We start from the raw sequence: 64441 nt of genomic DNA, 5'->3' as shown, positions 1-64441 counted from the left end.
AAACCCGGAAGCAAAAGGGTCATAGCCAACGACACGGATTCCAAATTGCCAGAGTATTGTGTTGTTGTTTCCTATTCTCTCATGTGCACGCGTTAAGTATGAAGCTCACTACGTTCGCTATTAAATTTGAACTGGTACTTTTTAGTTATGGAGAGAATTTAATTCAATACCTTTTTTCAGTCTTTTATCCTCCATTTTAAATTTTACCAAAAATAACCGACTTAAAAAAAAAAAAAAAAACAGAACTGCCAGCACCAAGAATCCCCCACTACCTCTTAACGTTCCTGATTATTCCGAACTTTTTTGTGGGCTCTGCTGGGGAAATTTTTGTACAACCCTTTCACGAACCGGGTGTCCAGGCCTGACGTTCGACTGCAGGTGGTTGGGGCAGGAATTTGGGAATTTGTTCAGGGTATTGGTGATAACTCGCCTACTCTTCGTCTGAACACATTGCGAGATCACTTGAACGTCCGCCAACTAATGTCACGAGACGCTGTCTTTCAAACACCAACGCGACAGTTTAGAGTCAGCCCAGGAATCAAACCCAGACTAAAAAGCAAATGAGCTTCCTCTGCTCCATCCTGTTGGACAGCCTTGACGTCATCAGATCTTACAGGTTTTTTTTAGTGTGGTTTATAAAACTCATGATTACCAAACCCTGACTTTAACTTAGCCAATGCACAACAGCTTGCAAAAGTATTCACCCCCCCCTTCAAAGTTTTCATATTTTGATGCCACCTGATCTTATTTCATGATGCTTTCAGATCAAACTTTATATATAGTCTTCACAAACTACTCCGAGGTGATAAAACTAAAAAAAATGCAGATAAAATATGAATAAGTTTGATTAACACAGAAAAATCAGATGATTCTCAGTTAATTAAGTCATCAAACCCTTTGCCTAATTAACCCTAAATCACTTCTGGAGTAAATTATTTGTTTGAAAGGTTATACATTAAGTGTCATAGGTTTCACCTGTATGTAATCAGTGGTTTTACTTAAACATTCATCTCCCCCACTTATCTAACGAGGTTTAAGATACAACTCACTTGGTCAACCACCAAGGCAAGCAGGAAGACCAAGGAGCTTCCCAAAGAAGTCAGACATGAAGTGGTGGAGAAGCACCGTTCAGGAGAGGGTTATAAGAAGATTTCATAGTCACTCATTATCCCTTTGAGTACGGTGAAATCCATCATTAAGAAGTGGAAGACGTATCATACCACCCACACTCTACCAAGATCAGGTCGCCAATCCAAGCTCAGCAGCCCGGCAAGCAGGGAACTGGTTGTTGCTATAAATCCAACAATGACTTAGAAAGATCTGCAAGGATCGATGTCAGAGATGGGGGGGTCATTGTTTATCAATCAACAATATCCCATTCCCTTCACATTGCTGTCCTCTATGGACAGGTGACAAGGAAGAAGCCATTACTGAAAAAGACTCATCTAAAAAGCTCATGTGGAGTTTGTGAAAAGCATCTCAATGCTACTGCAGGGATGTGGAGAAAAGTTTTGTGGTCAGTTGAAACAAAAATTTAATTTTTTGGTCTAAATTCAAAGCTTTACGTTTGGTGCAACCCGAACACTGCAAGTAACCCAGTCAACACCATCCCTACTGTCAAGCATGGTAGTGGCAGCATCGTGTTAAGGGGCTGCTTTTCATCAGCAGGGACTGGCAAGCTTGTCAGGACAGAAGGGACAATGGATGGTGCAAACTACAGGAGAATCATTGATGAAAACCTGTTGGAGTCAGCCATGAATGTGCAACTGGGTAGGAGATTCACATTTCAGCAGAACAATGATCTGAAGCACAAAGCTAAATCCACACTGGAATGGCTGAATAAGAAGAAAATAAATGTTCTTGAGTGGCCCAGTCAAAGTCCTGACTTGAACCCAACTGAACATTTACGGCGACACTTGAAGATTGCAGTCCATCGACGATCCCCATCAAACTTGGCAGAACTAGAGCAATTTTCACGTGAACAATGGGTAAAGATTTCACCATGTCCCTGCACAAAGCTGTCGAGATCTACCCAAAAAAGACTCTCAGCAGTCATTGCTGCAAAAGGTACTTCCACCAAGCACTGACCCCCTAAGGGGTTGAATACTTTTACAACCAGTGAATTTTGATTTGTACATGGTTTTTACAGGTATTCCTGACATGTGACCTCCTTCAACTATAACGGTGTTTAGTTTGATCTCTTCGGTTATTAATTTTAAAAAAGTTCCTTTGGAAAAAATTGTTTCTTCACAATTCAAAATTCATCGAAATGTGGCATTTATGGTTGGGGGTGAATACTTTAGCAGGCAACTGTATGTTGTTTTTTCACCCCAGTGATGTAAGGTTCCTGGTGGAGCTTCTACATGCACCACATGCAGGACAAATATATTAATAGACATCAGTGTACTTCAACATGAATCACAAAGATATTAGTAGACAATCAACAAACATGATATTTGGGATTTGGACCCGTGGGTTCCCTGCATAATGAGCCAGGGGGTCCCGGTGGAAATGAGCAGGTGACATGTCTCGGATAGAGACTACATGACGGAGTATTTCTCCGTTTAATGTCTTGCGCCCAGTTTCATGTTATTTGCAAAAATCAATATTGTTACATAGAAATTTGATCAACTTTATTCGGATTTACTGCTGCAGGGGTTAGGATTTCCTATTTATTTATATTAAAGGGTCTTGGCTCATGGAGGAGTTAAACAACAAGGTATTCAGGTATGACAAACTCCCAAAAGGAGAGGATGACGGTTGGAGATACACAAAGAGGAAAGGAGGAACAACACAAAATGAGTAGAACACAAAATTTGAAAAACTGAAGTGTGGAGAACGATTTGAATGGACACAGGGAGACGGAAGAATAAGGGAATGAACGCAGCTTCGAAACTGGGGCTTAGAATTGGTCTCGATTTTCATGTCCATGCGTGCGCACATGCGTCCGCAACCATATCTCAGACATGTACGGACCAATTTTATTCGGACTTGGCAAAAGGACAACACACGATGGTATACATATGCACATCATCTTGTTTCACGATGCAATCAAAGATGGCCGACCGGTGGCCATTTTAGTTGTGGAAAAAAAAAAAAAACATCCCGTGTCAAACACGTCCTCAACCATTTATCAGATATGCATTTACCGATTTACCGATATTGTTCAAACTTGGTACACAGATTACCAACGACGGCTTACATATGCACGTCATTTTCTTTAGAGATCAGATCCAAGATGGCCAACTGGCAGCCATTTTTTTCACTTAAATGTGTCCCTAACCACTTCTCAGACATGCGTGGTCTGATTTTGTTCAAACGCAGTACATGATGGCATACACGTGCACCTCATTTTATTTTGCGTTCTGGTCAAAGATGGTTTGACGGCCGACTGGTAGACTGGCAGCCATTTTAGTTGAAAAAAAAAACAAACCCCGGTATCAAACACGTTGTCAACCATTTCTCAGACATGCATTTACCGATCTTGTTCAAACTTGGCACATAGATAACGAATGATGGCTTACATATTGTTATGTTTGTGAAGTAGATGAAGGGATTTCATAGGAAAGATAGGGTTGTATAGAGTTGTTTGGTCCGTGGACGTGTAGGAGACATCTTGATGTAATTCAGTAGGGAGACTGTTAGCTTAAGTGTTACTTGTCACCACACGGGGGGGGGGGGGGGTGGTGCTGGGTTAAGTAGGGATCAAGGATAACTTCCCCAGTATGTAATTGCCCCCGTGACTTTTCCCTATGTCTTGATAACTAAAACCACGATAACAAACAAGCAAAAGGTCCCGAGGGGGCAGAGGCCTTGCCTTCCGGGTTTTGTGCGAGTAGGCCAGGCCATGGAGGCGGAGGTTTGATGGGCATGACGTGAGATACATGAAGAGGAAGAGGGTGTGGGAAGAGCAGATCAGACAGGAAGTTTGCGGAGTAATAACCAAAGGACGCTTGCGGTTGAGAGAGGATGTTAGTCAGAGGACACGGAGGATCTCGCTTTTGCTCTCGGCGCGGCGAAGGCTGCATGATTCTCGTGTTCGTGTGGTGTGAATTGGCTTGCGTGCTGAGCGGGACGTTAGCCGTTCACGGTTCGGCTGAGCCGTGAAGTGTGTACGTTTCTGAGGAGGGAAGGAGAGCATGCCTCGTGGCCTCATCACAAGGCCTCAGAAATCGTCTCGTCGTGTGGGCCATCGTTGTGACCTGACCGGGTGCAAGAGAGGAACGGTCGGAATATTAGCTCGTGAGATGAAGCTACATAGTGGTCTCTGAACCTTGGTGTCAATTATCGCTCATGAATTGCCTGATGTACGTTCTTCCTGCGATGAGGGTGGCTTGGCACCATTTTGTTGGGCGCATCAATCCAAAGCTCCCTCAAGACCATCTCTGGCACACAGTTAAGTGCCAGGACAAAGGAGGAATTTTCCTTTGGTTCATTTTCCCCTTGTCTGTATGGAGGCACCTCAATTATATTGAGATTACCTCACGTTTTTCTTTCCTTATTATTATTTGAATTAGTTATTATTATTTAGTTAATTCAATTTGCTTGTGTCCGTGTATTTGTGCCGTCCTGGTGCAGCGCTCTACTGTTTTCCCGCGCGCGCGTTATTCTCCGAGAGTCTCAGCTGTAGGCCTCTAAGGGAGAGGTTTGGCCATCCGTCCAGGTAGGGGTCAAACCCTGTGGACACGACAATATGGCCATCATTTTTTTTGAGACCAGATCCAAGATGGCCGACTGGCGGTCATTTTGTTTTTACTTAAGTGTCCCCAACCATTTCTCAGACACGCAAGGTCCGATTTTGGTCAAACTTGGCACAAGCACAGTACACGATGGCATACACGTGCGACTCACTTCATTTTACGATCTTATCAAAGATGGTCAACTGGTAGACTGGCGGCCATTTTAGTTGTACATAAAATGGGATAGCCCCGTAACTCCATCCAGTAAAATTACTAAAACGGGGGCTATGGCATTTTATTTGTTACTTGTAGTGAAAAATTCCTGTCGTTATGGGTTCACCATTTTGACTTTTGGGCTGAGTCACCTTCACACTGTCGAGCCTGGATTCAAATATCAGCCCAGTTATAAACTGTCACCCTGGAATTGCACAGGTGTCAAGGTGTGCGCCGGAAGGACGCACCTACATTTTAACATACGAGACCTCTTCATTTATTTCTTAATTTTTTTTTGAAGTAATCTTTAACTTATAGAGTGAGCAGGTTCTTTTTGTTCGTTGTGCATATTCACATCTTCATTTGTAATAAACACTTTTCAAACAGGTATTAAGACTTGCACTTATTTTACTGCCTGAAAAATATTTATCTTGCATGTCGACAACATTTCTCCACTTCCGAGTAACCACCTCCACTCATTCATTCCTCTTTTTCACACTTGTGGAACCAATTTTCACATCTCTCCAATCTCATCCTTCCCTCCAAGTGTTCATGACAGCTGCTCACTACCATCTCAGATCATTCCTCATCCAAAACCATGATCTTTTCTACTCCCATTAAACACCCCACCTCCCCCCATCTCCTTAGAAATTTCCAGTTTTTCCCACATGACAGCTTGCTTCTGTATCCATCTTGTCCATGCCATGTGTCCTCCCTTACCCCTCTTTCCTCCCCCCGCATGTCAAGCGAAAAGCAGGGTTAAGAAATTGCTTCATGTCAGTCTGTCTGTCTACAAACATCAGCTTTTGATCAAGGAAAGTCTGGTGTTGGCTTCGTGGTTCGGGTGGTTGGCTTGGGATCTCAGAGTTCTGAGTTTGAGCCCCGTTGGTAGCTGAATTAACACCAGGTGGGGTTAATTCAGCCTGTCATCCTTCTGAGGTCGGCGAAATGAGTACCAGTGTAATGATAGTACAGGGGGCACAACATCAGCGGCACAGTTGTGCCCCAACAAAATAATAGCTACCCCAGCAGCCAAGCTTCCACATGCAAGAAGATGAAGATGAAGATGATCAAGGAACAATTTATTAACATTGAATGTTATATTTTAAACATGAATCGGAAGACAAGTCTGCCATTTTACCGTACTTTGGCTCTGAATTCCTCCAGACTACCTGCGCAGAGAGGAGTTTGATAATGTTTTTTACTGCGTCTGCCTGTCTGGCAGTCAAACAAGATTGAAAATCATTCCAAACAGGAAACTTCCTGTTTTTAAGGACGTCATAAAGGACAAACAAGGGGCATGAAGAACCAATATAACATGTTAGATAAGGTGGTGTAAAAGATGTTGAATCAATGGCAGCACACTTCTGAAATTTATTTTTTTCCTCCAAGCTTTACATCTTTATTTTATTTCAATTGAATTATATACTTGAACACAGAACACAATGTCCTCGTTGCTCAAGCCAGCGTGACGTAAGGTGTTCTAAAAACTCTGGTTTGTCCAAGTCTCCCTCTAGTTTATCTCTCAACCAAGCTGTTGGTGTTTTCTCCGCATTTCTACTTTTCCTATTGTTCTGTTGCCTCCTGATCCATTCAGTGGTCCAGCTCTTCCGCAGCCTTGACTGTATACAATATATATATATATATATATATATATATATATATATATATATATATATATATATATATATTTTATTGTCTGTGTCCAGTTCAGTAATATTAAATCTCCCTTTGTAAAAATTCATCTTTTTCAGCACCTCTTCTTCCAGATTTGTCTTCCAAACGAGGTTACCTGGCTCACAGAAACAACTTATGAAATATAGCGCTACTAGTGAGGTACCTGTGCTATACGCATGGGAGGGAGCTCAAAAGCAAACGCACAATGCGGAAACGGCGGCAAATTCCAAACCATTAACTCAAATTCCACATTCAGGGTGACACGCTCAATCAAACAAACATCAAGCATGGGCAGTCAGTTTGTGAAGGACTTGGACAAAAAAAAAATTTAAAAACCCTTACCGCAGCTGACCCCGACAGAAGTAAGGTGGACGTCAATGGTGAAACTGCAACCTCCCAATCCGCGAATGTCACGGGTGGAAACCCTCACATAATTTCCTCATTCCGCTTGAAACTCGATCTTTATTTTCATTACAAACAGCATCATTCTAATCACCAATTGATACGACGAAATACAAACACTCGTGAGGTAAACAAATATGGATACGTTATACAAAACACGCGTGAGGTAAATGAATACAGACGCCGTTGTCACGCGGCACCCAAAAACAGACGAATCTGCTGCAGAGAAATGGCGGATACAAAACGCTTCGTATGCATCGAAAATTAAAATAATAATTGTGTTGAGAAATTGATAAAACCTCACACCAACCGAAGGACATCCGCTGGGATTCAAAAACGTTCCACAGAAGGTTTGACGCGGTTAGCTCCAAAATTGAGAAAGTAGTTCGGGGACGGACAGACAGACAGACAGACACAGACACCTGCTTTACAACATAGAAACACCAGTTTGGCCCCATCTTTCAATGGTGAAGAATCACTGAAAAAAATGAAAATCTTTAAAAAAAAATTTCTCGTATCCGGATCCGGATTTGGATCTTCATCAACATCGAATCAGTTGGTCCTCGAGACACACACACAACCTCTCCATCAAGTTTCGTCCGAATCCATCCATAACCTTTTGAGATAACCTGTTCACAGACACACAGACAGTCAGGCAGGGGTGAATACGGAACCTCTCCGTCCACCTTTTGTGGAGGAGCTCATAATTAAACGAACAAGTTTCCATTTTTGTGGAGTATTCATGAGATTCCTTTTTGTAATCAACATTAAAAACTTAATTTAGTTTTGGCCAAAAACTTCACATTTCACAGGAGATGGTTCTGATGGTTTTTTTTTGTTTGTTTTTTAATCTTTGTTGTAATCATTCATTTTGGGACAGGTAAAACCACAAGTCACATGACGGTATTCAAAATAAATGGTTCCACGGTAACATTTTAGAATACAGAGTTTCAAAAAAAAAAAAAAAGTGGACGATTTGAGCAGCCTGATATTCTATTCTGTCCTTTCTAATACTCCATCGTTCTCTCTCGCAGGTTACGGTAGTGTTGGTGGTATGCCATTTTTACGAAGTAGTCAGTAGGACACAATACGTCAACTACGGTGTTCACAGTGGAACAAAAGGTGAAAATCGTGACTTTGTGGTTTGAGACAAAATCCTACGTGTAGATGCGCTGACGATACTGTCTGTATTACAATGTTCACACCTGTAATGGACCTTCCAATGGGAGCATTCAACAGTTTGTGGAGCACTACCAAGCACATGGAAGTGTGAAAAATGAAAATAAAAGGCAACAGTAGCTTCCCACCAAGTGTTACCAAAGACCAAGAGAACATTGCTCTGGTGAGAGATTCTGCTATGGAAAGTCCGAAGAAATCCCACCGTCGGTGTTCCTGAGAACTGGCGATCTCAGCCTCAAATGTGTGGTGCATTCTCACTTCTGAACTCGAGCTCTAATACAACATCATATCTGGAGGGCATAAACTAACTCGGAATGACATGACAAGCCGAGTAACAATGTACGATTGGTTCAGTGACCGAATGGAAAGGTACCCACATTGTATCGACTCCTTATGGTTCAGTGATGAAGCACTCTTCCATTTCAATGGGGCTATCAACAATCACAACAACACCTTCTGGGGTGCTGTGCCTCCTCAGGTGGTGTCTGAGATGTCTCTCAAAGGTCCCAAGTCCACTTGCTTCTGTGCACTGAATGCCAGATGGGGTATGCCGAGACTGTATTGGTTTGAGGACATCAATGGTAAGCCGATGGCAGTCAACGGCGAGTGGTACCGAGGGGTCTTATGCCGATTTGACGCTGATCTTGCTCAACTACTATCTCCAAACCAACTTCGACTTGCATGGTTCATGCAGGACGGTGCTCCGCCGTACACTGCAGATGAAACCATTGACTTGCTCCACCAGCTGTTTGAAAATTGTGTCATCAGTCTGGGCACGGCGCATGAGTGGGTACCCCACAGCCCAGATTTGAATCCATTGGATTTTCCCTCTTGGAGTGCTGCCAAAGACCAAGTTTACACTAACAAACCTCAAACCTTGGCTATCCTGAAGCAGGAGGGGAAGGACTACTGTCAGGCTACCACTCCAGCCACTTGCAAACAAGTTGTGAAGAATTTTGGAGTCAGGATCAAAGACTACTTGAACACAGGCGGAGCACACATTGAAAATGTCAATTACAAGCAATATAATAACGAGTGATTTGAAAATGGCATGGTGTATGCTTTCCAACAATGCATCACTGAACTTGCTACCTTTTGTAATTTTTCTCCAATAAAACGTTCAAATAGTCCACTTTTTTTGAAACAATCTGTGCAGCAAGTGAAAGTATTCTCAAGATGTACTTCAAGAGACATATTTCAGAGAAATGATCAGGGATCACGTTTCTCTCCATTTACACAAAATGAATTTACTTCCAAGTCAAGTCATTTAAAAGCTTGTCACGAACACAATGCAGGCCCAAAACTGGACGTTTCAAGAACAAAACCGTCTCAAAAACGGAACTTTTTGGCCGAAGTGCAAAACGTCACGTTTGGTGCAAACCCAACTAAACACAACACATTACCCAAAGAACACCATCCCTACTGCGAAGCATGGTGGTGGCAACATCATGTTATGGGGATGTTTATCATCAGCAAGGACTGGGGCGCTTGTCAGGATATAAGGGAAAATGGATGGAGCAAAATACAGAAAAATCCGAGAGGAAAACCTGCTGCCCTCTGCACGAAAGCTGAAATTTGGATGGAAGTTCACTTTTCAGCACAACAACGACCCGAAGCACACAGCCAAAGCTACACTGGAGGGGCTGAGGAACCAAAAGATAAATGTCCTTGAGTGGTCCTGTCAGAGCCCCGATCTAATTCCAATTGGAAATCTGTGGCATGACTTGAAGATTGCCGTCCATCAATGCTCCCCATGGAACTTCACTGAGATTAAACAGTTTTGTATAGAAGAATGGGTAAATATTGCCCAATCAAGGTGTGCAAAGTTGGTGGAGACCTATCTCAGACTCACACCTGTAATTGCTGTAAAATGTGCTTCCACCAAGAATTAACCAAGTGCTGGACACTTATCAAACTAAGATATTCCAGTTTTGTATTTTTAATTAATTTTCTGAAATTTGTATAATTTGTTTTTCATTTGGCAGTTGTGGGTTACGGTGTGTAAATAAAGGTGGAAAAAGTCTGATTTAACGCAATTTAATTCCAGGTTATAAGGCAACAAAAGGTGAGAATTTTGAAATGGGGTGTAGACTTTCTATAAGCACTGTACATACGATGGTATATCTGGTGCTCCCATACGAGATGCATCGATTAACATGAGTAGATTACAAAATATTCTTACTTTGACGTCACTTGTGAACGTTTACTCTCATGGGTGAGATACAGCACGCTGAATGATGTGGAGAAACACCACAGGGTCGTTCGTTTGACCAAGGATGTGCGGTCTGAAATCTCCATAAACAGTGTGCGCTGCACTTTCTCCAAACACTTCTGAAGTAAGTTCGTTGAATTCATCGAGCAGAACAGGTGAAAGAGAAACGGAAAATGTTCTGTGATCGAAAAAAAAAAATAAAAATAAAAAAAAAAGCAAATTTTGATGTGCAGTACAACTACAATCAAATAAAAATCCTTAACTGCTGCACTGCAACAAGCCAGCATTCCGAAGGACGGTTTGACCTTGGAGTGCGAACATCAACATCAAGCTCCACCTGGAAACTTTAGGCAGAGGTCAGGGTTCAGGGACGGAAGAGCGAGATGAAGAAAGGTTGAGAAGCCACTGCATTGGCAGTAGGGCAGACAAAATGTACATATTATATATATATATATATATATATATATATATATATATATATATATATATATATATATATATATATATATAAATATATATATATAAAATCAGTCAGCCATGTTTTAGGTCCTACTCTCCTAGTAAGACGTATCCAATCCAAAACTATTGGGACCATACTCTGTACAGAGCATTGGTGCTGCCTAAACAGTCTCCTGGATGGGTCGTCACACCAACACACGATAATCGAATGGCTCAATCATCCCAGCAAGCTGGTACCCATTTTGCTGACCTCGGAAGGATGACAATCAACCCCATCTGGTATCCATTCAACAGCAAGCGGGATTTGAACTCAGGACCCAACGATTCCAAGCCTGACATATCCATATACATACATCTAGTATTTAAAAAAAAAAAAAAATGTGTGTGTGATAGGAAGTCGAATTTAAAACATGGCAGAATAAAAATATTTACATCAAGGAGGAAGTTGTCACTTAAACAACAATAATGTACTCCAAAGTCCATGCTGAAAACAAGGTTCACCCATTGCTTCGTTTGAGCAGGACAGCTGTAATTGTAACTGGGTTTGGTACCTTTCACTTTTCATTTCTTTTGTGTCCTCATTGTTGATTATATAGTCCAAGATGATGGTTTTCGCAACACCTTTCTCGTAGATGATGGACTGTTCAAGGCGCTGAGTGAGTCTGTTCTGTGGAACAAACAAGCAACATCGTGTGCTGCTTATCATCATAAGTGTACAAGTGATTATTCTCATGATTAAAGACTTTGGGCAGAAATGAACAGCAAACGGGAAGAAGTTTCAATTATGAAAAAAATACAACGAAGGAGATTGTGACGGGACAGTGGAATCGTTAAATTCTGTATTTAATTAATGTTTGGTTTTCCCATTCTGATGTTGCTGTTTTTTTGTTGTTGCTGGGGGGGGGGGGGGGGTTGGAGGATTAAAATCATTAGTCCAAGACTACCCATGAGGTTAACTCCACACATGAAGATTAGCCTGAATAGATGGTACATCTCTACCTACCGTATACTCGGTAGACAATTCCGTTTTGCCTGTTTTCAGAATACTGTCAAAGTTTCTGTGATCACAAATGACGATCCCTCCTGGTTTTACCATCAAATACAAGTTCTGCAATGCCAGCTTGAATTCACTGAAATCACCTGCACGAATGCACAGAAAAAGAAAAAAATAAAATAAAATCACACAAACAACTCCCACCAGAAACATTAATTTTACAAAAAGACCATACCATCAAGGTGAAGTAGTGTTTGTCATCCCTTGTCGACATTTTGTCTTTCAAATTTCATAAACCATACCCCGTACATTTTGGAGAAGAAAAAAAAAAAGTGTCCCAGAAAACTCGTGACGGTCCTACAAACTATTTGTCAGCGAAATAGGGAAAGTGAAAGTGAAGGTGAGGTGAGAAGCAATACACCCCGGATGGCATGGCAACACTAGTCTTGGGTCGACATGCCATGGATGGTCATATGCACATTGCCAATGTTAGCTTTTCGACAGAGACAGTTGGCCTTGTGGATACTGACAACTTTCGGCCAATGTGAGGTGTTTAGTCGGCAGATGATGTACCTACATTGGGAAGGGGAGTGGGGGTAATATTGAACTAGCCCCCAACATGAAAGGGGGACGAGTTCAACATTGCCATCATTTTCAATCACAAAAACCTGCCAAGTTATCAAAATTTATGTTGGCCGTACAGAATGAGCACTGTTGGGGCCAACATACATAGCTGTTCTATCTGAGATGTGGTAGAGGAATGTACCAAAATTGTACAAAGTATACTGAATAACTATATATATATATATATATATATATATATATATATATATATATATATATATATATATATATACACACATACATATATATATATATATATATATATATATATATATATACACATACATACATACATACATACGAGATATCGATTAAATTATCTCTAGTATACACTCACACTTAAGCACACGTGAGGAAGAATAAGTGCCGTATGTTGAAATCTTCTCTTCTCTTATGTCGTGCATTTAAAGCCCGTCATGAAAATATAATAAGATAGAAAACAAAAAAATATATTTCTAGGAAATAGCGTGGCCTCCATGCAGTAACACATCAAATTAGATACAGTATGTGCGATCACAAAGCGAATGCCAAGGGTAAGGCAGGGGTGCCAAGGATCACCCATGATTCAATGATGGCCATTTTGTTTTCAGACCACCATTGGACCTTGGCTTTCAACATTTTGGGAAAGAGTGTAAATTAACAAAATGTGTCTCCATCTAAAGACTATCCATAAAAATCATCATGAAAATCAGAGGAAAATTATTCAACTTATGATCAAAAAGGTGTTTTTTGTTAAGTCACAATCCGAAAAAAGTAGGTCAAGGTCACGAATCAAATATCAGGTGCACAACTTCAGTGCAGGCACACAATTATGATGCAAGAACATTTTGGAAGGCCAAGCGGTCATTGAGATTCCGCATTGCCAAAATTGAGCGATGACAAAAAAAAAAAAACACGAGTTTTTTTTTCAAACCATTTGACCTTGAACCAGGAGTGGTATGATGTAAATGAGGTGTAAATGCGGCTTGCTCCAAGCTATCCAGTGAGGGCAATTTCATTCTGACCGGACAAACTTTCATCGATTTTTGGTGAAAAATTAAAATGTCGATAATTGGGTCATGGCCTTAAAATTAGGTCAACCCTGCATACATTATATTCCCATTGTTGATGCAAAATTTAATTCTGAAAGTCACAGCTGGCTCTGAGATACAGCTCAGACATGGGCAGAAAAACCTCCAAGGGGTGTGAGAAACTTTGTGGTACCATACTCCTAGGAGTCCCGTTGGTCGTGTTCCCGGTGACCCAGATGATGGTGTGTATCTGCGCCGCAACGACATGCTGCTCAGCTAAGCATCCACTGAAGTGCCTCAAGGGCCCTTCACAGAGAGAGACATGTAATCCAAGGCATTGAGTTTAGTTTGTGCAAAAAAAATTAAAAATAGTCCAGTCGTTTTGGAGATGCTGGACTTGAGACTTGTTCCCATTGTTGGTGCCATGAAAAAAAAGCAGAATGTGGAGAGACGCAATGTTCACGTGGCCGATGTGGTCATGGTTTCTGACACAAATTCTGTTAGAGGAAAGTGGAACATCAGGAGAGTTTATAAGGTGCATCCTGGTCCCGATGAGAAAAATCAGGAATGTCAAAGTAAGGATGATGTCAACTGAGTACCGGTGACCAATCACAAAGATTGCCATTATATAATCCAGCGGAAGGTTACAAGGACAAGCTAAATGGATGAAGTGGAGGCTCTCATTGGGGGGGGGGGTAGGATGTTTCGCAGAGCAAAATTAAATTTAGATGATGTTTCGAAACCATAATTTTTTTTACATGATACACTGTAGTACAGCCAAAGAACTGAGTTTCATAAACGAAAAGTGACACTTTACGGTCAAATTATTGACATTGGGCATCGAACAAGTGTGTGGGACATCGTATTAGGAATGATTGATATGGGCGATTAGACTTGTTGAAGTTATGATGGTTAAGATACACATATCAGAGCATAATTTTGATAGGACAAGGTTGACAAAATGATGCCATTTTAAATGCATCTTTTTTTGTATTTTTCAGATTGAATAAACATGACATACAGTTTAAAAGCAGGACTGAGGAACCGTTTATGGTTTCACCTATCCAGAAATAATTAATCCAAGAAGGCCACTAAGGCTTTGGACCAGTTAGCCTCTTTTGAGATGTACAAGATCTCACGACTGACAACTTAGAAGTTAAGCTTATTGGTTATAGTGGTCTCCCTAAAAATAAAAATAAAAATAAATAATAAAAGTCAAAAATATGGCAGAATATTCAGAAAAATAAAGTTTTTTGAAATAAATAAATAAAACCTATGTCCGAGGAGTTTGGCATTTTCATATGAAATAGGTAAAGCCTAGAAACGAACAAAACCCATTAGATTTAAACACAGTGGGTTAGAAAGGTTCTTCTTCTTCCGTTTTGATGGACATATCCAAATATTGAAGCGGCTTCACCACTTGAAAACCCAAGAAAGAAGAATAGGCTTAAAATATAGATAATAATAATAATAATAATAATAATAATAATAATAATAATAATAATAAAAACCCGTCGGAACTTTTGGCTTCCATCTTGGCAGCCAAATAATTTCATACCTTGAGAGTTCGGGAGGTGAGGAATTGCATTTCCAAGACAAATAACTGCATCAAATCCATCTCCTGGTTTCTTCAAATCTTTTGCCAAAGTCATCCAGTTCGCTTTTTCAACATCTGGTAAGGTTTCCCAATCAATAAGGTTATTAATTATGGTCACCATTGTATCTCTGATGCTCAAATTCGCATAAAAATTGACAAGACTTTTCAAGCCAAGAACTTTTCACGGTCATACGTCTCTCATATGAATCAGTAGATATATCATAGTGTGCCACGTCTTTGACTTCTATTGGCTCGAAATGAATGTGACAATATCGTTCGACTCAATATATAAAAGCTATCTGACATTGAAGAGCAGCTTGCATTTGGGAAAATAAATATTCACCAAATGTGATAATCAAGGTGGAGGAAAAAAAAAAACCCCAAAAGGACTGGCCTTTTATCCAAAAGAAAATTTTATATATATATATATATATATATATATTATATATATATTATATATATATATAATATATATACATATACATACACACACATATACACACAGGGTGTCCCAAAAGTCACCTAGGGATTTAGAAATTAAATGACATTTCTGTTTTTTAACAATTTGTTTTTCTTTCCTTTTCAGAATTTAGATTTACATTTGGAAAATTCCCATGGAAAAATTCACAACTGAACAAAGAACCAAAATCGTGGAATTTTCATTTAAATTTCATCGATCAATCATCCTCACCCAAAGAGCAGGGACACCGAATAATTTCGCGAAATTCAGAAATTTCTTGGCCATCACGTTCTCCTGATTTGACGCCTCCCGATTATTTTATTTGGGGTTACCTAAAGGAGCGTGCATACATCAATAAGCCCCATACAATACAGCAGCTCAAGGACAACATCTGTGCAGAAATTCGAGGGCTGAAGCCAGAGTTATTGTCAGCTGTTCTGGAAAATGCTGTCGAAAGAGCCCGTCTCTGCGAAGGCGAAAATGGTGGACATCTAAGCTGCATCATTTTTCATAAATAAAGCAAATTTATTTCCATTTTGTAAATTTTATTTTGGTATAAAAATAATCATAAATTATTAAAAAACAGAAACGTCATTTAATTTCTAATTGCCTCGGTGACTTTTGGGACACCCTGTATATGAAAGCCATAAATGGCCAACGTTTCAATCAGAGTGGTCTTTATCAGGAACTATGCAAGTTATGCGTGTTAAAATGTTGAACACCCTTCCAGAGGGTTGAAGTGACAGAGAGCAGCAGTAACCACTTATTTTACAATCCGACATGATGATATTGTTGCGGGAAAGTGATACGGGCTAATGGGAGCAATGGAACGCAGAAGATGTCAAGGCCCAGAATGACAAGTTACTGGAATTTTATACCAAGCCAGAGACAGAGACAGACAAAGCTGCCATTTCTGCCCAAAGCACTGTACTCGACACAAGCCAAAGGTAGAGCAGCTAAAGTTCTGGATGAATGGTTTTCACTCAAGTGTTCGAAGGGATCACAAATCTCAAGACCGATGTTAATTGAGAAGGCAAAGTATTTTTATGATCAGATGTGTGAGATATTGTAACAAGTTAATGGTAGTGTTTTCTTGTTTACCCTTTGAATCTCACCAGTAATTGGTATCAAGTAATTCTATTGTGCTATTTGAAGCTTTAACAATATACATCCGGATCCAGAAGGGTGGAGCATGTGAGAAATGTGCCATGGCCGAGAATGGAGATGTCTGCTCTGATTTATTGCTCATAAGAATGACTTTGGCTTTTGCTTACAATAAGCCTTGTTGGCGAGGACATTACAGATGGGATTGACTTATCAATGTGCCTTTTCTGATGGCTGGCTGTTTCAAACTGCGACATGGGATACGGCAGCTTGATGCCTCACAGCAAAAAACGACTGCAGATCACGATCCAATAAATTCCCAGCATGGTGAAGCAAGCAAGTGACGATAACCCACTTCAAAGTTTGACCGAAGCCGAAATTGAAGAGTGGTGTGAAGTGGACCAAGATGTTGAAGTGGCCCGTGTTATGAGCAACTCTGAAATCAGACAGCATTGTTGATCCACAGGAGGATGTTGAACAACAAGACGACGACTCAGAAGAAGACTTTTCAACTAAACATATCAGTTGGGCCAAATACTGGTCTTGACACGTTTGTGAAGTGTGTTGAAAGGTAGGAAGCTTACAGCACACAGGAAGTGATGCAGCTGCACCTCATACAAGAACATTTCATGACGAAGAGGCAAGGAACAACACAGCAGTCAGACATAAGGAAATGGTTCAAGAAAGCCTCTGGAGTTCGACAAGATGATGAGCCTGAGAAAGTGAAAGTTGACACTTTAGATCGTCCATCAACTTCAAAAGACTAGTACATGTTTTATGATACAGGTACGTGATTGTTTTTGCATAATTCATTGGTAATTACCTTTATACTGTACTGTAATAACGTTATTATTACTGGTGGACGGAGGTTATGTTTTCACCCATGTGTATGTGAACAGGATCTCATAACGTTGATGGATTTGGACGAAATTTGGTGGATAGGTTGGATGTGTGACAAGGAATAAATGGTTACATTTTCGTAAAGTTCTGAATTCGGATCTGGAAATGAGAATTTTTAAAGTGTTTCTTCACTATTGAGCGACAGCACTAAAAACTACGGCAACTATTGAGCGACTACGGTAAAAACTATGGCAAAAAAACCCCCAAAACTATTGAGCGATAGGATACGATCACGGACTTCTTATAATAACCTGGACCAGCAACGGCCTCTGTCGACTGAAGTCAGAGGTCGACTGAAGTCGCCATGTTGCGTTGCCAATCCGAATTCACAGATTGAATATATTAATTTGTGCGAATTTCTCGCTGGAAACAACATTTTTGTCCAGCTTAATAAGAAGAACAGGATTTTCATTTCACTAACAGTCTCCGCCACCCATTATCACGACCAAGTTCATATAAGCTCTGCAGCACGAATCAATAAGGTGAGTGAGTACGAGGTGTCACAATTCTCATGAATGATTATCATATCATATGTCATATGATCTGATGATAATCTGTGTAATGTGTTGATGATCATCAATGTAATGTGTTTAGCTAAACCCCTATGGCCTGTAATATTTGTATTGTTATAGGCCATAAGGCGGTAGCTTTCAGCTACCTCCTATAATAATAGGCCTTATGGCCTATAATTAATAATATATTGACCAATCATCAAAACATTGAACAGACATCGGACAACCTTAATAAATATGATCTATAATCTACAGACTAACCTCTGGCCTCCTATTAATATGTGTATATTATAGAGGGTAGCTTTCTGTAGGAGGTCGAAGCATGTTGAACCAGTACCAGTCTCATTAATGTTTTCATGATTGATCAATATATTATAGGTTAAAGCTACCCCCTATGCGAGTAGCTCAAAGCTACCCTGTATGGCCTATAATATATTGATCAATCATGAAAACATTGAACAGACATTGGACAACCTTAATAAACATGATCTATAATCTACACACTAATGAGACTGGTTTAATATGCATTGACCTATAGAAGATGACGATCAACTATTATAATCGCAGTAGGTTGAAACATAAGATATGTCGAAACCTCGGAGAAACACTTCAATGCAAATGGTTAGTAAACTATTGATGTGCAAATAGGATCAGTTTGCTGAATTTTTTTCCTGATGGGTTTATCTTTCAATCCAGTGTTCATGGTTCGAGCAACATGGTGGAGACGAATCTTTGTATAGCACTCACAGATGTGCTATATGAGAGAAAATACATGATTGCAGTCTGCCTCCGTCTCAAACATGTGATCACTGATATCAACATAGATATGACCCCCTAACCCTAAGGCGCGTAGGAAGCAAAATGATTTTGGGGGTAACATCGGGTTTGGTGGAATGCGGAGACAGGACCCTCGGAATCGGGAGGGCCTGTGCCCCCAAATGGACAAATATTGTGAGCTACCCGCCCAACTATTTACGCAGCCATGTCGGTCGATGGGGGGAATGAATCTCCGGAAAAAAAAATTGAATTCTAGGCGCCTGGAAAACTCATTTCCGGCGTATTCCTGGATAATATCGGTTTTTTACATTTTTTCAAATTATCGACTGTACTTTGCCATCATTTAGATTGTTATACTGGCGTTCAGCGTTTAAATTGTAACTTCTTAAAATAATACTCTAAAAAAGGATTGACGACTGAAAGAGAAAAAAAAAAAGCATCAATAATCACATTCTTACCGATGAAAGGTGCATGTGGAGCTCTTCCCAGACTTATTATTGCATCCGAACGCCACGCACTGTGGCATTTTTACGTTTACCGGTTCAAAATACTGGCAAAATCATTAAAACTCTTTATGCATCTACAGGTTTTTTGAATTGCGCGCGACGAGCAAGTGGCAACACAACATGGCCGCTGAGCCATTTCCTGTGACTTCAGTTCTCACTGCTGTGAGTAGATGGCATTGCTGGTCCAGGTTATTATATGAAGTCCATGCATATGATGTGTGGGTATATCATAAATATATATATATAAATATAATTTGAAGTTTTTTTTGTTTGTTTGTTTGTTTGTCTGCACACGCTAATCTCCTGAACGTGAAAGATAGGAGGAAACCTCTGAAACAAAAGAATGTCTGGACTTTCCCCGAGAAGGTTATAGGCTAGGTGGCGAGGCCCCTCGGCCGGGGGGGGGGTGGGGGTGGGGGGGATTTTAGGGCCACGGCCATTGTAATCAATTTCAATAGTGGCCACGGCTGTAAAATCCCATGAAATCTAAACCACCGTCACGGGGATCAAACTCACGGGGCCACCGCTCACCTAGCCTATAACTTTATTGGGGCCTGTCCTGACATTTTTTGTTTCCCCATCACTAACCCCCTTAGGCTATGACTGCCGTGGCCCAATAGGGAACTGATACTGGGCTCGCCTCAGACCTATGGACAGAAGATTAAATTCATTCAAAAAGAACCCGGACAACGCCTGATTGACCTAGAATATATATAAATATATATATAAATATATATATATATATATATATATATATATATATATATATATATATATATATATATATATATATATATATATATATATATATATATATATATATATATATATATACACACGGTTGCAGAAAGACAGAGAGGTGTTACACTCAACACAGAAGGGACCGTTTTGATATTTTCATAGCATCTTGTTCAGTTATGTTACCCTTCCCCTCGTTTCAGGGACAAGGAAATGCAGTGTGTGTGTGTGTGTGTGTGTGTATGTGTGTGTAGCAGGTCTGAATCCCTCCCTCTAAAATCTTTATCTCTTATAATCTCTCCCCATCCCTCTTAACCGCTCTCCTCCACGCCTTTCTACAGCGCAACCATGCACACACTACATTCAAAGCCATTCCGGTGCTATCTGGGTCCTTCACACTACGCTACTGCAACACTGCCATCACCACTCTGCAAAGCTATTCAACACTGGATGTACTGTTGTGAGGGAAACTGCGGGGCCAAAGGAAGTAAGGACTGGGTGCGAGCCAATGAGAAAGTGGCACATGAAGGTCAAAGGGTGCTGCAGTGACCTTTGCTCCAAAAAGCCACGCCCTTCCTGGGGGGGAATCAAACCCAGAGATTTCCAGGAATCGTGGCTGCTTTATGTCTGGGGAACAATATGAATCGAGCGATACCACAAGAACGAAGCTCCGCAATGGCAAACCTCTGCAGAGCAAGCACACTGGTCACACAAGACAGAGGGAGTGGAAGGGCAGTGCAAGTTCCCTGGACACAGTGGCCAAACACACTGATTGACACAATCTTTCCTTTCTCTCACTACTTCTAATTTGTCTACTTAAGATGCATAAAAGAGCTCAACAATTATCCCTTGATCCATCCAGGCGGGGTTACTGACTCACAGGGGCAAAGTCACATCATCAATTTCCCATTGTGCAGTGTGCACACATTGGAAACACCTGCACCTCTCCTGATACACTGCACTGCATTATCCTCTTCCTCTCTTCCTCCCCTTCCCCTTCAAGTTGGGACCCATTTGGGCCAGCCAGCTCATGTGGGCCATCAGAGATCTGATGCAAATGGTGAAAACTGGATGGTGCAAACGGCTGCATAAGGTGAGCAACAAACACTCAATCCCAAACACAACATCCACATGTGCACAATGCCCAACGAGAACCCCAACATTCGCACAACCAACACCTCATCATGCCCAATCCGGACATGAAACCAGCAGTGTCCGTGTTCGGGAAGCACAACAACAACAAGCGCACACATGTGCTCACCCAAACACCAGATCACAAGTATGTAAAAACAAAAAAGAAGCGATGCGATGCTGTTTGTTTTTGTAAAATAAAAAAACCCCACTCCTCCATTTGACCTCGAGCACCTGCACGTGACCGGAAATGAGGGGTCGTATCGAAATAAAAATCGGACACCTGCCGAGGCTCGAGGTCTATTGTGCCTGATGAAGCCAGCTGTGAAACGTTGCCCGAGACCGGATCTGCTCTCGTTTTTTTGCTCAAATTCGTGGAGTCGATCTCGTTTTTTACTTTTGGTTGGAAGCGCCTTCTTCTTCTTTAAAAAAAAAAATACATTTATATATATATATATATATATATATATATATATATATATATATATATATATATATATATATATATATATATATATATATATATATATATATATATATATATATATATATATATATACATATACATATATATATATATATATATATATATATACATATACATATATATATATATACATATACATATACACATATATAGAGCCTGGTGTTGGTGCAGTGGTTAGGGAAGCGGCTTGGGATCCAAAAGGTCCTGAGTTCAAGCCCCGTTGGGCCACTGAATTAATACACCAGGGGGTTGACTCAGCCTATCATCCTTCCGAGGTCGGCGAAATGAGTACCAGTGTACTGGGCCGGTGTATACCCCGGTTAAAATAGGTGTACCATATCCCTGTGTCGTAAGAGGCGACCAGGGTTGCGTCAGGAAGGGCATCCGGCGTAAAACATGTGCCAAATCACTATGCGGATCATACGGATGATGCGCTGTGGCGACCCCTAACGGGAGCAGCCGAAAGAAGAAGAAGATATATATATATATATATATATATATATATATATATATATATATATATATATATATATATATATATATATATATATATATATATATATATATATATTGTTGCGGCCTCAGATACCGAGACACCAGTTGCTACTCAGGGGGGTTCATCCCCAGTTGTCTTCGGTTGAGCCAGACCTGGGGCCACCGCTCACAATTAACGTTGTGGTACGGTGGGTTGTTTTAGAACCACGAACGTCACCCAGTCAACCACGAGTTCCAGCGTCCGCAGTCTAATTATACCGTTTAACTTGAGGTCACGTGGTTACCTGAGCGGGGAGCGCGCCCTCGGCAAAGCACCAATATTATCTGATTAGATTTTAATTTGGGCGGCTGAGCGTTTTAACCGCTGGTACGTGCCGACGATTTTTGGTCAAATCTGTGGTAATTACCTCCCAGTCTATCTCGGCCTGGACAATGCTAGACCAATGGAAGGAAAGGACAAACACGGACAGGTTGGAAATCAACAAATAATTTATTAATAATAAAATAAATAAAAAGAACCTTTTATTTGCTGAGGGAAATAAATAATGAATTTCAAAGCAAAATAAATCAAAATGCCAGGAAAGAGACAAAGAGCAGATGCTTATCGGGGGTTGACTTACAGCTAAACACAGACAAGGGTACCCAGCAGATCGTTCAGGGGGAGGGGAGGGGGAGAATCCTCTCGCTCACCAGAAAGTCGTCTGTGAAGCAAAAACGTCCTGAAAATGCGTGCGTGCATGTCACGTCCGTCGCCAGCACCCAGCTTTGCCGTGCACCCTCTCGCGGGGCAGCCTTGAATGGCAGTCGACGTCTGGAGGGCACCGAGATCATCCGTTGCGGGGTTAGACCCTGTTGTTATTGGTGATCGACCCGAACCTCACTTGTTGGCGGCGCTGCTCACACCCACACGCTCGATTGCCAAAGCACTGGAAGGGCGAATTGTCTCTTTGGCGCAGGTCAGACACCCACTTCTTGGTCGCTTCTCTCGCCCTTTTGCCTTTTCCTCTCTGGACTTTTTCTCCTCAGAGAACGTCCCTCTTTCACTCGTTTTTTTATATCTCAGAACGTTTCTCCTCACAGAACGCACCTCTTTCGCTTGTTTTTATATTCCCGGGCCATCTCCACAGGGTGCCACCTGCCCCAAGCTCACCCCGCCCCACTGGGGCACAGTTACCATGACGACCCATGTGCTCTCAAAAAAAGGCGGGCGTCGGAGCTCGCGAAAGAAATGTTGCCGAGGGAAAATGAGGGCGGGCTTCAGAGCTCCTGCAAGAAATGTTGCTGAGGAAAAACGAGGGCGGGCTTCAGAGGTCCTGAAAGAATGTTGCTGAAGAAAAATGAGGGTGGGCTTCAGAGGTCCTGAAAGAAATGTTGCTGAAGAAAAACGAGGGTGGGCTTCAGAGCTCCTGCAAGAATGTTGCTGAGGGAAAATGAGGGCGGGCTTCAGAGCTCCTGCAAGAAATGTTGCCGAGGAAAAATGAGGGCGGGCTTCAGAGCTCGTGAAAGAAATGTGTGTGAATGTGTCTGTCGTAAAGAAAAAAGCTTCCCATAAGAGAGGGGATCTATCCTTTACCCTTCTCAACGCATCACATTTAAGATCCCATTAGACATGGGGATGGGGCTAATCTGAACATGCATTTAAGGAAATAGCTGTCTGAGGACCTGTATGTGTGGATGCATTCATCAGACCGGAGTCTGAAATCCGGAACAATATAAAAAATATGTGGAGCGTGACGAGCACTCACCCGATCTCCAATGGACATAAAGTCCGACACCAAAGCGTCACCTCCAATCCAGAGGCCTCGGCCGGGCGACTGTCAAACAGACAAAGATTACATGGTCAACATCAGTTAATCAAACGGAGCCGCCAATCCAGATTCTGGGCTTAGATCGGGGGAGTGCTCGTCATGCTCCATATATTGCTATTTACCCGCTGATCGCACCACGTGCCTTCTGGTTGATTTGGTTTGCATTAGTGGGAACATTCGTCTGGGTGGCAGACAGATGGTTGTTCTTTGCGGATTATGCGGTTTTTTTTCTATGCAGGACATAATCCACAGCAATGCTCACCATTGCAGCCAGGAGGTGCGCACACACACACACACACACACACACACACACACACACACACACACACACACACACACACACACACACACACACACGGGGTGTGCTTACACATTGTGAAAGCATATGAACCGTGCTTCCCCATTATCTCAGGTCACTCACCTGCATTTGATTTTTCATTTACAGATGCTTTTGGACAGTTCTGTGATTTTTACTGGTGTATCGGCTTTGTTGTCCGTTGGCACACAAAATTACCACACTTTCTCAATCTCGAGTCGCTCACCTGGATTTTTTGTTTCATTTATGGATGTTGTCCGACGATTCTGTGATTTTTCCAGTGTACCAGCTTTGATGTCCTTCGGCACGTAAACTTTCAGCTACATCACCCAGAAGGTACCGATCTTTAATATCAGTCAGTGAGTCGGTGAGTCAGTGGTTAGAAAGGGCTATATATATATATATATATATATATATATATATATATATATATATATATATATATATATATATATATATATATATATATATATATATATATATATATATATATATATATATATATATTCATGCCAGAGTTTGTACCCCTGAAGATTGCCAAACTTACCAAATTTACACTGCATTCATAATTTATACTGTGTTCGATAATCATATGATTTCTTCCAAGGCTCTCTAAAACACAAGCCTAATTTAGTGGCTGTGCATGGGAAGGCAGAATGCGGGAAGACGTTTCTCACGATTTAAAATAATATGGCAGATGAGAAAAACGAGACTATACATAAAGGACAAACCTGGTGGTCAAAAGATACACAGATGGGGAAGAAGGGAAATACAAGCTTATTTAACAAAGTGAATCAACCTAAAACCACACGAATGGCCCCAAAAATACCAGACTCAAACCAGAACAAAGGGAAATGCAGGCAATGGCAAACACAATGGCTTATGTTGTCCACAATGATGGTGTCACCGTGCACGCTGGTGTTGTAGGAGATGAGATGGAGGCCAGGAAATGAGAGGATGTTCCACACAGACTCTGTTCCCTTGAAGGCAGCAAGGGGTCAACTCCTCGCTGCACCAACTCAGCACAGAAACAACTGCGTGGCTGCCTGGGCTCAGCTCCTATCCCGTGTGCACTCCTCCATCTGCACAACTTCCCGCCATTGTTCTTGAGCCACCCCCTTGAACAGCCGATCCCTGTCATTAGCTGCCCGCTGTCAATGGGTGGCGCCACATGCTCTGGGAGTCTTGCCCCTCTCCAGGGATCCACAACTCATTGCACCATCTGGCCTGCAGTCCTTGGCCAAAACAGCTCATGATAATGCTTCCATTATACAAGTGTGGTGCATTTCTGGTGCCTTTGTGCCCACAAGTCCTCCACCTCACCCCACCTATACTTTCACGTTTAACACTTCCAACTTACTATAAAACTTCTATGATTATTGTTTAACAATCAAACTTACCTCTGACAGGTCACTGCTACAAGTGTAAAGCGAGCCGACCTGATACACGCAGTCCATCATGCCAATACATCACATTCTATCGATGGATCCCCCCCTCCAACGAAACAATATATATGAATATTTCTGAAAAATTGTGAGTTATTAGAGAATGAGGTAATACTTAGCAAGATTTTTAACACGCATAAAAGCATCAACTTCTTACAAGTTAAATTTGACATTTTAGTCAGGTTTTTTGTGTCCATAATTCGACGTTCGTTGGAATTTTTTGGAGAGTAGCTAACCCCAACATTTTTGGAAAGCTTAAACAATACCAAAACAGAAAATCCATGTTTCACATTTTTTCAATGCATATAATGTGGTCAAATAGGTCGTTTTGGTGTAAAAACCCGTTTTTTTTAATTTCAGCTCTGAAAATTCAAAATTTATCACAAGCAAGCAACTGATGATGCATAATTGTTAACTAGAGGACAGTCCTTAATGTAGAATACATACATCTGTATTTTGAGCAATGGTTGCCATGGAAACTGCTATCATTTTGTCAAATTACCGTTTATTTAATGTATTGCTTTCAAATCTTGAAACAAGTAACGCATGAATATGGTGATCAGTGATATGTACTTAATGTCAAATACGAGTTTGTAGCCAATTGGCATCACTGTCTCTAATGTCACTCATCATTGCCATCGTCATCATCACCATCGTGGTCATGCCGTTCAATGTTTGAGTCCTCGTCATTCTCACACGAAGTGCTGCACATGCAAAGATCGGTGCATGTTAAGTTCTTGGCCCTACAGGAACATCTCTGTGATTAACATTCTGTCTTGCACTGGCACCTTATCATCTCGATAATTGCCTTTGGTGCAGGGAGAATGTCTGTTGTTGTCGGTTTGAGTTGACCACTCGTGTCCTTGTGGAAGCCATTCTTTAATGGATCAAGAAATGTTTGCTGAGAAATTGCTGCTTGACCCCAAACGTATGCCTGGATATGTACCCACATGATATGCTGCCTCAGAGCACCGACAGTTGGTGGTAACTTGTCATTCTCAGCCATGTTCTTACAGAAGAGATGCCACCGAAGTTCAGGGATGCTGGAAATATTGATACCACTTGGACAATAACCTGAACAGACAAATGTTGCTAAAGTTGTGTATAGGTCCTCTGACAGTTCAGCATCCTTACAGAGCATAGCAAAGGCATCTACAGTGTCGTCATCGGCCTTCAAGTAGCACTGGAACCGCTTTGCCTTACCATGTCGAGCGAACCGCCCAGTATTATCAGCACCTGTGAATGCGTGGAAGGCTGGCAATGCCTGGGCTCTCTCCTCACTTCGGGCCTTCCAGATTGGCTCGATTTTGACAATGCTAGATGTTTGTCTTGGCAGGAGATGATAGTTTGCTATGGCAAGAACCAGAACATCCGTATCAGGTGAGACTATCGTCAGGTCATGAATGTCAAATCTATCATACGTGATACAGCCTATAAAACTTGGGCTGTGCCCATGTCTAGGGCCATCTCAAGGGCACAAATAACATTCATCACCATAAAAAGGAAACAGATGAGAAAAACAACATCCTTATTTTCTTTGACTAATTTATTGACCTAAACTTGTGTGATTTAAACGGAAGATGTGGGTAAATGTCGCAATGATAGAACTTTATTAGAATCCAAAATAAAAACCGCTACCAAGATGTAAAATTACCTGAATAAAATAAAAGCAGAGATGAGTGGGAAATCAACAATACGCGCTAACTACATACCAGTAAACCAAGTAGAAACTCCAAATAGACTCCCTCTGTAATTCCAACCCCCGGGCACAAAGCTAACCTAATCCTATCCTATTATACAGCAGTTAATCTAATGGAACAAAATAAGTCAGTGACTGATTACATTGATGGTGACTTTCTTTCCGGATTTATGAAAACACGAACCAGCACATAAGGACATATTTAAAGATCAACCCGAAATAATAGAAAAAGGATAAACACATAGCGAAAACATGACGACTGCCCAACTTCCAACTCCTAGCCTAACAGGAAACGCAATTAAAACCTCCAACCCCGTGGCCATTCAAACCATAATCTTACCCCATACAGAAGAACATAAAATGGCAAAAAGGTACATACGCCTCAAAGGCTGTCACAACTTACCGAAAAAAGGAAGAAAGGTGTTGACAACCGAATATGATGAAACGAAGCTCCGAAGTAAACTGTCATGAATAAATCGAGAATAAACGAAGCTAATGGAAAATGACGTCATAGTGCTGCACGTGCTTGGACGCGCGCCACGCCCAGCAACCGTAACCTGAGGCGATGGCGTGGCGTCGCGACGTGGCATCACCTATGTTCCCTACAATATCACACTACAAAAACTTAAAATCAAACGTTTTACTACTGAAGATGCCATAACCTTCTGATATTGAACAACAGACACACTAATGTTTCATTGCACAGAGGACCGTTTCCATGGCAACCAACTGTTCCAATACTTGAAAATCATAATACTTATGTGTAAGTTAGTCATGGTCACTATACTTAATTATTTAGGCCATCTGATGGAAAATATAATTTAAAAAATGGCAATTCCACTCCAAAAATGCTGTTTCCATGGCAACCGACAGTCAAAATGCAACATTTTATTATCTTATAAAATCCATTGTTAGCCATTTTACAGTAATCCATCATCAGTTGGTTATTTTGTATTGTTTCAGATTTTTTTTTAATTGGAATTCAAAAAAAAAGCGTTTTTCACCCCAAAACGACCTTTGCAAAGTTGAAAAAAAAATGTGAAACATCATTTTTTTTTATTTAAATAGATTTTAAACTTCTCAAAAATCTATAGGTTTGCTACTCTCCAAAAAAATTCCAACGAAATTACACAAGGAACCTGATTATTTGTTTCGACAACTATTAACTGATCTTCATCGTCAGTCAAATCTCATTGGCCAACATCTCGGTCATCCATAAAGACAAGGAGTCTTAAAACAAGACAAGTTCATAAATGCCGAGGTGATGGAAATAAATAAAGGAACAGACTTTAAATTACAATGTCAGCAGGTGATGCACACTTACCCCAAGTGAAAGGATGCTTCCTTTGTTTTGAATCTCGTAACGCCTTTGTGCACGCCACCATTTCCTCACTTGCATCGGAGCTTACCACAAGGAAACCTTCATCAATCAGCATATTGGACTCTTTTCTACACAATAAACACAGAACAAACTCGAAGGGTACTTGGTAGAGCGCATACCTCCACCACATAATACCTGATCCATGAGAACATATCGGGCCCATTACATTTTTGAAATATCATGTTATACAGAACTATATCGTTTTTGGCCCAATCTCTCAATGGGGAAGAATCACTTTGAAATATTAAATAATTGGCGTCTCCAGATCCGGATTCGGATCTTCACCAAAATCGAATCACTTCATCGTGGTCCGCCAATTTTGTCTGAATCAGTCCACAATTTTTTTGAGATATCATGCTATATATAGATATATATAATCATTTTTAGCCCTATCTCTCAATGGTGAAGAATCACCTAAAAAAATTATCAGATCCAGATCTTCACCAAAATCTAATTATTTCATCAGACTTCATCCACAGCTTTTTGAGATATGCTGTTCACAGAGAGACAAACAAACAGACAGGGGTGAAAACATTACCCCCTTCCACCTTCAGTGGTGGTGGTAATTACAGTACAGCATGATTGTTGAGCGATTCAGTGCACAATATTGATCTACTAAAGAAAGGACGTACCCGGGACCACACGCAGCATCGAGAAGGGTTCTACAACCATGTTCTCTCAAGACTTTCAGCAGCCAAGCTTTTGACTCGTCGGTCTTCTCCGCAAAGCAGTCCCAAATCGAATGAGTTTGCCCATTGGAATACTGGTCCATATCTATTATTGGTCTGAAAAATAAAACAATAAGTCATGGTAAAGTCTTTTGACACAAACTCTTTCTCTACAGTGCACTTAGAGTCAATAATAAAAGAGCTTTGTGCAGGAGAAATATATTATATCATACGTCAGCATACCTGCATATGATTTGCAAGGAAATTATCAAAAAAAAAAAATATATATATATATATATATATATATTAACAAATCTACTTTTATGTGGGATCATGAACCAGCTATCCCAGCATCACGAGAGATCTACAATCGGGCGGAAACACCAAACAGCTCAACCAAAACGTGCAACACTGCAATGTGGATTACGTGGTCTTGGTTCGTCACAGTCTGCTCCATCAGGATGTGCTGATCAATAGAGGGTTCAACGTATACGTAATGACCGCAGAAAGCAAACATAAGACCGATTAAGAGAGAGAGTCAGAACCAAAAAGATCAGAAAAGAGACAGATTGTGGAGTTTGACGATAAAGAGACAAACAAGGAGGGAATTGAATGGGGGCATGTATATACCGCATGGGTGCTGAACAAAAAAAAAAAAAAAAGCAGAGAGTGAGACAAAGGAAAAGAAAAAAAAAAAAAGATAGAAAAATAGACAAAACTCATCTGCAATAAGCAGCTTGACATGAACCTCAACTTCCTTTTTAAACAATCACACCAAGAAGTTCCAGATCTGATGCATGATGACCGACGGTGTCCGATGAGCCTTGTGTAGAGAAGAGGCAGAAATGAGATTTCTCCAACTTGAAAGTAATGTTTGTTGTGGTCAAAAAAATCTAATTTATTTCAATAAAAAAAATAAATTAATGGAGATTCTGCTGCTTGGTCACTGGTACGGGTGATAAACTATGCGGTGTAAGGGTGCTTCATCAGCAAAATGAATCAGCGGAACAGCAAAGATGGAGAAGTCAAATATATGGATTGAAAAAAAAAAAAATGGGAAATGTACGCTACTCATGTTTCAGGTGTGTAGTAGACGAAAATAAGACAAAGAGAGAGACTTGCTGCTTGTACATGCAGAATTAGTTTGTTCCGGAGGTGGAAAGAAACGGAGCGATGCTAACGGCAGAAAGCTCGACTATCATCATCAACAGGACGTTGGACTGTGTCGCGTTCATGGGATACTGTGTATCCAAGAACACATGAAGGTAATTTACATGACAGAGCAGGACGACCCTGTAAACAAGACTATGCCATTGCATACAGTATGACCATCATTTGGATCTCAGTGGGACTCTTCCTGGATATCACACCCAATAAACTTTGGAAATTGGCCCTTGAGGCATGGCATGCGAAAGGCTGAAAAACGTGGTCTAACCAGTGAAACAGCTGACCTCCCTATATACACAACTTCGAGAAAGAGAACAAAAGGTGAAAGGGGCAAACATTAAAACTTGGTACGTGCTGCTTCCTTGGTTGATGTCCAACATTTAAAAGGATAAGAGCATGGGCAATCCTCATCGGTTGGTACCCATGGGGATGAGGAAATGCCCTGCCGAGTACGGCGAGAAAGGTAACACCAGTGTTGTGACATCGCTGGTCCACAGAGTACCCCGGGAAGTGAGGCACTCCCACCACCCCTACTTACTTCCCGTCCCCCCATCCCAAGCTCATTGGCTGTGTTTGTCTCATGTATTCGTCTCACGGACATTTCAAACCCGCAGACAAGTAACAGCGCACCGAAACTGGTGGACAAACCTCACCTGTGCACTCACAAACTAATTATACAACGACATCATCAGAATACCGTCCCTCCACACTATCCAGGAAGTCCATGTGGGTTAGGGAAGGGGGAGAGGGGTGGCAACATGGTACTGTCTCGGAAGTACATCAACAAAGTGGTTCTTATACGACGACTCGTGTACACCAATAAAACAACACGTCACGCTGATCGCAGCCCTGCATTGAGCAGAATAGTGATGATGATTATGATAATGGTGGATGATGGTTTACTGCTCCTTCTCACTCTTTGCCTGGGCACGTGACCAGAAGGCGGTTGCAAAGGGAATAAAATTGAGCCACTTGCCAGAGAAACTAGGGGCCTGAGGAAATCAGGGTTTACAGATGAAATGTCGCATCAAGCGAGGTCTGCTCTATTCTGTTTCCTACTAAACTGGTGGAGTCGGTATTTAGTGCAAGTCTTGGTTGGCTGTGCCTTTTCTCTTTACTTCTTTGAATAATCGATCACAACTGCCTGAACCTAATAGCAAATACTTCTCCCACATTTTCTCTCTCCAGAGCACAATAGAATATCGCGATCCACAAAGGATTGCTGCCCCTGCTTTACACCTGTGTCCTCTGGATAATGTGGTATGCAAAGTTCTCAACATACTTGGCATCTCCCACAAAGAAACAGAAGTACGAGGCCTGCTGCTATCTCATTGCGGACAGGTTGGTGGCTGCTGGATACATCTCATGACGACCTCCTCTTTTGTTCTTGCTCCACATGCTTTTTCAGCCCTGAGCCTTCCAACATTCTCTAATCACATGAGGACACGTTCTTCCAGTGACGCCTCCTTCTTAGTAGGCATGTGTCTGATCAAGTTGAAATTTAAAACATGTATTCCCCCATCACTACGAGATCACAATTGGGAATCTTCATGTCGATTTATTAAGCTGTTCCCGAGAAAACATTATTTAATATTTTCTTAAATCCAGTATGGCTGACAAACTATGCGACATCAATTGTTCCTGAACAACCTTGTACACGCATGCCTTGGGAAACATTTGTGTGAAGTTTCCCCTCGATCTCTCCAGCTGTTCTGGAGAAGAAGATTTTTTATATGTTGTTGGGTAAAGATCAGAGATTGCAAACCCTCACCAGGTCTTCCTTTGAGTGCTGTATTTTTATTGATTTTAAGGTAAATCCAATATGGCTGTCAAACCGTATAACCCTATGACATCATATGTGTGACTCTTTTGTTCCTCATGTATAGGCAGTCATACTTGTAAAGTTTCGCCTCGATCTGTTCAGCCATTTTGGAGAGGAAGATTTTTGAAGGTTAAAAAAAACAAAAAAAAAAACAATATGGCTGCCGAATAATGTGGCTGATGACGTCATCAAAAAATGTGTGGAGCATTATATCCCAAGATGACCCTCAATTTTTCATAGCGATTGGATGTAGCGTTCTACATATGCAATTGTGACATCATAATGAAGGCACCTATGATGTCATAAAAAAAACAAAAATGACATTCCCCATGAGGAGTACTTGCTCGGATAATTCTTGATAGGGTTCGCCACCATCTGATTGAGCACCAGCGTCCAGAGCAGTCAGGCTTTACACCAAATAGGACAATGATCGACCGTATCCTTGCTCTTCGGGTCCTCACCGAACGCAGACGAGAGTTTCGGCAGGGGCTACTTGCAGCTTATGTTGATATCTGTGAAGCGTTCGATTCAGTGAATCGGGATGCCCTCTGGAGGATTCCTGGTCTTCGTGGGGTGCCACCAAAACTGATCGATCTGATGTCTGAACTCTACTCTGGAACTGAGAGTGCTGTGAGATGTGGTGATACCATCTCTGACTTATTTCCAGTTGTTACTGGAGTTCGTCAGGGGTGTGCACTAGTCCCCACACTTTTCAGCACTTGCATTGACTGGATTCTGGGGATGATGTCAGAGAGATCAAGCTGTGGTGCATCATTTGGGAATGTCAAGATCTCAAACCTTGATTTCGCAGATGATGCAGTCATCTTTGCGGAGACTTTAGATATCCTTTTGGGGGCCCTCGAGGTACTGAATGAAGAGTCGGAGCTGCTGGGATTACGGGTTTCTTGGGTCAAAACTAAGATCCAGGCTTTCAATGACATCTTGGATGCTGCTGTACTGTCTGTGCCTGTTTGTGGTGAGGATGTTGAGGTCATGGAGAGATTCACTTACCTTGGCAGTGAAATTCATGTCTCTGAGTCAGAGGTCAATAGACGTCTGGGTCGGGCCTGGGGAGTCATGGATTCACTGGATTATGGGGTGTGGCGCTGCCGGTACCTGTGTGGGAGGACGAAAGTCCGAGTCTTCAGGTCCTTGGTGCTTCCAGTCTTGCTCTATGGATGCAAGACTTAGACTCCGACCAAGGATCTGAGATGGAGACTTAATTCCTTTGGTACAAAGTCTCTTCAGAGAATCCTTCGCTCTCGCTGGTCGGACTTTGTGTCCAACGAGCGGTTACTGAGAGAGTCTGAAATGAGATTTGTTACCTGCATAGTCTGTGAGCATCAGCTGCGGCTGTATGGACATGTGGCTCGTTTTCCTGACGCTGATCCTGCTCACCAGATTCTCTCAACGAGGGAGTCTCGTGAGTGGAGGAGGCCAATGGGTCGACCACGTGCCTCGTGGTTGCAGCAGGTTGATCGGCCTCTCAAGGAGATGGGGATGGGCCAGACATCTGCTTGGGGGATGGCCAGACAGAGGCCCCTGGATTACCGGTGGAAAGTGGGCGCAGCGACACACTGCTCTGGCACATGCTCCTATACCTGACCTGACTACTTGCTAAGTATCAATTTTTTCCTTGGTGCAGTTTGAGGTCCAAAGCATTTCCATTCGGCTGCCACACCACGTGACCTATGACATCATAATCATTCAAACCAATGATGAAAATTTCATCTCAATCTGACCAGCAGTTGTGGAAAATAAAAAAAAAAACACAAAAGTTCTGTGTGGACAAACAAACAAACAAACACAAACAAACAAACGTAAGTGCAATGCCCTCTCCTTTGGTGAGGGTAATGAGAAATAGTTTAATCAATATGCATTGGAAGAGGGGAAAAAAATAATTAATTATAAAATAATTCGGATACTACATTTGGAAAGAGGTCACAAAGGACAGTCGAGAAAACGTCACAGACACCGGAAGGACTCGATGATCACCGTTCGGCAGTCAGTCATTTCCAGGGCTTGATATTTTCAGAAAAAGAAGTTGAAATGAATCTACAACTAAATCCACAACATTTAATATGGGATTTGAGAGTGAAATGAAAACACAGTTCAGTAATCACGGCAAGCCGAATTACCTGGTGTGTGTGTGTGTGTGTGTGTGTGTGTGTGTGTGTGTGTGTGTGTGTGTGTGTGTGTGTGTGTGTGTGTGTGTGTGTGTGTGTGTGTGTGTGTGTGTGTGTGTGTGTGTGTGTGTGTGTGTGTGTGTGTGTGTGTTTTGTGCAAATTTCCTTCATCGTATCGAGACATCGCATCAGTGACATCATCAACAAGGTGTAAAGGCTTACATGACGTCACATTCAACTCTATGACAACGACTGTTCAGCGGAAGTTTCCACACCCTGTCATCGAGTGACGATCTGGGAGGCTCAACTCCAGCTGCAGTAGTCGAGTCGGCTACTACTGATACTACCACCTCGTTAATGGCTCAAATTAATCCCACCTTCTTGTGTGCTTGGATGGGGAACCGATTTGGCCCGTCCTTTCACCAACCGGCTGGCCAAGCCTGATGGTCAACTCATGGTACTCCTCTTATTCTTATTCTTCATCGTTCGTGTGTAGCACTTGCTGAAAATAGCATCATTTGCTAGGGGACGTGGTAGTGCCCCTGATACAGTGCCCCTGTCGGTAAGAGCTGTAATTGGAATTTGTTCAAAGTGCCAGCAATAGCTCACCCACTCTTCGTTAAGGACACCATGGGATGTTGAACGTCCACACAGGACCACCAAGATTAACGTCCTTCGGAGGGACGATGCCTTTGTGACGATGCCTTTGTGACGGTGTCTGCGCAGCACCAATCGGACAGTTAAAAGTTGGGTCGTCGGGATTCGAATCAGAGCAGACGTCACAAAGGCAAGTGCGCTAGCTTTTCCATATCTCGTTAGATTATTAAACATCACCAATCGTACGCAGTGAATGCCTGAACACATGGCCAACGGTATTCTATGTGACCACCACAACCACAACCACCACCACCACATACAAAACTGCAAGATAGTGTGGTGTGCACACGCACACTCGTGTTCAAGTCACACAATTAATTAATTCACCGAATCCTTTCAACTAGAAACTTGGTGATGACAATGTTGACGTCCCCATGGGATTAAACATGGATTTAAAAACCCTTCATCCATCAACAGGTCAAATACCAATCCCACCACAATAATATTCATCAACAGGTCAAATACCAAGCCCACCACAATAATATTCATCAACAGGTCAAATACCAATCCCACCACAATAATATTCATCAACAGGTCAAATACCAATCCCACCACAATAATATTCATCAACAGGTCAAATACAAATCCCACCACAATAATATTCATCAACAGGTCAAATACAAATCCCACCACAATAATATTCATCAACAGGTCAAATACAAATCCCACCACAATAATATTCATCAACAGGTCAAATACCAAGCCCACCACAATAATATTCATCAACAGGTCAAATACCAATCCCACCACAATAATATTCATCAACAGGTCAAATACCAATCCCACCACAATAGTATTCATCAACAGGTCAAATACCAATCCCACCACAATAATATTCATCAACAGGTCAAATACCAAGCCCACCACAATAATATTCATCAACAGGTCAAATACCAATCCCACCACAATAATATCCATCAACAGGTCAAATACCAAGCCCACCACAATAATATTCATCAACAGGTCAAATACCAATCCCACCACAATAATATTCATCAACAGGTCAAATACCAATCCCACCACAATAGTATTCATCAACAGGTCAAATACCAATCCCACCACAATAGTATTCATCAACAGGTCAAATACCAAGCCCACCACAATAGTATTCATCAACAGGTCAAATACCAATCCCACCACAATAATATTCATCAACAGGTCAAATACCAATCCCACCACAATAGTATTCATCAACAGGTCAAATACCAAGCCCACCACAATAGTATTCATCAACAGGTCAAATACCAATCCCACCACAATAATATTCATCAACAGGTCAAATACCAAGCCCACCACAATAGTATTCATCAACAGGTCAAATACCAATCCCACCACAATAGTATTCATCGAGTAACCTGGAAGAGTGCACATACTCACGGTGTCACCCACAAACGTCAGGTGTTAAACCTCAAGCACGCTCTTCCACACTTTCTCAAACGGTGATTCACCTTCACTAACTAACGATCTCTACCCGTCGATTTCACACCGTTTGGGGGTGCTCGGTGCTCGGTGCTCGGTGCTCGCTGAATCGCTTCCACATCGCCCTTCAAATAAAACAAGAAATGAAAATTAATTCTTTATTTATTTTATCAACAGATTGCAAACAATCCCTAACTTACCAGGTCACTCATTAACTCGTGCTGGTGCTCCCTTTTCCAGCTGACGCCCAACAATGGAAAACTCCACTGGGTTTAAAGGTCACGTGGGCTGGAAACGCTCAGTCAGAGATTGCGCTTCGGTTGCTCGCACACCTGGCGACGAGCACCTGGCGACGAGCGGTCGCCTCGTTGAGGTAACGAACGTTCCTTTGTAACTCACCTGGTTGTGGATCCCGAGATGGATCCTCAAGGGATGGAGGGGATCGGGGTTTGTTTCTTCACCTGAACCTCATTTCATTTCATTTCATGTTCTCAGTGTATATAATATTTATGATGTAATAAAAATAAAATTCTGCTTATAAAATATAAACCATGGGCCCCCCTCGGGGGGGGGGGGAATATAAACCCAAACCCTCCCTCCACCAACCCCCCACCCCCCCCCTCGGGATTTTCAGAGATCAGAAATTTCTTCTTTTTCTTTCAACCAGCTGTCCAAGCCTGATGGTCTTCTTCTCTTTCTCCTTCTCCTCCACCTTCTTCCTCCTCCTCCTCCTCTTCCTTCTTCTCCTCCTCCTCCTCCTCTTCCTTCTTCTCCTCCTCCTCCTCCTCCTCTTCCTTCTTCTCCTCCTCCTCCTTCTTCTTCTCTTCCTCTTTCTTCTTCTTCTCCTTCTCCTCCTCCTCCTTCTTCTTCTCTTCCTCTTTCTTCTTCTTCTCCTTCTCCTCCTCCTTCTTCTTCTCATCCTCTTTCTTCTTCCCCTCCTCCTCCTCCTCCTCCTCCTTCTTCTCCTTTTTCTTCTTCTCTCCTCCTCCTCCTCCTCCTCCTCCTCCCACATCTGCAAAAAATAAATCAATAAATTGCTGGACTTATTTTAAAGAAGAAACCCAATTATGAAATCCGGGCTTCATTGGACATTTTACAGCACAATTAAATTACCGAAGGTGACATTAAAGTTGGTGGTGGCGGTGAATCCCACCCCGAGATGTATTTTATTTAAGAATGAGTACAACGAACGATATATTATATATTCATTTTAAAGTTCGTCTTCACTTTGCCCAAAATAACAAACAGCATCATGATCGAATATGTGGTCCGACGTTCAAATACGCCCAAAAATGTAGTCTCAATTTGAAATCGGACCTTCACGCTTTTATCAATTCCTCTTTCAAAATGTTGTTCTGCAATCGAGTGAACAACAACTTGAACAAATGTAACTTTATAATCCCTTCAATTTTTGTCTTCAAACAATAGTAGGAAATAATTGTACGCAAGACTTTACACCAATGTACACGTTTACATCTCACGATTAAAACAAGCATTGTCTTTAGCGATAGATAAGTCATTGTCGTTATCTAATACACTGTCGTATCTAACTACGAGATCTGTAAGTGGCAAACATATAATGTTGTTACGGTTGTTGGGGTTGATGAAGGAATTTCAAAAGAAAGTTAGGATTGTATCGAGTTGTTTGGTCCGTGGACGTGTAGGAATCATCTCCATGTAATTAAGTAGGGGACATGTGAGTTTAAGTGCTACGTGTCACCACACAGGGGAAGGGGGTGGTGCGGTGTTCATCACATAGGGATTAAGGATTAATTTCCCCCATTATGTAATTGGCCCCATGTGACCTATTCCTACGATTTTAGGTCATCTCTACCGAGATGACTTAATAAAGCCGGAACAAATGTCCATCCGTCCGTCCATCCATACGTCCGTCCGTACGTCCGTCAACAATTTTTCTTTCCGATCTTGATGAAACTTAGTATGTGGGTAGAGGTCGATGAGTGTTGCACAACGATATAACTTTTGTCCGGGTTCAAGGTCGGGGTCAAGGTCACGAGGTCACGTAAGTTATAAAAATCGCCATTTTCAAAACCTATCTAGTTGTATTTACAAGCGAGCCATGAAGGAGTTATGTTTTTATAACAACAACAACCATTACAACCGAGCTGCATGACCAAGCAGGCAAGAGACCCCGCCATCCTGGGTTTCGTGCCAGCAAGCCACGTCCGGAGGTGAATGATTGATAGGCATGACGTCGAGGGGAGAGCAGAAGCAAACACGTGACGTCAGAAGAGAGAGGAGATGGTTTGGTTGGTTCAGTTTGGTGTGTAAGGTCGGGAGATGAGAGAGCTACAAGATGACGTGATATATCAGGGCATTACGGCCGGCTTTCCTTCGACGCATGAAGACGGCACGATTCGTGTATTTGTGCCGAGGCGAATTGGCTCGCATGGCTGAGCAAGACTCTGGTGGTTGGGACGCATGAGGTGGACCTCGAATCCTGGTGTATATCACCGAAGAGACAGCGCCATTCTGTAATGCCTCGGAATCGCCAAGCGTGATTGACGAGGAAGCCGCACGGCGGTTGGTGAACCCTGGCGTTGAATATCGCCTCACGAATGATCTCACGTACATTTGGGCGCGTCGACCCGCGCAGGACGAAGCGCATCGATCACAAAGTTCCATCAACACCATCTCTGGACAAAGTGAAGTGCCACAATAAAGGGAGGATTTTCTTTTGTTCGTTTTCCCATTGTCGGTGTTCAAGTCCGTGTGTAGAGGTGCCTCGACTTTAGGCTTCAGTTTACTTCACGTATTATTATGAGTTTTTGAATTACACCCTTGTAAATATTTCTATTGTCATTAAATTCCCGTGTTTACTTTACGTTGTTGTGTCCGTGTATTTGTCGTGGGGTTCGAGTATAAACCCCTTGTGCATCCATCTGTGCTTCCGTCGCTCCGCCAGTGCCACCCTGTCCCACCCGCACGCGACATAATCTGAGGATCACGTGACTGCCTCCGAAGGAAAACCAGGCCTGGTCGGTGTTGGTCACCCATCCACCACAATTTGGTCAGGGGGAGGGGGTTAACGGCATATCAAGGAGCACATTTCAATTAAACAACCACACGGGATGTATGAAAGCCACAAAGGACAGTCATTGAATGAGAATATGGAAATTTGACTCCGATGTACTAAATAACGCGTCTTTGGTTGTTGACATGATACTTACAAATTATAAATGAATACAATACCCCAATGTGGTGAGTTCAGGTAAAATACCGATAGAAAAATGTACATCCATGCATGATGAAATCGATTGCACGTCCTTCAAATAAATAATGTTCATTGAAAGGATTTTGAGCAACAGAAGAAGAGAAACTCTCGTCGAGTTCAAAATAATCACAGAAACCGAGAAAACACACAACGTTTTTAACACAACGGTGAGGTCTTCACAACATTGCAACAACGTCAAAATGTTTCCTGGAAGCACAGCAACATCGTACAACAATAAGCTTTATTTCTTAAACCGACACAACAACAACGTACAACAATAACGTTTATTTTTAAAACCGACACAACAACAATGTACACCAAGGTTCACTTCTTTAAACCGACACAACAACAATGTACACCAAGATTCACTTCTTTAAACCGACACAACAACAATGTCCAGCAAGATCCACTTCTTTAAACCGACACAACAACAATGCATTGAAGCTCTTTGTTCTTTCAACCAGTCGTGCTTGAACAAATGAGCTGTAAGCTATTTCAATGGGAATTATTTTTACAATCTTCGTACAATCTTCCCTGGACATATCCCCGATTTTACTGAGAACTAGAAGGGCGCTCAGTAGAACGCATACCTCCGCCACGCAATGCCTGATCCACGAGAACATATCAGACCCAATACATGTTTATCATTTTTGGCCCAATCTCTCAATGGTGAAAAATCACTTCAACAATTAAATAATTCTCATATCCGGATCCGGATCTTCCCAAAAAATCGAATCACTTCGTCCTTGCCACACACCGAACCTGTCCACAAAATTTCATCCGAATACGTCCACAACTTTTTCAGATATCCTGCACACAAACAGACAAACAAACAAACAAGAAGACGTTGTGCAGAGCACGATACTGTACTTGCAAAATCCATTAAAGCAATTTTACCTCCAAAATAATTGGTGGTTGAATTCAATGACCAAATACGCAACTCCTCTTCAAATTTCAAGTGAATCGGATGAAAATTGACAATTTTAGAAATTCGACCGATGTTGACCTTTAGGCCTGATGTGAACCTCCAAAATAATTGGCTGGTTGAATTCAATGACCTGAAATATAAATCCTCTTCAATCGGATGAAAACTGAGGATTTTAGAAACCTCATCTAAGTTGTTAACCTTTGGCCTATGTTGACCTTTTGACCTCAAAAACAATAGACTTCTCGCCTATGACAAACTGTATCACGTGGTGAAGTTTCATGAAGATCGGTTTTAAATTGTGACCTGCAGGTGACAAACAGACAGACAGTCAGAATAACAAAATCGACTCACCAATATACTTGAAAAATCTTCGATTTTGCAAGTAAGAAGAAAAACACGTCGTGCAGATCACGATACTTGCAAAATCCACCCCCACTCCTTACAAAGGTTGCCATGGATACATCAAATTTTCCATTTCATTAAGATTAAAATTGACAATCTTAATCAAAGCTCAGGTCAATCGGATGAAAATTGACGATTTTTCAGATTGAAATTGATTATTTTAAAAGTTTCACCTCGAGTTGACCTTCTGACCTCAAAAATAGTTGGTTTCCCAATTCTGTGATGCAATATGCAAATGTTGTTCAAATTTTCAAGTCAATCGGATAAAAAAAAAAAATGACGATTTTAGAAATTCGACCTCAACATGACCTTTGACCTCAAAACCAAGAGGCTTCTCAGTTCCTCAACCTCCACCAAAGTACCTCTCCAACTTGGTAACGTTTCATGACGATCAGTTTAGAATTGTGACCTGGAGGTGATAAACAGACAGAATTAAAAAAAATTGACTGATCAATATACTTGAACAATCGAAGATTTTTAAAGTAAACGGACAGACAGACAGACAGACAGGGGTGAGAACACAACCTCCTTCACCTTTGGTGGCAGAGGTAATTAACTCTGTGCGTGACTTTAAAAAAAAACTCCTCAAATGTAATCAATGGGAAGAAATTGATTGTTTTTGATGGTTTAAACCCATCAACGACCGAACTTCAAAGGGGAAAATTTGATAAAGTCATCAATTGTTGCCCCAATGTGATGCAAGTTGTACGGATTACGAACCCCACTGAAAATCTGCCCTGCCCGACTTCAAAGAGGCCGCACAATGACACTCTTTTGATTTTTGAATCAGTTTGATTCATGATGATGGATGATTCTATACATCGTTTGATCACACCATTTGGCATCAACACAATGGACAGGTAGCATATGCTGCACTAACAGCAACAAATACTGATGTTATCAGAAGGGATCGATTGATTATTCAGTGTAAAATGAATTGATTAATGAAAAGGGAAACCAATCATCTCCGAACCAAAATGGACAGATTAAAATTTTTTAAAGGATACAATCACCGAGATCAAACCATGGTTTGGCAGCGAAGAGGAAACGACTGAATTATGGACTCGATTCTATCTATGGACAAAGATATTATACTTCCTTGCTATAATGGATGCCGATTGAGCAAGATGGAAACTGAGGAATGAGCAGCAAGTTTCAATGGAATCCTCCCAGAACTGCATGAAAAGGAGATTTTAGCAAACTGTGTACATATCCGATAGGAAATGCAAACACACTGCCAAGGTTGTGACCCCGGGCTTCGCAGAAACTGATAATTAAATACATTTTTGTTGAACAGTCAAATAGTCTCATCTCGGTCAAACGTAGTTCAGAGCACGATCGAAGAGTTCACTCTTTTTGGACAGGTGATCAGTGATACAATGTGTGGATATGCCGTTGAGGATATCACTCGACATCGACATCGAGCTTCAAGATGATCTTGTGACATAGAATTCCTGAAACGATGTTTGATGAAATGAAGTTTGGAGAAACATTCGCTCGGATGCTGCCTGTGAAACCCCGAGTGCCAACAACATGATAAAACGAGAAGGGCACTCGGTAGAGCGCATAGCTCCACCACGTAATGCCTGATCCACGAGAACATATCGCGTCCAATACACTTTTGAGATATCGTGCGAAATATCGGTTTAGCCCAATCTCTCAATGGTGAAGAATCACTTTTGAAATTAAATAATTCTCGTATCCAGATCCGGATTCGAATCTTCACCAAAATCGAATGAATTCATCGTGGTCACACACCCAACCTGTCCACCAAGTTTCATCCGAATCCGAGCACAACTTTTTGAGTTAACGTGCTATATATCCGTTTAGCCCGATCTATCAATGGTGAAGAATCACTTAAAAAAATTCAAGCAGCCGGATCTGGATCTTCACCAAAATCTAATCAGTTCGTCCTTGTGACACATCAAAACTGTCCACAAAATTTCATCCGAATCCGTTCACAACATTTTGAGATATCGTGTACACAAACAAGCACACAAGCAAACAAAATGAAAAATCACTCATAGAGTGACAACTTGGCAAAACAGCACAAAAGAGAACGACGCTCGGTAGAGCGCACACCTCTGCCAGGTGGAACAGTTCACGTTTTGTATCCCACTGACGGGCTGGATCCGAACCAAAATCCAATCCGCTTGTTCTTGTCACCCATCCAACTCATCCACCTTGCTTTGTCATAACTCGTTCACAACCTTTTGAGATGTAGTGATATATTTAGTTTTTGGTCACATCTATCAATTTTAGAAATCAGGCCAGCGTTGATCTTTTGACCTTAAAATTAATTGATAGCTGCGTTCAGCGACCTGATCTGCAAATGCTCTTCAAATTTCAAGTCAATTGGATGAAAATTGAGGATATTAAAAAATTTGAACCAAATTGGCCTTTTGGCGTATTTTGACCTTTTGGCCTATGTTTACCTCAACATTAATTAATAGGTGGGTAGTAGGGTAAGAATACTGATTCTGGCTCACTTTTCCCCATGTAAATGAATGGGGGATTTTCAGCGATTCATAATTTTTTTCCCTAAAAATAAATCCCCTTTTTATCCCAAGGTATATTTATTTGTCTCCCCTTTTAACTTGGAGGTTGAACCTCATTGAATTGAACACCTGGGGGTTGAACAGCTCACTCATTGAACCTATAAAGATTTGTTCATTCTCAAATTCCTTCAATAGTTTAATTTTCTTTGCACAATAATCCCCATCTAAAATATTGACAAACAAAACATTTGAATCTTTATATTTTTGAAGATACCCCTTTTGTGCCATTACGAAATGATAAACTTCTCTTAATGCTCTTGTTTGACCACCTCCTGAGCCACATATCATTTTGAGATTATAGTAAATTGTTTTTTCATTGTTCAATTGATAACCATCAAAGTTTTCAGTCCATTCAAGGATATTCATTTTTTTCTTTACATCCTCTAACTTACTAGTTTTTAAATTAATTCGCTTATTTGTTTTATTTACCTTTGTTTTAGTTATTTTTTCAATAAGACTTATTTGATATTTTTCACATTCATTATGTTTTCCATTTATATACCAAGACTGAGATTTTCTCCACTCTTTAGTTTGATTAATACTTGGTTTAACCATTTATATATTGTGAAAAACCACAAGTGTAGCCCTTAAAAAACCCTAACCCATCTTCCCATCGTTAAAACATAATCTATTTTATACACTCTATCATACAATATCCATATGGAACACAATCTATTCCATTATCTAAAATAAATCTCTTATCATCAAAGGCTCCTAATGCCTTTTTATTTACTTCTTCACTATATATGTTATGTTTATAACTTCTTATTGTATTCATTTTCCTGTATTCTTCTTTCTTATTCATCAAACAATTATAATAATTTCTAAAAGTTATTGATTTCTTTATTACATATTTCTTTATTCCCTTTAACCTCTTATCAATCTGTTCACCATACTTATAAGCATATGCCTTTGCTCTCAATCCAATAAACTCACTCATTACTTTTCCACCCAACTCATCCTTAAACTTACCAATAACCTTTTCATTCTTTTTGGAAAATAACTCACTCTTCTTGCTGAAATTACTTGTATCATATACTCCAATATTTTTCTTCATATCTTCATAAACATCATCAGTTTTTATATCTAGGATAAAACTATCAGTATCCATATACAACAATGAAACATTTTCACCATACTCTTTCTTTAAGTCATTATACAAATAATCATACATCAATATCTTTGATAAATCAAGAACTGCTGTTCCAATATAAATTGGTTTATCCATTACAATACTTTCCTTTTTCATATGAATTGCAGAAAAGTTCTCTGAAAAAACCTCTTCTCTCTCAAAACTTGGTTTATTTATCAATCTCGAAGCTTCTTTCCAAGATGTTGCGAATCTAATGTTTTGCCTGTTTCTAACATTTTCCATAGTCTTTCCAAATACAGCATTATTCATTAATTTATAAAAGTCCCCTTCAAATTTTACTTTTGTATTTGCTCTCATATCTGTATTGAATTGAATATACTTTTTCACCCAAGGACTTTGTTTAAATTTTAAAACTCTATGAATTTTAGCTACTCTCAATCCTTCTCTCAAAAACTGTTTTAAGCTTCTCTGATGCAAAACATATCCCTCTTTATCATAGAATGTTGTTAATAACTTTTCTGTTGATTTACCTTTAATATTAAAACTTTTATGATAATCACTTAACCATTCTTTCTTTGGAGTTTCTTTCTCACATGCAAAAGGAAGATCTTTATGCTTATTATGAAGATCACTCGGGTACCTCAAATCAACTTCAAAATAATAACCTTCTTCTTCGTCATTCAATTCCTCTTGAGAAGAAATAACAATATTCATCAAAGCCTTTTCATAATCCTTTTCTTCCACCCACTCTAATTTACCATAAGGCAGAGATTGAGACATTGCCCATCCATACAAATTATTAGCATCAAAATACATCAAATAATTACTATCTTTTTCACTATCATAATTTGGAAGATATTTATTATTTGCTTTAGCATATCTTTTTGAACATACTTGTGATATTCCACCTCTCTTGGACTTCTCAATCATCAAAAGCATATCCACATCACTGATTAAATCTATATCTTGTTTTGTCATTTTCAACATTGCACTCCAAGCTAAACCAGGAGCTGTGAAATAGTGGGCAGGATCTAATCCATAACAATTTTTATTATGACAGAGTGATCTAAAAGCTTCAAACACATCAGCTAACAATAAAACATCTGTTTTTAGATATAAATCGTGATATTCTCCAAGGTTCTTTATCTTAAATATTTTCCATATTTCTTGTGCGTGTTTATATTCCTTATCACTTATCTCTTCTTCATAAAGGTTATTATAGAAACTTTCTTTTGAAGGAAGTTGTGTTTCTTTAAATCTCATAAATGAATCCATATAATCATAAGGATAAATTCCCTTACTTGTAAGAATTTTCTCTTTACTTTGAATTTCATTCCTTGTTTGAATTTCCTCTCTCGTAAGAATTCCTTCTTTAATCAGAATTTCATCTTTAATCTGAATTTCCTCTTTAGTTCGAATTTTCTTTATAATTAGAATTTCATCTTCAGTTAGAATTTCTTCATTAATTAGAGTTTCCTCTTTACTTTGAATTCTCTCTTTAATCTGAATTTCCTCTTTAGTGAGAATTTCCTCTTTTGGAAAGAATGAATTAAGATTTGGAAAAGAGTCCGTGGAGCTTAGATTTGATGCGAGGTAGGCTAGTGGTGTTCCCATAAACTTGTAAGAATCTAGAAACCTAATACGAGTTAAAGGTTTTGTGAATATCATTTTTGAAAATGAAATATACTTTTGACTTGTGTTTGTTATGGCAGAAATATTCCCTGGTGTTTTTGAAAGTTCATTTATAAATAGATGTGTATCATAGTTGGCGCTGTTGTGAAGAAAGACTGGAATAAAAGAAGGTAATTTATAATTAACATTACAACAGGAATGAGCGGGACCTCTATATTTACCAGTAAGATGACAATGGTCTCTAACTTTAGACTCCTTAATTTCCCCCTCACAAATATGACAGATATTGTTCATTCTAAATTCTAATTTTTCTTCTTTGGTTAATTTCATCGGTTCATTTGTTTCTTTCATTAATTTAGTGAGTCTTATACAATCCTTTTCTAATCGTTTTACAAACTCTTGTGAAGCATTTTTTCCACGATAATGTTCAAGTTTGTTATACTTTTCTCCAACAGATGATTTGATATAATAACAGAAACCACAAGGAATATGTTTTTGATATTTATTTGTATATGGTTCTTTTGGATTAGGAGAAGCAGTATTTATCTTTTTAAGGATACATTCAAAATCAGCGTATATCACAAATGGGTGCATGATAGATTTATTATAATCTTCAAAATAAATCTTTTCACCAGGTTTAGGCATTGTAATTACAGCTGATTTATGATTACTACAATATTTTGAATGTTGTTCTAATCGTTCTTTTGTATGAAATGAATTAAGACATCGCTTACAAGGATATATTTTGTTTGCTGTTCTGAATACCTGAGAAGAGATTAATCTTGATAAATTATTGATGTATGTGTAATGTGAATTCTTTCCAACACTAAAATATAAAAGATCAATGTGTGTTTCTTCATTTTTATAGTTGTTTGAAATTTTTAATATTTGAACTTTGTTTGTATCCATTAATCCATATACATTAATAGAAAGATTATTCTTTTTCTCAAATTTAGGAATATCTGTTAGTGGCATTGGGAATTTAAAATCTTTAATGTCCAAGGTATTCTCATATTTCATATATTGTTTTACTCTTTCTGAATTACATTTTGGTGGATGAAAGTGAGCAAGAACAGACCAGAGAAAACATTTATTATCATTGTTCTTAATATTAACAACTGCCTTCTTTAGTTTTATTTCTTTTGGTAATTCAATATAAGAAGAAGCTTTAAGAGGGTTTGATTTTAGAATGTGTATATCTAAAAAGATGATTTTTTAATATTGAATCCACTTCCTACCACTGTATTATCAACATCCTCCTCTTGTCTTGATAGTTCTTCATAAACCCCACTATTCAAAAAATCTTGAAATGATGTTATAAAATGAAGACCTGTTCTCATATAAGGAGTATGTTCTTCATCTTGTCTTTTCATATTCATTTTCACTCCCATATAAAACTTTAAAGTTTTCATTTCTTTTAATGTCTTTTTAATAAATTTTTCAACATCGGGTTTCACTATTTCAATTGATTCAGCTATTGATGATGGACCGGGTTCTCCAAATTGAAAAATCCTTATTTTTATATGCCCTTTAAATGCCCCATCAGTGTTTTCAATATAATAGTCTCCCTTTACTTTAAACTCATTTTTCTTGTGTTTTTGTGATTGAAGATGTTGATTATAACTACTCTTCAAAACATCCTTTGAACAGATATCACAATGTTTTCTTTCCAACTCAAGAGGAGATATTTGATGAAATAGATTAAATGTGTGTTTGTTGGTTCGGAGGTGTTTTCTATAATGTTTATATTCGTGATTACAAACATCGCAGTACGTTGTATTCACCATATTTATAGAATAAAACTTTGCTTAAACTAAAATTTTCTTGATGAAAATTTCGTTTAATTTATAGGTGAATCTGTGCTTAAAAACATTTTATCCTCCAACTTTTTCACTTAATAAATACAATGTTTCAAGACACAAAAGACAAGTTTCAATCAATTTCTTCATCTGTTAAAGATACTGAGAAATATGTCAAGGATGTAAAATTGAACAAAGATAAATATAACAACTATTGGATAAAAACTATTATGGTAAATAATATGAGTTCTTCAATTTCCTTCAGTGGAAGGGCTTTTGGTATACCTGGTAGAACATCAATTAAAGTATCTCTAACAAAAGTTTCTCCTCTCCTTCTAGTAATATATTCAAAACTAGAAAAAGCAATGAAACAAGAAAAAGTATCAAAGAACAAAAACCTTATGGATGAAGCTTTAGAAAGAAAAGATAAGACCATCTGTAATATGCAAGGAGAAATTTGTATTTTTTTCAACAACCTTAAAGATGTAAATCCTGATGAAATAAAGGATGTTAATATATCAGGTGAAATGACATTTCGTTCAATAGTAGTTAACGATAATTTTAAAATTACCATTAATATAAAAAATGTTGTCGTTGAATCTGATAATGAAAAAAAGTATATCGATATCGATGGTAATATACAACTGAAAGTATAGATGAATTTCAGTTTAAGTAAAGTTTTACTTTATAAATATGCTAGACTTTCCTGATTCTCCATATGACAAATTTGAGAATTGTCCTGCGTGTGAAAGACGGGGATTAAACACAGAGTCAAAAGCCTATAAACAATGTATATTCTGTGATTATCTTCTAATTAATGATAATAAAAAATATAAAAAGGAAAATAATTCTTTTAGATTTACACCAAAAATGAATTACTTTACAAGATTGATTAGAGAAATGAATGTAAAGTATGAGGATGATAACACACCTTTCCTTACAAGGGAAGAAACTGAACGTATAAGAGAAATGTTCAAAGGATTGTTGTTGTATATTATTCATGGATGTAATTTTCAGGGAAATATCAACACAAGATATTGTATAAATAAAATAATGGATTATCTTGAAATTAAACCTGAACTTAGGATAAAATATAGAGTTTCTAAAAAAGCCAATAATAAATTAAATAACCTGTTTTTCAAATATATAAATGAATGATTTTTTACCTATTTGGGAAAATAAGATAAAATTTAACAACCATAAAAATCTCCCAAATTCATTAAGATGTCTCATAGTTGGTTCAAGTGGATGTGGAAAAACCTGCTTACTTTTAAAAATGCTCCTCACTCCCAACTTTTTAGATTATGATAATTTAATAATTTTCACAAAGTCGAGTTTTCAACCAGAGTATCAACTACTCTCACAAGGTTTTAATGCTGGTCTTCAAAAAGAAGATATAATAGGTTTATTTAAACGTCAAAAAAACCTAAATGATTATAACATTGAAGATATAATTCAACTATTTTGTGATACACAGAGATGTAAAAAGAAATCAAATCTTATAACTTGTATTCTTAGTGATAATACGGATGATATACCGTCTCCCCAAGATTTGGATAAATCAAAAAGAACCTCGTTATCTTTGATGATTGTGTTAATGAGAGAAACCAAACGGTAATGGACAGCTACTACACAAGAGGGAGACATTCTTCTTGTAATTGTATTTATCTTAGTCAATCGTACTTTCAACTTCCTCGTCGTTCCATCAGAAACAATGCTAATACTTTTATTTTATTCAAGTTAAATTCAATAGATATCAATAATTTTTGGAGAGATAATTGTTCTACATTATGTAGTAAAAAGAAATTTGAGGATTATATGAAGCACACGACTGAAAAATATAAATATATTGTTGTGAAACAAGATGAGATATTAAGGGATATATTTTTTGTTTTATAAACAATTACATATATAAATGACAACTATTATTATAAATCTTGTGGGTAAATCTGCTTCTGGAAAAAACTTTCATAAATCAAGGTTCTTGTGTAGTACAAATGAGAATATTGTAAATTTACTTAAAAAACACCCCGTGATACGCATTGTATCAACAACAACTAGAGCAATAAGACCTGGAGAAGTAAAAGGTGAAGATTATCACTATATTTCAGTGGAGGAACATATGCGATTGAGGAATGAAGGACAAATATTTGAGGAGGTTTCTCTTGGTACAACAAAATATTCACATTGTAAGAGTGAGTTAAAGAAACTAAAATCTGGTGGTGTTGGGATATTAGAAACTAATCCAGAAGGAACGAGACAAATTATTAAATATCTGAGCGGAGTGAAGATTTTATCATTCGGTTTTGATGTTGATGAAGAAACTCAACGCAAACGTATGAAAAGCAGAGATGCAAGGATTAGTGAAGAAGAAATTACAACTCGCATTAATGTTAATAAAGAATTTGATGAAATATTTAAAGAAAAGGATTTATTTGAACACATCTACTTGAATGATGAAGAAAAGGAAAATTTCCCTGTTGATCTTTACAATTCATTAAATGATATTTTACAATAAATAAATGGATACAAAAGAAAGAGCAAGAAGATTTAAGGAACATCAAGAGTTGGTTTCAAAAGTTGTAAAACAACAGGAAGACATAAAGAAGAAACGCAGACAGAAACTAACGGGCGAAGAAGCATTTGAAAAAAAACAAGAGAAATTTTTTAAACCACTTTTAAAAACTTCCCAAGAAAAAATGAAAGATGTTTCCACAGTTCCCACAGTAGAATATACTCCTAGAAAGCTTCAAATGTTAAAAGATTTCAGTCAAATGACGGAGGAAGAATTAGAGCATTTAGGAGAATTAGAATATGATGATGAAGGTTTATTTCAACAACTGGAAGAGATTAATCAACCCCCTGATTATATTGTGAATGCTGTTCAAAACAATGAATATTCAGCGGATTCAAAAACCAAAGCAGGACTCATTCCAACAGAACAACCAGCAATATTTCATCTTGTTCAAGAAAAGGTATTGATATTTAATGATGAATTAAGGTTCTTAAGTTCTGCTCAACCCCCTGTTAAACTAACTCCGAGATTAATGTTTCTTCTCACAAAAGATGGAAGACAAGGTTCAACTGTGAGGGATGAATCAAAGTATATTGATAAACCATTGGATATGGAAAATAATGATGATAGAGTATATATTGATTTGCTGAACACTCTAAATTATAAGGTTATTCTTTCTGGTAAAAGTAGGAAGAATGAGAAGGAGAAACACATTATTCAGGCTTTAAGTATCCTTGGTTCAGGTATTAGTTTTCTTCCAAATGACCCATCGCAATTAGTTAATAGACTGTTATTGTTGTTCGGCAGTAAGAAGGCTGGAAATAACAATTGTTTTAATGAAGCATCAGCCATTTTAGACCAGTTGATGAACATGAAAATAATTAATAAATCTCAATATAAAGACATTTTATCTCATATTAAATAAGATGAGAAGCACAATCCTGAGTTTTAATTTCACAACAAGCGACCACACATCTTCATTCCCATACCCACTACAACTTGACACAACAAAAGAATATGAGGCATCTTTATTGTCCATGGAGACTTATAATACCTTATTTAATATAACCGAGAAAAATGACAAGTTTAGTTATAATCCGGGAAGTGGATACAAAACGATAACAGTCTCACCCGGAGCATACGAGATTTCTCAAATATCTTCCGAAATTGCTCGTCTTATGAAAGAACAGGGTGATGAACCAAAAAATATTGTTATAAACATTCAAAAACATACTTCAAAATCAACGATTAAAGTTAAAAATAACTACAAGGTTGATTTCACAATTGATAATTCATTTAGAGAGTTATTAGGTTTCTCCTCAAAAAAGATTGAAACTAATGGGACGTTTTACAGTGATAATGTCATTCAAATATCCTCAGGAATAAATTCGGTGTTAATTCACTGTGATTTGATTGATGGTGCTTATAATGATGGATTAAAAACAAATACAATATTTTCATTCAGCGCATACTCAACCCCAATTGGTTATAAATTCAATATGGAACCTAAAAATTTGGTTTATCTACCTGTGTCAGGAAAAACCATACACAGAGTAAATTTTAGGATAACCGACCAAGATAATCGTGTGATTTCTTTTAATGGAGAAGTTATATCCATCAGAATTCACCTACGTGAAGTTTTTCAATAAATAAATACGATGGTTATTGTGAGGAAGCACGAGTTGGGAAAATATAAAATAATTACAGGGGATGGGATGTTCCTTTCCCCGTACTACAAGGGTGAAGGTATGTATCTTGGTAGAGGATACTATAAACCTAAGAGACAAAGGGGTGTTGGACATCAATTTAGAGGAGATGGGATAATTGATACTCTCATGGGTGTTGGTTCAACTATTCTTAAACATAAAGACCTAATTGGTTCAACTGCTTCTGCTGTGGGAAATGTAGCAGGTGCTGTAAAGAGTATAAAAGATGCTCAGAAAGAATCTCATAAATTACAAGCAATAAAAGAAATTAAGAAAGGTAAAACTCAGTTGTCCCCCAAGAACGACAGAAAATAATTCAAATACTTGGATCAGGGTTTCAAAAGTTTTAACATCTTTTTCCTAAATAAATACAAGTATGGAAGCAATTGATAGTATCTATGATTTGGATGATACTATTATTATCTCAAACTCCACTAAAAAAGAAGATTACTTCAAGGTAAATGCAATAACTGGAACAGACTGGAATACAAATGGTACAAAAAGTTTTGAAATAAATAATCAACAAACCTATTTGAATCTCTCCGAAAGTTTCTTGTTGTGTAAATTTAAATTCACTAAGGCTGGGAATAACACAAATGCTACACTTGTAAATGATTTCTTCTGGAAAATGTTTGATAGTGTGCGATTGTATATTGGAACACAAGAAGTTGAAGCGGTTGATTATGTCTCTGCTGTATCTGAAATGATGAAATTTACACTCTATACATTCAGTGATAGAATGGGAAAGGGGTCTGTCGAAGGTTTTATTCCTGATATGTCAACAGGAACAAACACAGACCCTGGATATATTCAAAGGAAAGGAATGTATAATGATGATACAAAAGCAGAAAATAGTTTTACTGTGGCAGTTCCTCTTAAAGGTATATTTGGATTTTGTGATTATGATAAAGTTCTGTATGGTCTTAAAATTAGATTTCAACGACAAAGGAATGATAATGAAAATAGATTGCTTTTTGGTGTTGGTAATGCTTTTGGTGATCAGAATAAATTTGTAATTGAGGAGATGAGTTGGTATATCAGTGAATATACTCCTAATCTTAAAACAGAAGAGATGTTGAATCGAAGACTTAACTCAAAGAAACCACTCAGTGTATCATACCTCAAAAGAAGATGTCAACACGTTAAACTCAATCAAACTACTTACACGTGGAATTTGGGTGTTCTGGAAGGAAAGCCACGATATCTGTGGATGATTTTTAAAAAGCCAGATGGTGATACTGCGACTGATAAGAATAATGCATTGAGTGATAATGCTAAGGTGAAACAACTTCGCGTTTCTCTAGATGGAACATTTTATCCACGAGATAGATTGGAAATTAATTGGGAAAAAAATGATTTTGCTGAAGCATACAAGTCTTACCAAAAGGTGTGTGAAAGTAATGGAAATAAAGAACCTATTTTGGATATGACAGCATTTAAAAGTTTGTATACAATCTATACGTTTGACCTGAGCGCTCAAAAAGAAACTATAAAGTCTAATCGAGTGGATACTTCCCTATACATTGAAAGAGGAGAGAGTGAAGAAGTTGATACATATTGTTTGCTTTTGGAAGAAACAGAATTGCAGATTAATACAGATAATGGTGTGATGATTAGTCTCACATAATTTTTTGTTAAATAAATGAGTGGCAAAGTACCAACTGGGGTATATGTTAATCAAATCAATCTTCATAAACTATCATCTTGTGTTCAAAATCAAAAGCCTTGTACGATTAACGTTAATACAATTCAGAGAAAAGGAGCAGTAAGAATTGATGTTTTGCTCACAAGAGAACAGGTTAAAATCTTGAATGACACTGGCTCACTTAAAATTAAAATGACAAAACCAATGTTGAAAAAATATTCAATAAGAGAGACGAGTGGAGGATTTCTCCCATTTCTAATTCCTTTATTTGCTGGTTTAAGTGCGGTTGGAGCATTGACGGGTGGTATTTCAACAGCGGTCAAAACTGCCAACGAAAGGAAGGCTCAACTCCAGGCTCAAAAGAATTGGAAAGACATAACAAAGAGTTGGAGAAACAAATTAGTGGAAGTGGTGTAATTGTAGATTTTGCTGAAAAACTTGAAGGTCTGCCTGATAAAGCGAGATTGTTAGTTGGAGATATGCTTTCTTCTATAGCACAAGCAGGTGTAAAATTAACGAAAAGAGGTAATGGATTATATCTTTCTAATAAATAAATGAGCATTGATGAGTGGTTGAAAGAATTTGGAAAGAATACAACATCAAATTTACAACTTGCCAAATATTGTAAGAAATTAAAAATTCATAATGTGGTTATTTGTATGAGAGATGAATTAACAAATGTGTCGAAACATACAAAGAATATTATTATGAACTTAGAAGATAATGATGGGAACGGTTCTCATTGGGTTTGTATTTTTAATAGTCAAGACAAATATTATTTTGATAGTTTTGGTCTTCCACCACCTGTTGAAGTCATAAAATTCTTACAGAATGGTGTTTATCAAACATTTCAAGTCCAAGAATTAAATTCCAAGTGTTGTGGTCAATTATGTCTATATGTGTTATTTCAACTCAACAAAAATAAAAAATTTTATGATATTATTTTTAATCTAATATAAATGACTTATGTTGGTAAAGATGGTTCTATCTTTGGTGTATCTCAAGAACTGGATATTGATTTATCAAATTATTACACAAAGGCACAGGCTGAACGACATAAATATAATATAAACAAAAATATTAACATGAAAAATGCTTATAAATTAAAAAATTATCCAAGCCCGACTGACGCGAATGACTTGGTGAGATTAAGCGATTTATCACAATATATATATACTTAAATAAAACGGCTGTGTATTCTAAAGATACAGAAGTGTTGATATTATCTCCAGGTCATACAGAATTCACAGTTCGAATTAAAATAAATTTTTATAAAGAAGGGCGTATCGTTTGAATGAGAATAGAACAATGGGGGTATGATATGAATGATTTAGGGTATAATTGGTCATTTAAAATTAACCTCGAAGACCTGGAACAATTAAATCAGTCTCGTAAGGAAGAATATTATCCACTTGGTATCGAGAATGAGTTTTGTGGAGCCACGATTAGTAAACAACAAATAAAAGAATTTAATAAGGGTAAATATAATAATGGTTTTGCCCTTGTTTATCTCATGAAAACAGAAAAAACAGGATTATATATAATAAGTAAGGAAATACAAAATGATTTAACTATGGGAAGATGGGGAGGTGTTTCGTGCCATAATATTATTCTAACATATATTTCTAATACATAAATGACAGCAAGAAGGCTTCAAGAAAATTATCATTTCTGTGTCCAAGCATACCTTCAAGAAAAGGGTATTCGGTATTTTAATAAATATGTTCTACAACATAAGAATGAGGTATTTTCAATAAAAGATTGGCATTATGCTGATGTTGATAAACCGACAACTTTAGATTTAATTAGAATGTTAAATAATGAAAAAATTATAAGGTTAAGAAAAGGTAAGACTCTTTTAGAAATTCAACAGAAATTTTATTGGTTTCCTGTTGTAAAAAAATTATTTTAGATACAGGAATAACAAGAAATCCTGATGAATATATGTATAATATTCTATGGGGTGTAAACGATTCAAGGATAGTAAGGGATGAGGAAGGAGTTGAAGAAGAGAGGGAAGAGGAGGAAAAGGAGAAGGAGGAGAGGGAGAAGAAAGAGAAGGAGGAAAAGGAGAAGAGAGAGAAGGAGGAAAGAGAGAAGAGAGAGAGGGAGAAGAAAGAGAAGGAGGAAAAGGAGAAGAGAGAGAGGGAGGAAAGAGAGAGAATGAATAAATATCAAAATATGGAAACCAGTGAGATTCAAAAAAGATTGGTGGTATTACAGAAAATAACTCAACCCACCGAGGAGGAAAACAAAGAATTGACAAGTCTATTTGCAATATTTTCTTCAAGACTATTGACATCGTCAAGCTATTCATTTTAATTCAAGTTTTTTCTTAAATAAATGGAGGAGAGAGTGAAGGCATTTCTAAGGATTCTTTATGTTTTAAAAATTAAGATTCAAATGTGCATGTTGGAAACTAAAAAGGTTTTTGCACTCTGCAGGAATTTTTCTCATAAATAAATGAGTTATTGTCTCAAATGTAAAAAGAAAACTAATACTAAAAATATTTCATATATTAAAAGTAAAAATAACAGGGTTATACAAAAAGGTATATGTTCGGTGTGTGGTTCAAAAAAAATCAATTTATCTCCAAACACAAACTCGGAGGAGATATACAAAAGTTTTTATCAGGAAGTAAATTTACAACTACTGGAATACCAGGCAAATTACATCTTCCAGGTTATTCTTTCTGTGGTCCAGGCACAAACTTGGATAAAAGATTAGATGAGGCAGACAATCCTAAATCCTGGAGTAAACCAATCAATAGAGTTGATGAAGTGTGCATGAGACACGATATTGATTATGGGAATACCACAACGTTGGAAGAAAAGCATGAAGCCGATAGAGAAATGTTGTATAATTTGTCTCTGATACAAAATCCAACCTTGAGAGAAAAAGTTGATAGGTTCATCGTGAAGAAGATGATTAGTGCTAAATTGAAACTTGGACTTGGAAATTCAAAAAACTTATAGGCTCTAATGATGCCATTAAGACTGAAGAGCAATTAGCTGATGAATTACATAAACCAATATTCACAAAGTTTCAGAGAAGGAAAGTTTATTCCAAGGAAGTTGATTATATCTGGTCTGCTGATTTGATTGAACTCAATAATGATAAGGGGTACAAGTATGCTTTAACCGTTATTGATTTGAGGAGTAGATATGCGTGGGTTGTCCCTTTAAAAAACAAAACAGGTAATACTCTTATGTTAGCTTTTCAACAGATATTTAATAAAAGTAAGAGAAAACCTAAGAAATTGTGGACTGATGAGGGTAGAGAGTTTTATAACAAGACATTTATGAATTTTCTAAAAAATAACAGTATTACATTATACAGTACCTTTAATGAAGGGAAGGCAGTTGTTGTTGAACGTTTTAATCGTACCTTAAAAGAGAGACTATATAAAAAATTCACACAACTCGGTTCACAACAATGGTCATCTTTTATTCAGGATATTGTGGATAAGTATAATGACACGATTCACACGTCAACGAATATGAAGCCATCAGAAACATTTACAAAATTAAAATATGAAAAAGAGATTAATGTCAGAAAACCTAAGTTCAAAGTTGGTGATATCGTAAGAATATATAGGTGGAAATCTCATTTTGAAAAGGGTCTTACTGAACGATGGACGAAAGAACTTTTTAAAATTGTTGATGTAATAGATACAGTTCCTTGGACTTATAAAATATATGATTTGGAAGGGGAAGAGATTTTAGGTTCATTTTATTCACAGGAATTACAAAAGACAAAACTAAGCAGATAATACACCTTTGTGGACACTCGAGGGCCAAGTCCGAGGTGTATAACAGTATATAATGTGTGTCAAGGGGTGGACGTTCTTACATCTGTGAACCCCAAACACAGAATCCTCAACTGAATAGTCAAGGCTTAACTTTTGTTTGTGTGTGTGTGTGTGTGTGTGTGCAATGGGAGCAATAGGTTGGCGCTTCACTCCCTCCTACTATACACCGTTGTGGACACTCGAGGGCCAAGTCCGAGGTGTATAACAGTATATAATGTGTGTCAAGGGGTGGACGTTCTTACATCTGTGAACCCCAAACACAGAATCCTCAACTGAATAGTCAAGGCTTAACTTTTGTTTGTTGATGTGTATGTGTGTGTGTCCCAACCCTCACATTCAAAATCTCAACCCCAACCCTCACATTCAAAATCTCAACCCCAACTCAATCCTCGCCCAACACAATGTCTTTTTCAAAATGAGATTTCCACCTATATATATATATTTTTACGTTTTTTTTTTCTTCTTCCAATTCTGTCTTTTAAGGCTTTCAGGTTTGATGACATAGAAAGAGGGAGTAAGAACTTTCTTGATAGGTTTAAATCCCAAAGAGTGGTAGCATTTCAAGTCTTCAAAATAACCCCAACTTTCCAAGTCTCCAAGGTAGTTATTTAAACCATCAAGGCAGAACTCATTTACTGATTTTTTCAAAATTTGTGAGTCTCCAAGGTAGTTCCCATATTTCGAACCATCTTGGCAGAACCCTTTTCCTGAGTCTCCAAGGTAGTTATTTAAACCATCTAGGCAGAACTCATTTACTGATTTTTTCAAAATTTGTGAGTCTCCAAGGTAAAACTTGTATTCTGGCTCATCAACGTATAACTTGTTCAGTGGGTATTGTCTTGATAACTCACAATGAGTACTATTGCTGTAAAACTCTTTTTCAGGATTTTGCTGGTCTCCAAGGTATAACTCTTTGGTTGGGTCATCAAGGACGAACTCGTTCTGTGGGTCTTGGTCGCTCATAAGGTCTTCAACCAAGCCAACAATTTCGCCCCAAGTTGTAGCAAAAGCAGTATTTTCATTTCGTATTTCAGACACAATTTCCTGTGAGAGAAAATAATAATGTATTAATTAAGTTATTTAATTATTAAATGAGTATGCTTCAATCAAAGTTTGAAAATAGGAAAATAAAAATCTTACCTCAACAGATAAGAGGTTTGAATCCAGTTCATCAACTTGAAGGTTTAGTTCCATACAAGACAGAGAGTTCCAAGGAACACCAAAGTCATCCCACTCAAGGTCTTGGTCACTCATAAGGTCTTCAACCAAGCCAACAATTTCCCCCCAAGTTGTAGCAAAAGCAGTATTTTCATTTTGTATTTCAGATACAATTTCCTGTGAGAGAAAATAATAATGTATTAATTAAGTTATTTAATTATTAAATGAGTATGCTTCAATCAAAGTTTGAAAATAGGAAAATAAAAATCTTACCTCAACAGATAAGAGGTTTGAATCCAGTTCATCAACTTGAAGGTTTAGTTCCATACAAGACAGAGAGTTCGAGGCAAGCACACAGCACACCATTGCCAGCAAGAACAAATGTTTAAAATGGAGCCTGGGTTTGAAGCTTTTATAGAGAAAGACTGGTGGGTGTGGTTTCCTTTGGAAATTCCCTGGGCAAGCCTAGGCAAGCCTTCATTGGGAAATTTTTCAAAACCATAACATCCTGTAATTTTTCTAGTGATTTCTTTGTGAGTCAGAGATGAACTGGAAATGATGTAAGAGTGGGCGGGGCTTAGCAAAAGTAGGCGGAGCTTAGGAAAAGTGGGCGTGGCTTAGAAAAAAACCTTATGAAAAGTGGGCAGAGCTTAGCAAAGTGGGCGGGGCTTAGGAAAAGTGGGCGTGGCTTAGAAAAAATACCTTATGAAAAGTGGGCGGAGCTTAGCAAAAGTGGGCGGGGCTTAGGAAAAGTGGGCGTGGCTTAGAAAAATACCTTATGAAAAGTGGGCGGAGCTTAGCAAAAGTGGGCGGGACTTAGCAAAAGTGGGCGGGGCTTAAAGAAAAGTGGGCGGGGCTTATTGAATACCTTGTGGAAAGTGGGCGGGGCTTAACAAAAGTGGGCGGGGCTTAAAGAAAAGTGGGCGGGGCTTATTGAATACCTTGTGGAAAGTGGGTGGGGCTTAACAAAAGTGGGCGGGGCTTAAAGAAAAGTGGGCGGGGCTTATTGAATACCTTGTGGAAAGTGGGCGGGGCTTAACAAAAGTGGGCGGGGCTTAAAGAAAAGTGGGCGGGGCTTAACAAAAATAACCTGTGGCTCAGGAGGTGGTCAAACAAGAGCATTAAGAGAAGTTTATCATTTCGTAATGGCACAAAAGGGGTATCTTCAAAAATATAAAGATTCAAATGTTTTGTTTGTCAATATTTTAGATGGGGATTATTGTGCAAAGAAAATTAAACTATTGAAGGAATTTGAGAATGAACAAATCTTTATAGGTTCAATGAGTGAGCTGTTCAACCCCCAGGTGTTCAATTCAATGAGGTTCAACCTCCAAGTTAAAAGGGGAGACAAATAAATATACCTTGGGATAAAAAGGGGATTTATTTTTAGGGAAAAAAATTATGAATCGCTGAAAATCCCCCATTCATTTACATGGGGAAAAGTGAGCCAGAATCAGTATTCTTACCCTACTGTGGGTGGTTGAACTCAGTGAGCTGATCTGCAAATGCTCTTCAAATTTTAAGTTAATTGGATTAAAATTGATGATTTTAGAAATTTGCCTCTGCTGACCTTTTGGTCTATGTTGACCTTTTTGCCGATGGTGACCACAAAAAGAATACATGGTTGAATTCAGTGATATGACATGTAAATCCTTTTCAAATTTCAACTCAATTGGATGAAAATTGAGGATTTCGAAAATTTGGGCCAAATTGGCCTTTTGACCTATTTTGACCTATTGGCCTATGTTTACCTCAAAAACAATAGGTGTTTGAATTCATTGACCTGATATGCAAGTCCTGTTCAAATTTCAAGTAAATCGGATGAAATTTGAGGATTTTAGAAAATTTGGGCCAAATTGACCTATATCGACCTTTTGGCCTATCTTTATCTCAAAATTTATAGGTGGTTAAATTCGGTGACCTGATCTCTAAATGCTCTTCAAATTTCAAGTCAATCAGATGAAAATTGATGATTTTAGAAATAAGGCCATGTTGATCTTTTGGTCTACGTTGACCTCAAAATTAATGGGTGAGTTAGTAACGTGACAAGAAAAAAGTGGATAGGATTTTGGTTCAAATCCAGCCCATCATTGGGATACAAAACGTGAACTGTTCAACCTGGCGGAGGTATGCGCTCGACCGAGTGCCCTTCTAGTTCATATTATTATTATTAGTAGTATTGTTGTGGATTTCAGATTTGTTGGATGCTGATTTGTTGTGGATTTCAGAATCAGATCCGAGTAAGGCACACAACAACCAGGTCCTCAGACAGTTATTTCCATAAATACATGTTCAGAATAGACCCATCCCCTTGTCTGGTGGGATTCTAACTCTTCGATGCGTTGGAGAAGGGTAGAGAACAGGTTCCTTTCTTTCTTATGGGATAACCTTTTCCTCTTTATGACACGTTCATAACGTATGATTTTACATCAATTTTCATTTCTGCATGAGCGATATTCACCGTTCGTGCACGCGATTAGACAGCCGTTAGCCCAACGGATACTTGTTCTATTATATATATATATATATATATATATATATATATATATATATATATATATATATATATATATATATATATATATATATATATATGTCCTAGAGGAGTTTTTCATCGTGATTTCTGATCTGACTGTTTTTTCACAATACTTGTTCTGTAAAATGTAAAATTTAAAAAACAAACCTCTTAGGGAACGCCCCTAAAAATTCTGCCGAAATCGACTGAACGACACGTAACCCACATGACGTCATCTCCAGAACAACAAAGGCTGCACGCAAATTACTCGGGTTGGTGGTCTACGTGATTGTATTGGCTTTCTGTGTGTTTCCACATTCGATTGATCGACTCAAACGCTTTGTTCATTTCTGCTTTAAAAAAAAATCAAATATTTGGTTTTGAATAATGGATGACATGGACTTTGATTTGTCTGATAGCGACAGTGAGTGTGAGAGAAATGAAGGATTTTGGTCTGAATCAGATGGAGAATTGTCGGATAACATAGTCGTGGGAGGTGGAGTTCAGGCAGCTGGAAATGGAATACGGCCTTACCAGTTCGAGCCCGAAGCAGGACAAGCAGAGGAAACTGGCGACGAAATTCCCGGCGTTCATGATGATCAGGAGGACATCGAAGGAAGACTTGGCAATAACAACTGGTTAGACTAAATCCTATTCGTAATTCAATAATGTAAATTCTACTTGCATACTGCTCAATATCAGAAATATTTTAGTGAGGTGATGTGACCAGCGCAGCGGGCATGCTGCTTCGTGGCGAATGAATCACAACAAGGCCAGCCCATGTCATCGGCCGTATCTCTCCACGCATAAAACGAAGCAATCTCGCTGTCCGGATACGATGAAAACTTGTGTGCAGAACACACCTTGCGACACAATTGTCTAGAGTAGTCCGATAAATCTGACGTTCTGTTGCATTTTTATTTATTTTATTCCTACTGTCGTCATGTAGCGCCAGTAGAAAACAATGAAGAAAAGAGAATAATAAAAGAAAGCTACAGCACGCCAGATTTATCGGACTAGTCGGACGAACGACGGATTTATCGGACGACATTGCTTTTGATGATGGGTACTGCATCAGGTTTCAGCTTCCTCAACTTCTTCAAACTGAACAGCGAATAGAGCCCATGATCAAAGTCACTGTATTCGAAGTGGGCACTGCAAATGACGCTCGTATCGCTGGGGCCTTTCCAGTTTCCCCTCGCCAGCTTCATTTTAGATGTCCATATTCTCCGAAGATTCTCATCTTTCGGGAATACATGAAGGCTTACACCGTCTTTGGTTGCATTGCTGCATCCTGCTGCGATACATCTTGCAGGCATTTTCGAAAGTAAGGCTAAAACTCTTAAAAACTTTTGCGAAACAATCAAAGTAATTAAGAGGATCCGTGAGATAGCAAACACTTGTGCACAATTCATTTGTACGTACTTTATACGGTGCGCGATGTCTCATCAATCGACTCTGAGCGAGTCATGTTCTGGAGATGACGTCAATGGTCACGTGACCTGCGGTTCGCTGAACTCCACTTTTTTGAGGGGTGGGGCATAGCAAGTTGTGAAAAGCACTACAAATGTTCAAAATATTGGTCTAATTATCCCATTGTTGATTTAAAAAAAGAAACATGGGTGATTTCTTCACGAGGAAGGTCAAGTTAATATATAAATAACCAGAAACTTTTGAATTACATGGGACCTTTAAGATCTAATCAAGATAAGATTGGTGCATCTCCGAGGGCATGTTCCCCTGTTAAGAGGCCACGTTACCTCTCGTTAAACGGCAAATTAGACGGTGGACACTAGAACTAGTGGTTAACTGATTGGCGTTTGTGGTTGTTAAGCAACCCACCATACCACAAAGTTAATTGTGAGTGGTGGCCCCAGGTCCAGTTCTTCCGAGGAGAAACAAGGATTAAACCCCTCATAATACACTCGGTAGCCATGGCCGTAACAGTAATATTACTTCCAAGTTCTTCTCCAAGAGGCACCATTCTGATTTGGATGTATATTGCAATTCCTTCACCACACCAAACAACATTGTAGGTTCACCATTACAACATAGACTGCATCAGTTCAATAAGGCAGGTCCACCACTGCCTTCTCAGAGCAAGTTAGGATGGCCACTGAATGCCTGATCTGGCAACAATTCCCACGTTCTATAAATGAATACAAAATCAATCAAAAAAGCCAATCACATGGCTTGTTTTTATTCCAGTGACTTGGAAGGAAACCAAGGAAAGAAGAAAGTAAGACAATCACATTTTAATCACAAAATGCTTGGAAAGACATTTGAAATACAGTACGTCACATAAATGGACGATGCATGCACTTTAACAACACAAGATGCTGTACAATTGTTTGTTTATAGTAGCTGGACTTCTGCGAATATTAAAGTATATTTACCATTTCAAATTTTGTAAATATTGATAATTTTTAAACTTTTTTTGACAATCACAATGCAATTCATTCTTTCGTGTGCAACCATGTGTCTGCTGGTCTGCATCGTAGCTGGGAGCACGACCATGCCACTGATATAGTGCCCCCTGTAGGTTAGAGTTGGAATTTGTAATAGATCAAGATGCTAGTGATAACTTGCCTCCTCTTCACAAAATACACTGTGGGCTCTTTAATGTTCACCAATGCCCTGTTGCTGACAGGCCGGCCGCCAGGTTTAACGGCCTTCTGATGGACGATGCACACATTGATGCCGAGAGATTCGAACTCAAAACTAATGATTGGCATGAGAAGACAAAACTCCATTTCCATAGTTTAGAGGGCTGGCAAGAT

At 38.9% G+C, this 64441-nt stretch overlaps 2 protein-coding genes and 1 long non-coding RNA gene across 10 annotated transcripts in view; all 3 read right to left on the bottom strand.

Annotated features, from left to right (window-relative positions):
* Positions 1–7011: 7011 nt before the first annotated feature.
* LOC147013616 (glycine N-methyltransferase-like) lies at positions 7012–36890 on the bottom strand. 4 transcript variants are annotated; one of them, XM_085855563.1, is made up of 8 exons: positions 36619–36878; positions 29438–29590; positions 28749–28873; positions 15008–15121; positions 11825–11961; positions 11373–11488; positions 10333–10540; positions 7012–7600 (listed from the first exon to the last, which is right to left on the bottom strand). In XM_085855563.1, exons 2-7 carry the CDS (start codon positions 29575–29577, stop codon positions 10360–10362), a joined length of 813 nt encoding a protein of 270 aa, XP_085711689.1. In that variant the 5' UTR covers positions 29578–29590; positions 36619–36878; the 3' UTR covers positions 7012–7600; positions 10333–10359. The 4 variants fall into 4 exon arrangements, with proteins under 4 accessions (XP_085711689.1, XP_085711690.1, XP_085711688.1 ...); XM_085855564.1 differs by having other exon boundaries at positions 36732–36876; XM_085855562.1 differs by having other exon boundaries at positions 36623–36871.
* Positions 36891–57894: 21004 nt separating this feature from the next.
* Positions 57895–60076, bottom strand: LOC147013615 (uncharacterized). Its single transcript, XR_015051389.1, has 2 exons — positions 59420–60076; positions 57895–59323 (listed from the first exon to the last, which is right to left on the bottom strand). It is a non-coding gene; the product is annotated as an uncharacterized LOC147013615 (long non-coding RNA).
* Positions 60077–63832: 3756 nt separating this feature from the next.
* LOC147013613 (glycine N-methyltransferase-like) overlaps positions 63833–64441 on the bottom strand; it is a 97921-nt gene continuing 97312 nt past the window's right edge. For all 5 annotated transcript variants that reach the window (XM_085855568.1, XM_085855567.1, XM_085855571.1 and 2 more), the window contains one exon: positions 63833–64441. This exon is cut by the window's right edge and continues 2092 nt beyond it. The gene's annotated coding sequence lies outside the window, so the exon portion shown is untranslated.

The sequence above is a fragment of the Eptatretus burgeri genome, chromosome 14 (genome assembly GCF_056783735.1).
Source record: "Eptatretus burgeri isolate ZD-2024b chromosome 14, Ebu_testis_v1, whole genome shotgun sequence".
NCBI lineage: Eukaryota > Metazoa > Chordata > Myxini > Myxiniformes > Myxinidae > Eptatretus > Eptatretus burgeri.
Note: the sequence above shows the minus strand (reverse complement) of the source record. Positions and strands in the feature narration are given on the sequence as shown.

What these genes read in the sequence shown, in the direction of transcription:
- LOC147013616 (XM_085855563.1), bottom strand. Translation starts at nt 29,577, where the DNA reads ATGGACCAGTATTCCAATGGGCAAACTCATTCGATTTGGGACTGCTTT. An exon ending in AATTGTCTACCGAGTATACG is followed by an intron (nt 11,489 to 11,824) that starts GTAGGTAGAGAT and finishes TTTGTTCCACAG; the next exon opens with AACAGACTCACTCAGCGCCT. An exon ending in AAAGAAATGAAAAGTGAAAG is followed by an intron (nt 10,541 to 11,372) that starts GTACCAAACCCA and finishes TTTCGATCACAG; the next exon opens with AACATTTTCCGTTTCTCTTT.